The sequence below is a fragment of the Lepidochelys kempii genome, chromosome 6, assembly GCF_965140265.1.
Source record: "Lepidochelys kempii isolate rLepKem1 chromosome 6, rLepKem1.hap2, whole genome shotgun sequence".
NCBI lineage: Eukaryota > Metazoa > Chordata > Testudines > Cheloniidae > Lepidochelys > Lepidochelys kempii.
In genome coordinates, this window is record NC_133261.1 from 123,891,712 (window position 1) to 123,963,800 (window position 72,089).

The window sequence follows — 72,089 nt, forward strand, 5'->3', positions numbered from 1 at the left end:
AGGTAGAGCTGGGTGAATAATTTGTAACAAATAATTTACCCAACGAATTTCGCCTTGTATTCTGGTCGCAAATCGTCCACCCCACAGATCACAATTTTAATATGTTATTATTGAATGAACTCTTCTTGGTCTATAACTTTCTCCTGAGAAATGTGTGGAGGGTTTTTGACATTCAGCAATCAAGATGATTTGACGGCACACATACGTGCCTCTGATCTTCAGTCGTGCGAAGCATCTCTCAACCACAAGCATACGGCACACATACGTGCCTCTGATCTTCAGTCGTGCGAAGCATCTCTCAACCACAAGCATACGGCACACATACGTGCCTCTGATCTTCAGTCGTGCGAAGCATCTCTCAACCACAAGCATAGGTCCACACTGCATATTAAGGTATGATTGTGATGCAAGTAGGCATACCCATACCAGCTTTAAACTAGCTAGTGCTGGTAATAATAATAGTGAAAACATGGCAGCATGCCCCACGGTCCCACCCTGGGTATCTACTTGTGTGGCTAGCCCACTGTACGATCATAACTTAATTTACAGTGTAGACATACCCCAAGTGAAGTGAAATCAATACACACGGCATATACTCAGCACCTCTGAAAATCAGTCTCATAGATTACATGATATATTCCCTGTACCCGATTAGAAAGTCGTGACTTGCAGAATCAAGAGTTGCAGAGCAAATGCTCTCTAATGCCATTTCAAAACGCCTTTGGACAGAATAGTCTGTAACTTGTGCCCACCCCTTCAGTGAACCTTATTGCTAATACACTCATTTGCTAGAATATTCACTAAAAGCAAACACCCAAGGGGGTGTGTGTGTGTGCAGCTGAAGTGAACTGAGTTAAAAATTGGAATGACTGTTCATGGAATCTTTTTTTCCCACTATTTGCCCAACTCTAATCAACCTGTTTTAGCAGGGGGAAGAGAAATGAGAAGAAAAGGCAGAATTTTATCTGGCATTTGGCTATACGAAAGGCCTGATACGGAGCAATCTGAATTCATTTATTAATTACATAGTGCTCGGAATTTACAAAATGACTTACAGCAAGACCCTTGAAACTTGCAACCAATATTAACCTGTTTTTTTAAAAAAATCTGTACTGGCAGAAAAGCATAAAAGTGGCAACTTTAAGCTCCTCCATCTATTTTCCAAACCACGTTGGTAAAGTCTACAGAGAGCAGGGAAGTGTGCTGCTTTAGCAAGGCCCACAGAGACGCTTCATTAACCCAATTAAGCAGGTGGATGGAGAGGGTCTCTCTGATAATTTACACCTTGTTAATGAAGTGTGTGGCTCTTAATCTCCTCCAAACAAGATACACTCATGAAACGCTGGTGCAGGGAAAGGGGAAATTAATTAGGTGAAAAAACCATGAGATTATAGCAGAGGGATTCCAACAAGGCAACTGTAACCTGGCTGGTTATTCATTTGTGCCTTTCTTAAATTAATGGCTGAACTGTCAAGTAAATAAGACCTGGCACTATGTTGGCTTAAAAGAAGTTTTCAGCATGGCCTATCACTATGCACCTGATTGTACCGCGCATCATTCCCTTTTCTGCGCTACCCCTAACTGAGAGCCAGTTGGGTGAAGGAGAACACAGACTGATCTTATCCCGAGTTACTTCTAAGAAATGCAAATGCACGCAGAGGCTATTCATTTATATATGGCTGTTTTCAAAATTAGGGATATTTTGTGTCATAAATATTGTCCATCCGGCTTTGGATACAAGGAAAAACCAATCGCGCCATTTGCTATTGTCCTTAAAATGGAGCTCAAAGTGGAGCTTCTTATTGTATTGTGTTGTTCCTTATTTGGCAAGTGCTGACAATGGACCCTGTGCAGTACAAGACAAAATACAGAGAATCCTTGCAAGATATAATAGGATTTTATGGGTTTACTATGAGAAAAACGGACTTTCCAGCCGTAGCGATGGCAGTTCTTCCTGAAAACTAATATTTTTGCTTCTGGGCAGAGACGACTCGCACCTGCCGATGGTGGGGGGAGAGGGGGCAGATTGAGGACAGCAGGGTTACTGAGCACGCTCAGTCCATGTGAGCATGCTCAGTGGAAGACAAACAGCAAATCTGGGGAGACACGTGATCCCTCAGATCTCCCCCCCCACACATGTTGCCTCTGCTTCTGGGCACAATCCAGGTGTTGATATCTGGCTTGAGATTTGAGGTCGCACCGCTCAATCTTCGTTGCAGCATGGCAGTGAAAATCAGCTGGGCCATTTCATTCGCCAAAGCCGGAATGGAACAGCCTTCCAGGGACATCCACTGAGAATTTCCTGCGGTGGGTGGAAAGTGCTGCCAGGCAGCAAGGGCAGTCATTGGACTCACGTAAGATTGGCTGGCGCCGTGCCTCAGAATGACAACTGCAGGGCTCCACGCTGGAGAACGCTTATGCACACGTGTAATGTGACGCATGAGTAGTTGCACTGACTTTAGTGGAACGACTCAGACGCTGAAAATTAAGCCCGTGTGCGCCTGAAGGATTGGGGGGGGGGAAGGGATTTTAAACTCTGAGCGCTACTCAGGAGCGGTGCTAATGGACACCACGTATGTAAAGTTATGTAAATAAAAACACACACACATAAATCTAGTTGGGGGTTTTCAGAACAGACTCAGGGATTTGGGCACACGTCTTCTATTCATTTAAATCTCCCCGCTGTTCCAACTCGGTATAATAGTCTTCATTATTTCCCTTTCGGATTTAAATGAATGGGAGATATGTGTCAAAATCCCCTAGACTGCCTTGAAATCCTCAAGCTCATCCTAGTCTCCATCCAGACAATAGCAGCACAAAACCCCATGTCTGGGCCCTACTAGCCAGCTTTCCCTTCATTTCAACAGTGTCAGTTAGGGCCTTGAAGCTGCCACAAGTCCTCCTTTTCTTTTTGCGAATACAGACTAACACGGCTGTTACTCTGAAACCTGTATATAGTGTATTACAGTGCCACTAAGAGAATAGTTCATGGGCATGTCTGAGGCTCGCCATTTATGACATAGGGCAGACGGTCTCAAATTTTGGTCCATGAACCACTAGCGGCCTGTGGAACACTTGAATGGAGAGCTGACTGGCCACATGGCACCGGCTTTTCCTTATTCCCAGTGTATTGTGTTGGAATTGTAAGCTATCACTGTAACAACTCGGGGCTTGGGAGGGTGGCATTCCTGCTCCTGTTTGCAGGCCAGGAGGTGCTGTAGCAAAGCGTGTGAGATGTGGCCTTGCTGCCTTAAGGAGCAGCCTATTTTCTCTCTTTCTGTGCTTTTGGGGTCTTGGGTTATCAGTCTGAATTCCAGGAAATAGTGTTATGCTGCAACCTTCCAGCAAGACTACGTGTGGGGATCTTCATCTACTTTCTCTCCGTGTAGGCTGTAAAATAACACTGGTAACACATGAAATATGTTCTGAATGTTCCCATTCCAGGTAAACAATTGCTGTAATTACCACAGGGATTTTGTGGGATAATGACTGAAAAAGGTGGGGGGAGTTGTCCACAAGATAGTCCCTCTGTAAAGCAGTGGTTCATCCTATGAAGTTTGTGAACGTCGGATACAGGGAAACGGTGCCTTCAGAGCTACAATGCCAGCTAGCATTCTTACTGCAGAAACCATCTCCACAGCCATGTGTCATTTAAACGGAACCTACTGCAGCCCCAGAAAAGAGTGCTGGGGCACCAGATCTGTTCAGGTTTCACATTAATAACCATGCTTTGTCCTAACAGAGCACTGTGCATCCAAGGGTTTTGAAGCACTTTGCACACATGAATTAAATAAGCAATGAATTAAGCCCCACAGCACCCTTGTTTGGTAGGTAAGAGATGTAGAACGATCACTCATTATTTCCCACTCCAAACATTCAAAAATCATTAGATCAGCCTCTCAAAATGATGAGATTGGCTTAAAAATAATGCTATTTTTAAAATAATACATTTGGGGCTCTTTTAATTTGTCTGCTGGCTTTTGAGCCTTTAGGATGCACGTTCTTCATGTTTCCAAGCTTTTCTCTGCAACCACAAGGGCTAACAAGTTACCTTTTGTCAGGGTTCCCTCCCCACTCTGAACTCTAGGGTACAGTTGTGGGGACCCGCATGAAAGACTCCCTAAGTTTATTTCTACCAGCTTAGGTGAAAACTTCCCCAAGGCACAAATTCTTTGCCCTTGGAAGGCACACTGTCACCACCAAGTGATTTAACAAAGAACCAGGGAAAGGACCACTTGGAGTTCCTATTCCCCCAAAATATCCCCCCAAGCCCTTACACCCGCTTTCCTGGGGAGGCTTGAGAATAATATCCTAGCCAATTGGTTACGAAGTGATCACAGACCCAAACCCCTGGGTCTTAGGACAAATCAGTCAGGTTCTTAAAAGAAGGATTTTATTTAAAAAAAAGGTAAAAATCACCTCTGTAAAATCATGATGGAAAATAACTTTACAGGATAACAAAAGATTCAAAAACACAGCAGAACTTCCTCTAGGCTTAGTTTCAAAATTACAAAAACAGGAATAAACCTCCCTCCAGCAAAGGAAAAATTCACAAGCAGAACAAAAGATAATCTAACACGCCTTGCTTGGCTTTTACTTACAATTTGTGTAATATGAGAGACTTTTAGGATGGTTTATAGGAGAAGGAGTTTTCTGACCTGATGCTTCTCTGCTTCCCAAGAGAACACACAAAACAAAGCCTTCTCACCCCCCGGCAAGATTTGAAAGTATCTTCTTTCCCCATTGGTCCTTTTGGTCAGGTGCCAACCAGGTTATTTGAGCTTCTTAACCCCTTACAGGTAAGGAGGAATTCTAGGCTACCCTTAGCTGTATGGTTATGACACCTTTTATTAAATGAAAATTGAGATTCTTAGGCAATGTAATGATTTCAGTAGCTGGGGCTTTAAGAAAAACACTAAAAAACTCAAGCCTCATAGCAAAATCATCAGCATTGGCAACACTGATTAAACATATTCAGCTCTGGAGGTGAAACACAACTGCTGTTTATCGGTGTATAGCAACACTAGACAAACATTTTCAGAAGGGAAGTAATGAAGAATATCCTATCTCATTGAAACTGCAGGAGAAGTTAGGTAGGTGGGATATAATTACCTATGCAGAATGGCATGTAACCCTTGTTGGAATTCTGCCAGGGCACTAGGGTAAACACCTCGGCTCACATGAAAACGCTTTGGGGATTGTTACTTGCCATAAACGGTCATCTCTGTAGTTTGGTGTCGCACATGCCGCACCTCCAGCAGGGCAATGCCCTCAAACATCAAGCTGGGGCAGTGGGTTCGTATCGAATCACTGGGAAGAGTGCTATCTGGAGAATCACTACCACTATTTTTGCAGAATCTGAGGCACGCTGGCTTTCTCTGGAAGCGTGCCATGCAAGTACTGATCCATTCTGATCCGGGCTTAGCCTTCGAGGACTGACCATATTGCAATACCAGGTGGCAGGGCTGCAGGCCACAACTTTGTGAACTTACCATACTACGAGAGCAGAAAACGATCAGGACAAAAAGAGGATGTATAAGGGCTAGAGCTGGTTGAAAAATTATTTCACAAAAGATTGTGAAATGCTGAAGTTCTTTCCCTGTGGGAGCTTGTAGCGAGGAGGCGTGGCCTCCCTCAGAGAGTGACAGCCGTGCAGCCTACAGACCTGTTTTCCATTTTCCCCCTGCAATCATTTTCAACATTTTCCATTTCCTGAAAACCCAGTTTCAACATGGTTTTCAGCAAATTAAATTTTTTGATAAAACAATTCAGTTTCAAATATTGGAGAAAATTTCATAAGCAAGGAGCATTCTGATCAACGGTGACCATTTCTGTAAAAAGTTTGGGTTTGAAAAAAGGCCATTCACCGCTGAAAAAACCCTGTGTTTCAGGTTAGCTTAGTGTGGAACCACTAGTGTTCTAAGGAAAAAAATCCTAAATCCCACATATTTAAATTCCATGAATTTCAGTGGAAGTTCAGCTTGAGTCAGGCTGTACTTAGGACAAAGCCTTGATCCTTGCACACAGCCTATTTACTGGGGTGCAGGGGTTGTCTGCATGGCTATGAAATTAGCTTTGTCCAGGGAATACATAGACTCACCTGCTACTGGTTACACTATGATCTATGTCTCAAGTCTTCTCCTCTGCTAGGTCGGAGGAAGCTCCCACCAAGCATAGTTCCATAGCTCATAATCCAGAGTCACAATGCCTTTCAGCAACCTGTACTTGATTCTGGAGATTTGGGTCTAAGTGAACAATGCAAATTCAGTTACCTCAGACTCATTATTTCTCCATTCTCACTTGCTCTCTAGCTGGAAGGTATGATGCTGGGGTCAGCAGATACTGTCTATAAAAGACCCACTGATCTAGGATTTTCCATGCACACATTTTCAGTCTGCTCCCTATTTTTCATAAATCATTTCTGAAGCGTGTTTCCTGGCTGACTTGAGAACCTTCATGGGTCATGCTAAAAAAGTATTTAATGCTCAGGAAAGAAAAAAACATGTTCCTAAATGTAGTGTTTTTTGCTTCTTCTTAGCTATCATGGATTGGCCTAACAATTGAACCAAAGTACATTATTAAACAACTTTTTTCAAATGGATGCAATACAGGTCACGTGTAGGTTAGATATGGTAACATTCTAACCACTGAGGATCTGTTTTATCCTATGTGCAAACCTGGTTTATGAAGCTTATCAAGAAGAGAAGCTTGGTACTGCAGTCTAGCACCCATAATTAATCCTGGAGACAGTGTGGATTTAGGATCATTGGGGCTAACTTCAAACTGAAAAGTTACTGTTAGCATGTGAAAGAGACACCATGTGTTAAGTATAAACCCTCTGAATGTTGCAGAATATATATCTATATTTCAGTATCTCTATTTATAGATAAAATTAGGTATAAATGCATCTCTGTCAATACATATCCCTATTTAGTGATCTACATCTATTATTATATCAATAACTGTCACTACATAGACAGATCTATGCCCATATAGTTATCTCAATATTTTAAATCTCTCTATATTTGTGTGTGTGTATATATATATATATATATATATGTATCTATACATCTATATACACACACCTCTATGTTATATTTATGTGTGAATAGATAGACTCTTATCTATAGACAGACAGAAATGTTTATATTTTGATATCTATATCTTATTTGTATTTTTATATATACACACACAGAGATAAATGGATCCATGACAACTCAAAATAGCTCTGTTTATATCTATATCCATAAATGTAGATATACAACTTGTAGACAGAGATACTCCCTAACTATTTATCTGGGAGCACTTTGTAAAATACCATTTTTTTAAGGGTTAATACAATTGTCTCAGTCTCTTCAGTCATCTGACATCTGAGTCTAAAATTCTTGTACAATCTTTCACTGTCAACATAAAGTTCAACAGGAAACCAACTTTAGTCAAATCTGTCGATCTAATCCTATTGCAAAATGGAGCTTTTTCATTTTTTCCCCTACCATGAGTAATTTGTGGTTTCCCAAGGTGTTTTCGAATGTCAGGCCCATCAATTATAACCGGGAGAGAAGAAAGACACAAAGAGATTGCCAAAAATAAAACAAGAAAATCACTCCTTTTCCCCCCCGGGGGAAGTGGAGAGGACAAGTTTCCCTACATGTTCAAAATGGCAATAATTACCTTATTTAAGAGAGATTCAGGGTCTGATTCGCCACTGCCCTGCCCCTTGGGGAGTCAATTACAGCGGCGCAGAGTCAACATACCAGCACCAGGTCAGAATGACACCATTTCACACTCACTTTGCATGGCTGAAATTGCACAAGGCTACGAAGAATCAGGCCCTTTCCGGTTTTCACACTGGGGAAGAGGACACTGTTCCACAGCCAATCTGAAAATGTGCAATTTTTCTCCCTCTCTCTTTGTCTTTCCTTCCTCCAACTCTCTTCTTCCATTCACCGAACCGTGGGGATCAATATAACAGCCGCACCTTTCTTCCCAGATCCTTAAGCTGGGGAGGACATTACTGCATGCTGCACACCACTGCAGAGTTGTCTTAAGGTAATTATTTCTAATAGCTGTTACTGTTTTCCCTGCAAAAACTATATTATATCGTATCCTTTTGTATCGTCAGCTGAAGCCTGTTGTTTCTGTAGCAAAAACAATAGGCCCGCGGATTAGGACTGCGTATTATGGACCTAGTAGCACAGCAGGCTTTTGGGTTTTGTACCAATCCTATCAATTCCTGGCATCATTCCCCCTTTACTCCTGGTAATTAATCTTTTCATGAACGCTGTCACATTTAGAGCCATTTCATTAAGTTTCTGGTTGCTACATTTTATGTAACTCACTGCATCTCTCATCTGCTCCATCAGCTGGATAGAAGCACAAAGAGGTCATGCTGCAGGGATGGGTTTGCTTTCCTTCTGTGGGGTTTTTCTCTCCACAGCACACAAGTTCAAATAAATTGAACAATCTGACAGCCACAGACAAGAAACTACATGTAAAGAACTGTAATGTGGCAAAGTCAACCACCACCAAGTTACAGCATGTCAAAATTAAGGTAGCCTATGAGACCTTAACTCAGTCCCTTTTGTGCGTTATGATACAGCTTTGTCCAGAGTCAAGGAGAAAAACAAGTCTCTTGGGACATACTGCAATGCCCTTAGCCACAGGACAAATCCTTGCTTTTCTTACAGCTCTGGGCCTCTTTCACTGTCCATACTGTACACTGAATGAGGAAATGGTCCTGTAGAACAAATAGCATGCAATCATTAATGGGGAATGATCCTCACTTGCCTTGCAAGGTCATAGTATTAGGCCTGGCTCAATAATAAAAGCTGTGAAATCCACAAAATCATTAACACCAGGCAGTGAAAAAGCAGAGACTAAAACTCATGGTCTCCTCCTGGCTCCCAGCCCAGTACTCCTTCCCATAGGCCAGAGTTGTGGAACAGCAGCTGCTGGTGATGTCCCATCTGAAGCACAAGCTCAGTGGGGGCCCCAAGTGTGTTCAGTGCAGATAGAGGTTTCAGAGATTTCACAGCATAGCGTCGAGAAAGCTCTACTGAGCTTGTGCAAATGGCAATTTCTGCAAGATTGTAATTTGGCTAAATCACAGGGACAGAAAAAAGCACCTCTCTGACTCCCCTAGCCCTCTGCCAAATTTCATGCTCCTTTTCCAAACCATGGAGACATTATAGCGCTTCCTAAAGCCAGTTGGAAACAATTTTTAGCATTTGAAAAACCACCTCTTTTCATCTAAACTCAGAAATGGTTGAGCCATTTTTGATAAAATGTTACAAACAAATTCAGCCAGACGCAGAGGATGAACAAGGAAAATGTCAGTTCAAACATTCTGAGGCGGGCAAAGTTATAAGCAACTGAAAACAGGGGCTTATAATGGAAAGTGTTATAAAACCTTAACTATAGGCACTGCTGCCAGCTCTGCCTCTAATTAGGGACAATGGTTTTGTTTTAATAGCTCTCTCTTCTTTATAGGCAAATCTTGTCTAGGAGGTGTCTGCCTGAGTGATCTCAGGTTTTGCTTCTGTTATAGTCAGAATGGGTCCGTGGGCATCCTATTAAGGTGAGATTTTAGTTTGTGTGGTGTTAGGCCTGGCTCCCCTTCTTGGATGTTTCCTGCCCATAGTCAAATCACAGTGCTCACAGTCCTTCCTCAGGGCAAAATCCTCCAGCAGAGCACACAGCCCCAGCAGATGAGTTTGTAGGGCGGAGGAAGAGAATTATCTCTACCAATCTAAAATAGGCAGCACAAAGCCACTGACCATGTGCCTGTCCCTCCCCGCAAATCCACAACTACGGTCCTGCACAGACAGCAGCCATGGCGTTTAGCTGCTTGGCATGCAGATTCTCTGTTTCATGGTCCCACCATGCAGTGCAGTTGCAGCATTTCCACTGGGTTTGGGGCCTCGCAGCCAGGTGCGGGGGGGCACTAGAATTTGGCACTTGATCCTCACCCGAGCAAAACTCCCATTGGAATTGCTGGGAGCTTTGCTGGTGCAAGGACTGCCAGGCGGGGTGTAAATATAGACAAACACTTTTCTGCATGAACTGTTTGTGTAACTGCGCTTGGCTGAGATCTTCTCTTCTGACACGGGCATCCTGAAGCAGAATGCAGCCCTCTTTCCATTATCTGTATTGCCTTTTCATCAAGGTATGGTATAGTGAGTGGATTTTTTTTTTATGGCCCACTGACCCTATTGCAATAGAGGAGGTAAAATATTTTCATTACCCTCTCCCCAGAATGTAGAAATCTTCAAAGAGGATGTAGGAGGGAGGTTAGCTTCTTAACCCTAATTTCCCTACCATTGGCTTTGCTTGGCTGCTCATCACAAAATTAGTCCTCATGCTCCTTGCATTGGGGCACTGGGATTGTTGTAGGGTTTTCTTTTTTTAAAACAAGAAATCATTTCATATTGTAAACCCAGCGATTATTTCATGCTGTTTAAACTATATTTGTAGTCTTTGATCATACATAAGCAGCCTGAAGTGAACTGCTGATAGAGGGAGGATATTGTTCTCAACATTTCTCTCTTTGTTCATTGCATTGTGCCTATAAGCTTGCATAAAATTTTCACCATGACAATGTGCCTTTATTAATTCTTTCAGTACTACATATAGTGAAGCACCATAACTCATTCCCAAGTTGGGTGGTTATGTAATTTTGTCTAAGCATGGGGGTACATCTATCTATCAATCTATATTTATATAAATATAGGTATACACACACACACACACGTAATATCCATCCTCACACTTGCATATCTGTACATACATAACCAAGAGGATTCTCTACACCTTGAAGTCTTTAAATCACCATTTGAGGACTTCAATAGCTCAGACTCATGTTACAGGAGTGGGTGAGTGAGATTCTGTGGCCTGCATTGTGCAGGAGGTCGGACTAGACGATCATAATGGTCCCTTCTGACCTTAAAGTCTATGATTCTATGATTCTAAGAGCTCCCACTGAAGGCAGATCTGAACATCGATTAATTAGCCCCCAATTTAGCAAGGTACTTAAGCCCATGCCTTACTTTAAGCAAGTGACTGATCCCTGCTCCTGCAGAAGTTTAAAGTGAGGCACGTGCATTAGGTACCTTGTTGAATGAGGGCTTTACATACGAAGGTCATGGGCACCTTGGGCAGATAGCAACTAAGACATAACATATATAAAGCACTTTCCAGCCAAAGAGTGTTTCAAACAGCAGCATGTTAAGGCTCACAAGACCCCCCATGTGACAGGTCACTATTGTTATCCTCATTTGCAGATAGAGAAGATGAGGTTCAGATAGGATAAGTGGATACCACAAGTCAATAGCAGCTGGGAAGAGAACCTAGAGTGAGCAGTCTTTAGTCCTTTTCTGCTCTCTTTCTTTTACAGATTACAAGTCATTATAATTAGGCCACATGATGTACTAAGTGATTTATTTCTCTTTCAACAAAGAGCCTAAGGACTTGGCTTTCAGTGGGAGTTACGCGCAAGTCCCAGCCTAGAGAGTCCAAAAAATACATTCGAAGATGAAGTATTCCAAAAGCAGGACATGACAAGGCGGCTTGTGCAGCCTTTACTCCGCCCTGTGCGTATGTGCATTGCGTGATCACCTGCTATTTCTCCGACAGTTCAATAGATCACCACCAGACATTTGTTTTTCTACAACCAGGGTTTGTTCTTGTTTTTAAGAAAACAAAAAATGAGAAAGAATGATCGGACTATATGTGGACGGTGGAATGATTTGTGACCAGAATGTCTGATCACATATGGCAGGGGTGGCCAACCTGCAGCTCCAGAGCCCCGTGCGGCTCTTCAGAAGTTAATATGCGGCTCCTTGTCTAGGCACTGACTCCGGGGCTGGAGCTACAGGCCCCAACTTTCCAATGTGGCAGGGGTGCTCACGGCTCAACCCCTGGCTCTGCCACAGGCCCTGTCCCGACTCCACCCCTTCCCACCCCCTCCTCTGAGCCTGCCGTGCCCTCGCTCCTTCCCCTCCTCCCCCAAGAGTCTCCTGCACGCCAGGAAACAGCTGATCGGGAGGTGCAGGGAGGGAGCAGGAGGCGCTGATCTGTGGGGCTGCCGGTGGACGGGAAGCGCTGGGAGCGAGGAGGGATGATGGGGGGCTGCTGACATATTACTGTGGCTCTTTGGCAATGTACCTTGGTAAATTCTGGTTCCTTCTTAGGCTCAGGTTGGCCGCCCCTGACAGATGGTGTAGGAGGGAGTCTCTCTGGTCCTCACATAAGGAAAACCCTTTCCTTCCATTCGTACGAGCCATGCTGCCTTTATGTTACAAGGTACTCACAAATGAGCAGTGTGTTTTGTGTCCTTGTCTGTGCCTCACCCAGAGAGAGTGTGAGTCTGCTACCCCCATCAACTAAAGAAGGCGACTCTTTAGCTGAAGCTGTAAAGTCTCATGCTTTTAGCTCAGGATGTCCCTGGTTCAATCCCCTATGTCAGCCCAAATGGCACTCATCACAAATGTGTCAGTGCCTTTTGTGGGACCCTTGTCTCATTCATTCCCTCTGTATGTAGGTTTATTGCAGTTTTAACTCTAGAGGTAAGTCAGCCACACGCAAATGTACCCCACTTTGCGACAGAGTGCCAAAAGAAGTGCAGCAAATATAATGTGCAGGCATAAAAGTCTCCATGCTCACTCAAATCAAACCAATTCCATGCTGGATTCTATCCTAGACATTTCCATCAATTTTAAGGCCAGAAAGGACAGCTATGATTATCTAGTCTAATTTGCATTACACAGGCCGTGGAAATTCACCCAGTAATTGCTGCATCGAGCCCAGTAGTATGTGACTGAACTTTTTGTAAAGATATTTAATCTTGACTTAAAGACTCCAAACAACAGAGAATCCACCTCATCTCTGGCTAGGTTGTTCCACTGGTTAATTACTAGAGCTGGTCAGAAAATGCATTTTCCATCCCCTGAAAAATGTTGAGATTTCAAATTTTTTTCCTGCCAAAATGGGGCAAAAAGCCAAAATTTTGATTTTTTTTTTGCAAAACAAAAGTCCGAATAAATAAATAAATACATGTGATTTTCATTTTAGATCGATTGAAATGTTTCATTTAGATGAAAGTGAAATATTTTGTTTCAGTTTTGACTGTTGTAATTGTTTGTATATAAAACCAATAAAGTAACTTTCTAACCACAAAGCCATTTTGTAATGAAAAAGTGAAACTTTTCATTCTGAAGATGTCAAAATGGGACATTGTCAAACCATTTTTTTCCAACTCTTTCTAAACAAAATTTTTGTCAAAAATCAAGACAATGTCACAAAAAAATTCACTTCAGATTAAAATTACATTTTCTGACTGAAAACTGGTTTGATGAAAATTTTCTGACCAACTCTATTAGTTACCTTCTCTGTGCATCTAATTTCCAACTTGACCGTGCCTAACTTCAGCTTTCAGTTACTGGATCTTCTTGTGGCTCTGTCTTAGAGAGCGCTCCTGCGTCAGATATACTCTTCTAGGGCTGTTAAAAAAAATCCTAGGAATTATTTTATAAAGGGGGAAATTGTATTTTTTTCTACACTCATCCTCATACTCCAAGATGCCTCAAACATTTTGCTTATGCTTTCAAAAAAAAAAATTTGCTTCACGCAGTGCCCAAGCTCAGAAAATTTCAGCTGAAAATAGGGAATTAGAATGGCGATGCTTAGGGAACATTTTCTACACTCACTGTAACATAGATACTAAACAAGGGTTGGATCCAATGCCCCATTTAAGAGAATGGAAAGATGCCCCTATACAGGTGATCTCCATATGACAAAGTGCAGGCCCCTAGGATAAAAAGCATTCATCATACACTTTGTCTTCTTCACCTGCACTCTGCCCACCAGTCCACCTCCACTGGCACTACTTGGAGTATTCCAAACTCTTCAGCAACTTTCAAACAAATCCTACACAGGATTTGAACCCAGTGCCTGGAGAACATAAAGCAGTAGAATCACTCTAACTGATTCCTCCTGGGTGTGTCATGTGCAAAGCATGAAGCTGAATGCAGGTTAAACCAAACAAGGGAAACTTTATTAAACCCTGTTCTTTCTACATGGCTGAGTTGCTTCCAGGCTAGCTCCCCATGTCCCCTGTGTGACAGATATTGCAGTCACACACACAGTATCTATGGGGACCATTTTGTGTGAACTCTGTGGGCCAGGGACTGTCTATAACTCCAAGTGGGAGCTCTGCCAGGAACTCAGAAACAGCGAGGGGTGATTGAGGGGAATCACGCAAGTTCTAAACACCACCAGAGAGCTGCCACCCTTTCCCAGAAACAAACAGACAAAGAAAAGTCTTTTAATAAAGAAAAAAGGGCTGGGTTTAAACTGACTCAGGCCTTCTCTCTGATCCAGCACATGGACCGGCCCTGCTGCCCACTCTTGTGGGCGGGTGGGTTGGAAAGACTTTGGCCTACTAGGGCGCCATCAGACTGATGGTGACCTCTGGTAAGTTGTTTGCATGCATATAGGAACCTTTATTGTTTTATAGGTTTTCTTTGTAATGTTCTACCTTAAGAATAAGTGTGCTTGCTGAGAAAGAGCGGTGTGGTAACTTGTACCTGCTGGCAACACACTGCTCATTGCCTTTAGAGACAAACAAAATGCAGCTGCTGGCTTTTAGGCAGACTAATTTGTTGGAGATAGACTGTATGAGGCAGGAAGCTGTGCAGCCTTAGGCCCCCAGTCAGGGGAGAAGGAGAGAGAGAGAGAGACCCAAGAGAGCTGATGGCTGGGGTGCCCTTGAAAGACCATGGAGCAGGAGCCTGAAACTGTGACTCCCTGTTCTATTGGTGTCCCATCAGTAACAGTTCCTCCTGGGCACATGAGCCATCTGACTACAGTTCCACTGATCATGGTAAGTCTTCCCTATTTCACAAACATTTTAATATACACACAACAAACAAATAATTGATGCCCAGACATCCACCGCTGAGTTGGAGCCTTGTCTTGACCACAGGCCTAACTGGTTACATAGTCTTTGAAATAGTTTGGTCTCCTCAACAGGTGACAATACTGGGAGTGACCTATCTCAGTCTCCCTGTCACCAAGTCTGGCAAACTCTCTCTCTCTCTGTAGTCTCCCTCCCTCCCTGAGGGACTAGCTTCTGAGTGGTTCTCTGTCTCTCCATCCTGTGATGGCCTCCGTATCTCTGTAGGCTGTGTCTGGGTGTTGTGTCTGATGGTTCGTAAGTGTCTCATGTTTCTTTGGATGACTTGTCCCTCTTGCGTAGACACCTCATAGGACTTGGGTGCCACTGTGTCCCACATAACTCCATTAGTTCCCTCTCTCTGGTGTTTCTCTAATTGGCTGGATCCTCACAGATTGCCTGTCTCCAGGGCCAGTATACACTTGACAGACCTGTCATATTCAAAGTGCCTGCTTTCTCTGATTGTTGGCTATCTCCTCTCAGTGGTATCTCCATCCTTCCGGCCACAACAGATTTCCCCTAATTGGTAACAGGGTTTTGGTCCTTTGTCCCATCAGCGCCTCTGATGGACTGTTTTGGCACCCCTGTGATGTGGTAGTCCTGTATTGTTTAGCTGTTTTCACAGCTGATGCCCCCCTTACCAGTACTTTGGGAATGAGGCATGCTGGTCAAACTCCAGGTGGTGTGTAAATTGCTTTAATTGTTCCCAGGCAAATTGGGGTCCATGATCAGTGAGTACAGTGTCCAGAATGCCATATCTTGCAAAGTGGCCCTTCAGTTTAAGAACATGCGAGTGGCCATATTGGGTCAGAACAATGGTGCATTTAGGTCGGTGTCCTGTCTTTCAATTGTGTCCGGTGCCAGACGCTTCAGAGGGAATGAACAGAACAGGGCAATTTATCAAGCGATCCATCTACGATCTTCCAGTGTTAGCTTCTGGCAGCCAAAGATTTAGGGATACCCAGGGCATGGCATTGCACCCCCAACCATCTTGGCTAGTAGCCCTTGATGGACCTGTCCTCCATGATCTTATCTAGTTCTTTTTTGAACCCAGTTATACTTTTGGCCTTCACAATATCCCCTGGCAATGAGTTCCACAGCTTGACTGCGTGTTGTGTGAAGTAGTACTTCCTTTTGTGTGTTTTAAACCTGCTGCCTATTACTTTCATTGGGTGACCCCTGGTTCGTGTGTTATTTTAAGGGGCAAATATTACTTCTTTATGCACTTTCTCCACCCCAGTCATGATTTTATAGCCCTCTATCATATCCCCTCTGAGTCATCTCTTTTCTAAGCTGAACCGTCCGTCTTTTTAATCTCTCCCTGTATAGAAGCTGGTCCATGCTGAAGTGAGCTGTAGCTCACGAAAGCTTATGCTCAAATAAATTTGTTAGTCTCTAAGGTGCCATAAGTACTCCTTTTCTTTTTGCGAATACAGACTAACACGGCTGCTACTCTGAAACCTAATTATTTTTGTTGCCCTTCTCTGTACTTTTCCCAGTTCTTATATATATATTTTGAGATGGGGCAACAAGAAGTGCACACAGTATTCAAGGTGTGGGTGTATGGATTTATATAGTGGCATTATGATATTTTCTGTCTTATTATCTATTCCTTTCCCAGTGGTTCCTAACATTCTGTTAGGTTTTTTTTGGACTGCCGCTGCACATTGCCAATCACTGACTTGCTTGTTGTATCAGGCAGGGCACTGACCTTCCAAAAATGTGAATAGTAGTCCACTGTAATCAAGTACTGCTTTTCCTTGAAGGTAAATAAGTCCACTCCCACCTTTTCCCATTGTATCACCATGAACTTCCCATCTGACAGAGTTGCTTTCTGCTGGTGGTTATCCCATGACCAACAGGTGTCACTCACACCCTTCTATCGAGGAGCAGAGTTATGTATTCATTCCCAGCCAGTAAACACACTCTTGAGCCCATCTAAGACAGCTGTCAGTGCCCAGGTGTGAGTCAGATATATTTTCCATAACTTCCATACACAATGAGACAGGGACAACAACTCTCTGTCCTAAAATGTGATTCCATCTTGCACGCTCAGCTCATCTTTAATTTGAAAATATGCGTCTGCTCCTAACAGCACCTGGCTTTTGTCTTCTGGCCACCCTACTAGGACTGCTCTCTTGAGTGCGTGTAGTTGGATGTCTTTTTCCATTGTTTCTTTGATTTCCACCAGCTTTGCCACTGAAACTGGGAGATTGAATCCATTAATGTCCTGCACTATGTCCTTATCTCCTTCCCCCAACCCCTCACCAATACTGGCTATATATGTTCAGCTCAGGGTGTCAGCTAACACCAGCAATTGGCCTGGACAGTATCTGATGTCTACCTGGTAGCACTGGAGGTGCATCAACACGTGCTGCAATCTCTTTGGAGCGCTAAAAGAGGGCTTTGCCATGATCGTCTGTAGGGGTTTGTGGTCTTATTGCACTGTTACTGGATGGCCATAGATGTACTGATGGAATCACTCCACTCCAGATACCACAGCCAGAAACTCTTTTTCTATTTGGGCTTACCCCTGTTCAGTCTCAGATAGGAGTTTGCGGGCATAGGTGATTGGTGGCTCCTGCAAAAAAATTACACCCAATCCTTTTGCCGATGCCTCACTCTGGAGTCTCGGTGGCTCTTCTGGCTTGTAGTACTTCAGGACAGAGGCATCCGTTGTCATTTGTTTCAGCGTGTCAAATGCTCGCTGTTGGGAACCTGCCAGTCCCACTCAACATCCTGCCTTGGGAGCTGACATATGGGTACCGCTACAGCCAGGTGTGGGCAGAACTTGGACAGAAAATATGTTATTTCTATGAAGCACTGTACCCCTTTCATATCCACTGGAGCTGCCCCTGAGTGCCTTGATCTTGTTGGGATCTGCTTTCAGTCCCTCTGCTGCGAGCAGATGTCCAATGTATGTCACCTCATGCTGTTTGAGCTACATTTTTTGTGGGTTGAATATTATGTTCTTGTCCCTCATCACTATAGAAAAGCTTGTACTTTTCTGTCACAATCTCATTCAGCTTCTGTATAATTGCTCCCCTCACATACAGTGAGGATATCATTTGCAGACCTTCCAGCACTTGGGTTTGTGTTGTCTCTAGAACACCTCTGGTGCTGGGCTTATGTCCATCGGCATGTCCGACCATCTCTAGCATCCACATGGCGGTGTAAGGGTTGTCAGCATGCTGGACTCTTTATCCAGGCTTATGTGCCAAAACCTATTTCTCACATCACAGGCCATAAAGATTCTGGCTTTGGAAATGTCTGGCAAGATGTCATCAACTATGGGCAGTGGATAGCGGCATCTCTTTAATGCTTAGTTCAGTGGCTTTGGCTCTATGCAGATGTGTAATTTGCCTGATGGTTTTGTTGTATTTTTTTTTTATCACCACCATGCTACTTACCCAGGCTGTTCTGGTTTCTATAGGTGCTATGATACTCCTACTCTGCAGGCTTTTGAGCTCCTTATTTACTGGATTACAGAACATAGCTGAATTTTCCTTCATGATAAGTACAGAGGTTCCACTGTGGAGTCTATGTCTAGCCGCAGCTTTCCTTTAAGGCACCTGTTGCCTTTGAAAACATCCACATATGCTTCTAAAATAGTCTTCATTGTCCATGGGACCCCCCCTTTTGCTTCTTGCATTGCAGCTATAAAATTCTGACTCTACACCCTAATGAGATCTGTGGTTTGTGTGGATGTATTCCCTAAGAGAGGTTTGTGGATCTTACCATCCACCCCCACAAACTTCAGTTGGTACCATCTGTTATTTTTCAGGTTAGTTACCATGAGGTCATATTTTCTGATACTCGGCACGATGCTCTCATTGTACATAATTGCATCGTGCCTGCTCTTTGTAATGGGTGTGTCTGAGTGCAATTCACACTGAGAAATTACATTTCAGGAGGACCCAATATGCAGCTGAAATCGCACCAGGCACTTGCCTAGTCACACTGTTGCATGCACGGAGGTTTATATTGTCCCTTGTTGTTTTCCTGTCCCAACAGCCTGAATCTGATATGCTCTTGGACTCAAGGAGAGAGTCAAGGTCCTCACTGCTGTCTGATGTGCCATCACCCTCTTATACAAGTCGGACTGCAGGAAGGACTCTGCTCTTGCACACACTGCTAAAATGTTCAATTTACCATATTCCTTTCAATGCAGTCCTAGTGCGGGGCACTTATGCTGTCCCCGACAGTAACAACATCTCACTAGGGGCATGGAGCCCTGTCCACCTGCTCTCCTTTGTGGTTGCCCAACGACATGTACTTTGACGGTGTTGCTCCTCCCTAGGACTTTCATTCTCCCTTGCGGCTTCCGCTGCACACCCCAGGTCTAAACATCTGTCTAATGTGAGATCACCTTCTTGGAGCAGCTGCTCTCACAGGTGCTGATCCCAAGTGCTGCAGGCTACCTTGACCTGAACCAGGGAGTCAGTCAAGCCCCCCAAATTGCATGTAATAGCCAGTGTGCATAAGGCTGTGATGTAGAGGTCTATGCCCTCCCCTGCAGACTGGTCTCTAGTAAGCAAGCTGTGTTGCTCCACAGTTTCATTCTGCTTTGGGTAGCAATAGTTCCCCAGGACTCTGAGGGCTGCTTTGAGGCTTAAGACAGTGGGTGAGCTTCAGAACGGTGTGTCTCGCTCTGCCTTGTTCCCCAACCAGGTAAAATAATAGTTTTTACTTTCCTGCTGTTGTCATCCTTCTGAAGGACCAGCTCTGTGTACCGCTCAAACATCTCCTTCCACCAGTGTAGCCCATAGGGCTAGCTTGCGCTGACTACATTCACTGTCTTGCCTTCTTTCTATTTAGCTACTTTGCATGATATTCAGCAGTAATGCAAGGAACCTACAAGCCTCTATCCTGTCAAACGTTAGCTTCAGCAGGTTAGCATAAGGCTTGAGGTCTATGAACTTTGAACAGAGAAATGGCCCAGTGGAAAACTCCAAGTATTGGGGAGCTGAAAATAGAGAATTTAAGAGGAAATTTTGACATAGGTACGTGACCCAATCACAAGAGTGTCATGGCTACGAATTGACGTACATAACAGGTACATGAGCTACATCTGCAGATACCCAACCACAAGAGGGATATGGTAATGAATCGACGTATATGCTAATAAATTGAAATAATTGATATACTAACCTGTAAGAGAAGGACACTCCAGCATTAGTAAGGTGAGGATATACAAATACGGAAACGAGGTAATATCCGTACTGAATATGCATCAAACATAATGGTGTCAGCGTATCATGTTATAAAAGTTGCATCCCAGTCTAGGGGTGGTAGGAGAAGGAGATTTAGTCCTTGGGTGGTGCCAGAGTGATGGCCACTGGTGATGAGGGGGAAGGTGTTGGTGATGAGGAAGATGATGGCTAATATTTCAGGTTGTTCTACAAGGACTGGTGTGAGTATATGGATGTACATGCTGTAGTCTCTCTATCTACCTGACTGAGCTGGGGTGCTAAATTTATTAATAAACTATATTTGTAAATGCAGAAGAGTTCCTACTGTGTGAGTGTTGCAACATCAGGGTTCCCAACTATATAATAATTTGAATAATAGTGGGCCTGATCTTGGGACAAGGACCTGTCAACCCTCTAAGGAATCTCTATCCTTAGAGGTTTTTAAGGCCCAGCTTGACAAAGCCCTGGGATGATTTAGGTGGTGTTGGTCCTGCTTTGAGCAGGGGGTTGGTACGTCGGCAGCTGCCCGGGCTTCAGACCATCTTCTGTAAACATCCTTACATTCCATTCTTCCTCCCTCTCTCTCTGTTTTGCAGTGGTCTTCTGAAATGCACATTTATGCAGCAACACTTTATAAGAGATGTCACACTATAAAAGATGAAAATTCCCCCTTTTGCCACAACCACACAATATATTTTACCAGAGATACCTGCGTGCACCCCCATTGGCTTCAGCGGGGTCGTGTATGTATATAATTGAGAACCTATTTTCATCAGCAGGGTCTAAACCTGCACAGATGGGAGTAAAAACATATAATTTAATTTTGCATTGCCAGACATGGCTCCTGGGAACAAAACTGCCTCTCCCAATAATGCTGAAGTTCTGTAGAGAAGTGCCACAATCTCAGATGGAACATACAGTCACACAGATCTAAGTGTCCACACCAGTCCTGAGCCCCTTTTCCTTCCCCTTCACAAGAAACCAGACTCTCCCATTTAAATCAACAGGAGGCATTCGTATTTATACGGGGCGGGGAGGATGCTGGTTTTTAAAACAAAGTTGCTCATCAGTACAAAAGCAAACATCTTTTTTTTAAAAAAAGTGCACTCGGAAAGCAGTGCTTTGGTGATGTTTCAAAACACATTGGGCCAGAATCTCAATTACGGTTGGACCTCTTTTTACCACGCAGATGAAAGTGTAGGGTGTGGCTCAAAGAAGAGAGGTGTGTCGGGGGCAGGGAGAAGGAAAGTGCAGAATTCTACTATGCTAGGCCAATATGGTCGCTTAGCTTGAGGGGGGGAAGGGCAAGTATGGGAAGGATGAGGGTTACAATTAGAACTGGCTGACTAGCAAGAAAAACATCAGTGACTATTTATATGGTGGAAAAAATACTTCCGTTTGCAACAAATATTTATAAGATTTATCCAATCGACTCTAGTAAAAGACTGTGATGTCTTTGGGGGAGGACCTGCATTTCCTTACACATTATTTTAAACAAGAAAGAACGCCTCATAGGGAAAAAATAACACAATAATGATTTTATTATTAGTAGCAGTAGTATTTAGTGCCTAGGATCCTATTGTAGCAGGTGTGGAATAAACCAAAAGAAAAAACTAGTCCCTGCCCAAAGAGTTTAGAATGTATGCTTTTAGTACATACTCACCTTGTTAACTGCTTTGTGTGTAGATGTAGTTTTTAATAATATATATTATAAATTAATATACTGTAAGCAAAGCCCTGATCCACCAAACCACTTAACCAGATATTTAACTTTTTAAAGATATTTAAGTGCATGAGTAGTTTCATCGATTTCCACGGTACCAGGTTCCCCTCAAGCTTTACCTCAACCAATTTAGTGAATGTTAGAGATGGCGTATCTTGTCTGCGTTAGACTTTTCAAGTGTGTTAGTGAGAACATGCTACTTAACATATGCTAACATCACACCTTTAAATCCTGGTCTAGAAAAGGCTGAAGACACCATGAGCAAAATCCTGCTCCGTTATTCCAAATAAAGAACAACTGAAGTCAATGAGGTCACTTTGGATTTACACTGACAACAGAATTTGACTCCAAGGAACTTTTTGTTTTAAATGTGGCCTTAGAAATTCAAGTTCCGTAGGCAAGGCCACCTCAGGGAGGGATCCGGATTCCTTTGGCCTGAGGGCATTAGTTTAGTGGTAACATAGATGAGCAATGAAGTAGGAGGACAGCATTGGAAAGGGAGATGAAGGTAGTAAGGAGGCAAAAGGACTGGCGGGGATGGAGAATGAGGTGAGATGCGAGCAGAGATATCGGTGAGGGGAAGATAGCCTCAGAGGTGAGAGTAATGAGTTTAAATTTGATGCAGTGAGAGAAGGGGAACCAATGGAGAGATTAGAGGAGGTGAGTACCAGAGCTGAAGCAGAGGAGAGGCAGGGATGCTGGAGAAGGTCACAGTACTCAAGAGAGAAGACTGGTGCCTGGCACTAGCAGTTGGCACAGTGCTGAGCAGAGCAGTGAGAACAGGGAAGAAGGGGTGGATTTTCGTGATATTAAAGAGAAAGAAGCATGAGGATTTAGTGAGAGTCTGGGCATGATGGGGGAAGGAAAGAGGAGCTCACCAAGGCTGCAGGCCTAAGAGACAAGGAGAATGGAATTGTCAATGGAGATGGAGAAGGGAAGTGGGAAAGAGTGATCAGGAGGGAAGAGTTTGTGATGGTGGCTGGCCAGCCAAGAGATGCCGGAGGAGCAGCTAGAAACGTGGGACTGGCCTGGACGAGGAGAGGTTGGGGGACAGAGGAGAGTTCAAAATGGAGAGCTTCCTATTTTGGATTATTTCACTTTTAATTAGGTTTTTAACAATGCAAGGAAAAAACACAAGCTTAAAAACAAATAACAAATACAGGGGATGTAGCTTCCCAAATGAACCTGGTTTCAGACAAAGCTTAGGAAGGAAAGGGGCTGGACTAGCTGGTACATTACAAACCTAAGAAGGGAATCTTGCGCTGCTTACAAGATAGCGAATCGAGCTGGCATGTATACACACTGCCTATTGTTGTTCCCCTTATCCTAATCTGCCTACTTAGCGGCCTGTCCTTAGAACATGAGCTCCTTGGATCATCATTTCTTGAGTGCGTCTGGAAAACACCCAGCACATGCTACTATAAGCAAATAATACATTCATAAATAACTGCACTTAATTCCACTACATATAGGTGCATCTAGCCATAAACACCTGTGCCCTCACACTGCAAATACTTAAGCAATTGCTTAACTTTAAGTCGGGGAGTATTCCCATTGACTTTAGTGGGATTACTCATGTGAGTAAAGTTAAGGATTATTTCTGGGAGAAAAAATTGAATTTCCAAAATTTTCTGTGGAAAAAAAGGGAAAAGATATGAACTTTTCCATGAAAAAAAGTGTCTTTTTTTTTTTAACCTCAACTCTATTAAGCAAATGCATAAAGTGTCAGCAGGACTGGGGCCACTACTTGTAGTGAGGGCGGGGGGGAACCCTGTAGCAATATCTGTTTGGCTGCTGTGGATTCACCTTCCATGTATTTCAAGAAAAGGGGCCCAAGGAACACAGTCATTTGTAGACTGAATGACCTTCCCTGGCCATAAGTTTTGCGAGGTGAAACTATCCCACACCTTAACAAAAAAACGTATTTCTTTATTTGCCACTGGAAGAAAGATAAGCCTGAGTTTTCCTCCTTCCTGAGCCCTGCAAGCTGCAGGTGAGATTTTTTTTTTTTTTTTTTTTTTTGGTAGTTTGGCATTATAGCAACCTGTGCAAATTTCAGTCCAGGCACCAGAACGTGTCTAATGACTTTGCTATATTTTCCTCAACTGACAGGTGCTGAGGGGTGGAAAAGAATCAAACCAAATATGTTACCAGTCTATAAGGAAACCTTCAAAAAATGATTTCAGGCCCTGGTTTTTTTCAGTTACACCAACGTAAATCAGGGGTAACTCCACTGAAGTCAGTGGTGTTACACTGGTGTAAAAGTAGTAGTGGTGAAATCTGGATCAGGCCCTCCCCCCACCCCATCCAAGCTTTAAAGCTACGTCTTTTAGGACCATGGCGCTAATGTCAAGAGTTGAATGGTTGATTCTCTTTCTTTCAGATCCACAAACATATAAAATAGTAACAAGATTAACAGATTAAAGAGCCAAAGCCCAGCCAGTTTATTATACTCTTGTGTCTACAACATTCAAATCTTTTGGGCTCCCTTTCCACACTTTTTTTTTAAAAAAAACCACAATCTGTTTTAATTATATATAAAATGAAAACATATAATTAATTTACGGGCTCTGCCAGATTGCCTACAAATCTCTTACCATTGCATCGTTTGGAAGAAAAAAGAAATCTTTGCATTCTTTCTGTCACTTGCCAAGAAGAAATGTCAGGGAAAGCTAAATGTGTGTAAATGCTGCCTTTCTTCTGGGGGAAAAAAAAATACAACCAAAACACCACCCACTTTGCACTGGTTTAAATTATTTAAAATTAGAAATGGTTTATGTTAAGGGTCTTGAACAGATTGCATAACTGTTGCACAACTAATGTGTACAAGTGTGTCACTAATTTAATTTTAATTTTACTGTATGAGTTTGTATAAGATCCCCCAGCTGTCATGTGCTCATCATCTGTCACAGAACTATCACTAAGCCATGCTGGGCTAAGACAGGATTATAAACGATGAACTGCCATGTGCTCTAAATCTTCTTATTTGCCTAGCCTGGAAGGTATGCCCTGTAAAATTTGATTGGCAGCGTGCTCCATTCTGTCAATTGACTTTGAAGGCCTTTTCTATTGGTTCTTTCAGCGGATCTCAGTAGCTGTATTGACTGTCACCTGCTGATTCCAGCACGTGCCCGACCTTCAACCCCGCTTCTTGTCTTTTTCCCTACTTGGACTGTGACTAGCTCGGGGGCTGCATTGCAGGCCATGTCACTCTGGTGGCACGTGCAGCATCTAGGGCATATGGCTGACTAGTTGTATGCAGAATAGGATAACAGCCAAGCAACCTCGCACTGTTATTACAGCAGATGGGGGAAGCGTGGCATTCAATATTTAGACAGATGCCACCTCCTTATTCCACCTGTCTGGAACTTGGACATTGTACAGAATGAACGGTCTGCCTAATAATTAAGGAAACAAAGGCTGCATTTATGAAGCGCACCAGAGCATCATCTCTGCAAAGCATGCACAGATATAATTGTTGACTATAACAATAAAGAAATGCAGACTACTGCTCGTCAGATGCTTAGATACATACATGCTATTACAGTAGGAAATTGTACTGTTCCCAGCTGCTTTTGTAGTCTTTCATTTAGACTGGTTGTGTATTAAATTAAACGGGAGGAAAGATTTGGCTGCCATTATTACTGTTATAAATAACGTTTTTAAATTACAGTGAAGTTTCTTAAATAACAAAGCCCTACCACTCCGTCTAACAATCACCACCGCTATTGTATTATGCCCTTTCTTGCAAATTTGCTCTTTACCTCGCAGTAGTCAACTGGTTCTGTAACAGCCAGAAAGAACAAAAACATTCTTTTCAGGACTACTATTATTTTCACATATTTTTACACAACAATTTACCCCCTTTCTTTTGCTTTGTTAAAAAAAAAAAAAAGAACACACACAAAAAAGGAAGGCATGGAGCATAGAGGCTTGTGCTGTACTAGGATATTAGGTATTTATTGCTGCTTCATTTTGTACTCATTATTTTTAAATCTGCCAAGCGTCTTGCAACCGGAAGAATTCTGTGTGAAGGGGCCTGATCCTGCTTCCATTGATCCGTGGGAGTTTTGCCACTCCCTTCAGTGGGAGTGGGAGCAGGCTGATGATATGGTTTAATACAGATTGCAGCCCCAATTCTGTATTCCTCTGACTGAAATCAATGGTGGTTTAGGGCTGAATTTGGCCACCGTTATGTATGCTGAGTAGCACTTTACTATGGGGCCTGATTCGGATCCCTTTATACACCAAATAACACTTTACTCCACACATGGTCCCGCTGGCTATTCGACCGAAGTAGGGGTATCAAACTCTGGCCCTATTAGAGTAACCCCAGTGACTTCAGTAAGACAACCTGCATAGCTAGGTATTACTCCAGGCGAGTAAAGGTGGCAAAATCAGTTAGGTTCCAATCCTGCAAACCCTTACAGGCTTGCTTAACCTTTTGCACCTGAGCAGTTGCAGAGACTTCAGTGGAACTACTCAGGTGCTTACAGTTAAGCATGTGCCTAAAGTTCAGTGTGTTCACTGGATCAAGGCCTTAGTTGCACAAGGAATGCAGGTTTAATAATAATTATACTGCACAGTTAGAACAATATCAAATCAACACAGCACACAATAGATTAAAAGCTGGCTAACTGATAGGTCTCAACATGTAATTCTAAATGGGGAATCATGACCGAGCAGGTGTGTTTCCAGTGAAGTTCTGAAGGGATAGGTTCTTGGCCCTACGCTATTTAACATTTTTATCAGTGAGCTGGAAGAAAACATAAAATCATCACTGATAAAATTTTCAGATGACACACAAATGAGAAGAGTAGTAAATGACATTGAGGACAGGTCACTAATTCAGAGTGATCTGGGTCGCTTGGTAAACTGGGCGCAAGCAAACAATATGCGGTTTAAGAGTAACAGCCCTGTTAGTCTGTATTCGCAAAAAGAAAAGGAGGACTTGTGGCACCTTAGAGACTAACCAATTTATTTGAGCATAAGCTTTCGTGAGCACATCCGATGAAGTGAGCTGTAGCTCACGAAAGCTCATGCTCAAATAAATTGGTTAGTCTCTAAGGTGCCACAAGTCCTCCTTTTCAATATGCAGTTTAATACAGCTAAATGTAAATGTATAGATCTAGGAACAAAGAATGTTGGCCATGCTTACAGGATGGGAGACTGTGTCCTGGGAAGCAGGGACTCTAAAAAGATTTGGGATCGGGGTGGAAAATGGGCTGAACATCAGCTCCCAGCACGATGCTGTGGCCAAAAGGGCTAATGTGATCCTTGGCTGTATAAACAGGGGAATCCAGGAGAAGGGAGGTTATTTTACCTCTGTATTTGGCACAGGTGGCACCACTGCTGGAGTACTGTGTCCGGGTCTCATGCCCACAATTCAAGAAGGATTGTGGGGAAACTGAGGCACAGAGCAGGGATGTGAATTGCCTAAGGTCACCCAGCAGACCAATAGCTGAGCTAGGAATAGAATCCAGGTGGCCTGATCCCAGTCCAGTGCTCTGTCCAATGACTGAGAACCTAGAAATATTCCAATAGATATTTTTATATAAAATAAAACTGGTCATCCAGATGAGATCTGTTCTGTCCTTGAATGTTTCTAACCAGTTGGTTTTATTCCCTTTCAAATGAATACAATTAATGGCTTTTTAAAACTATATCCGTGTTTCTGGTATGTAATTTATCAGTAAACAGCAACTGGTAATAAATATTAATAAGATGCAAATTGATTATGACATTGTTACAAAATAGCAGATAATGTAAATACAGGAAGAAGAGTTAAGAGTGTGTACGTGTGCTGAGTATGTATGTACTACATATGTTACGCACACACCATGAATATTTTTTCAGCATGTCATGAACTATTGTATCATATATGTATGTGGGTTTATGTATGTGTGTGTATTCATACACACACACACATATATAAATAACCTCTGCCAGCAAAACAGATTAATTGGATTCTCAAAAGCAGAGAAATCACATACAGAAAGTGGCAAAAAGTAATCAAAGCTTGAAATTCAAATACACTGAAAGAGAAAAAACAAATATTTTGACAGTATATAATGGGTTATTAGATCTCATATGTGTATGTATGTATGTGGATATATTTACATATATACACACATACATTTGACATACTGTAAACACATTCATAGACTGTTCCATACGAATTTATTGCAGATACATGTAAATTAGACAACCCTTCCGCAGAAAAAACCACCGTCAGATTACTTGGAGTCTCAAAAGTACAGGAATCACTTGCAACAAATTGCAAAAAGTAATCAAAGCTTGGACTTTTTTTTTAAAGGAGGAAAGATGGCATTTAAAAAGGCACAGCCACATCTCACAAGATGAGGATCAGTTTGAAAAGATTCCACAATATCTGTTACCAAAAGCTTTATTAATCTTTAAAAAGCTAGAATGATTATTTGTAGGGAAGCTGTGACTTAAATATGCTATAATAAATAGCTCCCAGCCATATGTCTGAAGACTGTGCTTTTGGTTTTTGTGACTATTGTCTTTTTTTAAAAAAAAAAAAATAAGCTATTGTTTGTTCAGTTTTCTGTAACAATTATTTCACATTAAAAACCCATCTGACGAAAGGCATATGGATGGGGGTGGGGGGCTATTCCTAATTGAACAGCCCAGGACTCGTGAGGTTAATTACAGATATTAACGCTGCTGTTCTTCAGCTTCTTGCCCTCGCGAAGGCTCTAGCTTCCAAATGACCTGGCTCCAACAATAAGACTCTCTTTAGCCCATTAACTAATTGATAAAAATGTGAGTGTTTAGAATGAGTCTAATTAAATCACCGAGTCTTACAATTACAAGTCCGTTTGGTAGCTGTTGGGAGATGGGTAACCTCAGCTGGCATTGTAGGTGAATAAAAGATAAAAATAACCAAAGTTTAACCAAAGTTCATTTTGAAAGCTGTTCATTTGAATACAACATACACATTTGCCTGTATACATACACCACTTCAGACTAGCGCAGGATCTTGAAAAGAAATTGTGCATTCAGCAATGATATTCCCCTCCGGTCCCCAAAGTATGCATGAAATTCTCTGTGGTCTGTGTGATGGAATGAACTGAATTTTTAAACTGTTTTCTTGTCACAATAACTAAAAAGACCCCTTGGGAGCTGCAGAATGACGGATGCCTGGTATCGAGGGGCATTAAGATTTTATTTAGTGATCTTCTGTAACCATGAACACACTTGGCACAGCACTTGTCTCTATGGATTTGGTTATATCTGCTCTTTTGTGGACGCTCTGCTGTCCATGAAGACTATCCTTGATTCATTGTGCCGAATTTGTGTAGCTCTGCTGCTTCAAGAGAATAGATTACACCCAGCCACATGAATAGCATGGGATGTCAACCTACATCATGGGTGAAGACTCAACTAAGCATAACTAAAGGGAATGGTTCCGCAATGCTGATTAATGGTACCTTAGTCACTGGTGGAGATTGGAAGAAGGTTACAGTGCCTTCCATTCATTCTTGATAGGCCTCATCCAAAGCTCTTGAAGTCACTGGGAATCCTTACATTGACTTCAATGCACCTTAGTTGTAGTCTCCCTAGCAGTCAAAGAACTGGGCTTTTAGGAAAAGGAACAGTTACAAAGACCTCTGACTGGCTACACCTTACTCCTCAATTAATCCAACCTTGGAAGGCCAGGCTTTGACTTAGAATGATAGAATATCAGGGTTGGAAGGGACCTCAGGAGGTCATCTAGTCCAACCCCCTGCTCAAAGCAGGACCAATCCTCAATTAAATCATCCCAGCCACGGCTTTGTCAAGCCTCACCTTAAAAACCTCAAAGGAAGGAGATTCCACCACCTCCCTAGGTAACGCATTCCAGTGTTTCACCACCCTCCTAGTGAAAAAGTTTTTCCTAATATCCAACCTAAACCTCCCCCCACTGCAACTTGAGACCATTACTCCTTGTTCTGTCATCAGCTTCCACTGAGAACAGTCTAGAGCAATCCTCTTTGGAACCCCCTTTCAGGTAGTTGAAAGCAGCTATCAAATTCCGCCTCATTCTTCTCTTCTGCAGACTAAACAATCCCAGTTCCCTCAGCCTCTCCTCAGAAGTCATGTGTTCCAGTCCCCTAATCATTTTTATTGCCCTCCGTTGGATGCTTTCCAATTTTTTCACATCCTTCTTGTAGTGTGGGGCCCAAAACTGCACACAGTACTCCAGATGAGGCCTCACCAATGTCGAATAGAGGGGAACGATCACGTCCCTCGACCTGCTGGCAGTGCCCCTACTTATACAGTCCAAAATGTTGTTAGCCTTCTTGGTAACAAGGGCACATTGTTGACTCATATCCAGCTTCTCATCCACTGTAACCCCTAGGTCCTTTTCTGCAGAACTGCTGCCTAGCCATTTGTTTCCTAGTCTGTAGCGGTGCATGGGATTCTTCCATCCTAAGTGCAGGACTCTGCACTTGTCCTTGTTGAACCTCATCAGATTTCTTTTGGCCCAATCCTCTAATTTGTCTAGGTCCCTCTGTATCCTATCCCTACCTTCCAGCGTATCTCCCACTCCTCCCAGTTTAGTGTCATCTGCAAACTTGCTGAGGGTGCAATCCACGTCATCCTCCAGATCATTAATGAAGATATTGAACAAAACCGGCCCCAGGACCAACCCTTGGGGCACTCCGCTTGATACCGGCTGCCAACTAGACATGGAGCCATTGATCACTACCTGTTGAGCCCGATGATCTAGCCAGCTTTCTATCCACCTTATAGTCCATTCATCCAGCCCATACTTCTTTAACTTGCTGGCAAGAATACTGTGGGAGACTGTGTCAAAAGCTTCTCTGAAATAAGGTTAGGGAAGGCTGGGTATGGAGTGAAATTTAGTCCTATCAGGTCTCAACTCTCTGTTGTCTACGCTGCAATGAAAAACCCATGGCTTTGAGTCTCAGAGTCTGGGTCAGCTGACTCAGGCTCGCTAGGTTTGGGCTGTGGGACTAAAAATAGCAATGTAGATAATCGGGCTTGGGCTGGAGTCTAGACTCTGAGACCCTCCCTCCTTGCGGGGCTCAGAGTCCAGGTTCTACCCCCAGCTGGAATGTCTACACTGCAATCTTATAGCCCCATGAGCCCAAGTCAGAATACCTGGGCCAGCTGTGGCCAAGCCATAGGTCTTTTTGTCACATTGTATGCATACCCTCTATTGCAAGCACCTATAGACAATCAGTATACGGCTTTGCATTGATTTACTGAGTTTTAATCTCTCATCTAGCGAGGTGTGGGAACTGGATTGGCAACTCTTTGCTTATTCCTACTAGTAGAATTCTGCAGGTAATTTCTCATGAATGAAACCTATATATATATATACCTATATGATGCCAAAAACTAAGCAGTCTTGCATTATGGAACAGCACATAATTTTTCCAAAAAGTTAAAGCACTTAGTTACATTTCTGAAGGGAAGTTATGAGGATTGATGTAGTTAATACTTGCACAGTACTTTGATCACATAGAGGGCTATAAACAGTGCTACTTATTAGTAGTAGTATAATAAACACACTGTATAAGTCACAACACTATCAGGCTCTCCACTGTAAATATTTTGTATGAACAGTCAGGATAGTTCTAGGCTAGGACAGATGTAGAATAAGTCATCTTCCTTGTCCATCTATTTCACCATGTTACCCTCATCTTTGAAATCTTCCACTAGTTTCCCATCCGTTATCCCACCAAAGCTTCTTGTCATCATCTTCAAAAGTTCTACCTAACTCTACTCTCCTCAACCCATCCTCTCTTGTCAAGGTTTCCCCCCCATCCAGTCGTCTCTGCCAATGCGCTCAGCCTTGCCTTTCCACTGAAAGACAGCCACGGACTTCAGTGGGCTTTGAATCAGGCCCCAAATGGCAGGGGTTTGTTAGCAGAAAGCCTGGACTGGGTGATACTCCCTACACAAATGGTTAGGCTCAGACACATTTCAGGTGTTGTGACCATGCATGGATAGAAAGGCAGACTCGGAGATAACCGGTGCCTACCTCGTTTAGGGCTTTATAAATATGTAACCAATGTCTTGAATTTCATCTACAACTGACTTGGCAGCCAGTTCAGAGCATGGAGCACAGGTGTGATATGCTCTTGCCAGTTTGTCTTGCTCAGAAGGTGGCCAGCTATGTGTTGCACTAGATTAAACTTCAAAATGGCCTTCAAGGGTAGCCTAAGGTACAGCCTCTTTCACTAGATTAGCTTTGATATGGTAAAGACAAAGATAACCACGTCATGGTCCACATCTAAGAAAAAAGGATGTGAACTCTTGGGCTCATGACAAGAGCTACTGGTGCAGGAAATGAAACCAGCTATTCTAGGGAGAACGGAAACAGGGTGGAATAGTCGTCGTGACTGGACTACGGGTGTTGAAGGGCCTGTGCTGTTTAGGAAAGACCGAAATAAAGGTAAAGGTGGTGGAGTAGCGCTGTCTATCAATGATGAGGTAGAATGTAAAGAAATAAGAAGCGATGGAATGGATCAGACAGAGTCCGTCTGGGCAAAAATTACATTGGGGAAGAAAACTATTAGAGCCTCCCCTGGGATCGTGTTCGGGGCGTGCTGTAGACCGCCGGGATCTAACTTGGATGTGCATAGAGCCCTCTTTAATGTTTTTAATGAAGTAAATCTAATGGAAACTGCGTGATCATGGGAAACTTTAATTTCCCAGATATAAACTAGAGGACGAGTGCTAGTAATAATAATAGGGCTCAGATTTTCCTAGATGCGATAGCTGATGGATTCCTTCATCAAGTAGTTGCTGAACCGACTAGAGGGGATGCCATTTTAGATTTGGTTTTGGTGAGTAGTGAGGACCTCATAGAAGAAATGGTTGTAGGGGACAATCTTGGTTCAAGTGAATCATGAGCTAATTCAGTTCAAACTGAACCGAAGGATTAACAAAAAAAAATCTGCAACTAGGGTTTTTGATTTCAAAAGGGCTAACTTTCAAAAATTAAGGAAATTAGTTAGGGAAGTGGATTGGATAGAAGAATTTATGGATCTAAAGGCAGAGGAGGCCTGGGATTACTTTAAATCAAAGCTGCAGAAGCTATCAGAAGCCTGCATCCCAAGAAAGGGGAAAAAATTCATAGGCAGGAGTTGTAAACCAAGCTGGATGAGCAAGCATCTCAGAGAGGTGATTAAGAAAAAGCAGAAAGCATACAGGGAGTGGAAGATGGGAGGGATCAGCAAGGAAAGCTACCTTATTGAGGTCAGAACATGTAGGGATAAAGTGAGACAGGCTAAAAGTCAAGTAGAGTTGGACCTTGCAAAGGGAATTAAAACCAACAGTAAAAGGTTCTATAGCCATATAAATAAGAAGAAAACGAAGAAAGAAGAAGTGGGACTGCTAAACACTGCGGATGGAGTGGAGGTCAAGGATAATCTAGGCATGGCCCAATATCTAAACAAATACTTTGCCTCAGTCTTTAATAAGGCTAAAGACGATCTTAGGGATACTGGTAGCATAACAAATGGGAATGAGGATATGGAGGTAGATATTACCGTATCTGAGGTAGAAGCGAAACTTGAACAGCTTAATAGGACTAAATCGGGGGGCCCAGATAATCTTCATCCAAGAATATTAAAGGAATTGGCACATGAAATTGCAATTCCATTAGCAAGATTTTTTAATGAATCTGTAAACTCAGAGGTTGTACCGTATGATTGGAGAATTGCTAACATAGTTCCTATTTTTAAGAAAGGAAAAAAAAGTGATCTGGGTAACTACAGGCCTGTTAGTTTGACCTTGTAGTATGCAAGGTGTTGGAAAAAATTTTGAAGGAGAAAGTAGTTAAGGACATTGAAGTCAGTGGTAAATGGGACAAAATACAACATGGTTTTACAAAAGGTAGATCATGCCAAACCAATCTGAGCTCCTTCTTTGAGAAAGTAACAGATTTTTTAGACAAAGGAAACGCAGTGGATCTAATTTACCTAGATTTCAGTAAGGCGTTTGATACCGTGCCACATGGGGAATTATTAGTTAAATTGGAAAAGATGGGGATCAATATGAAAATTGAAAGGTGGATAAGGAAATTGTTAACAGGGAGACTACAGCGGGTCCTACTGAAAGGTGAACTGTCAGGCTGGAGGGAGGTTACCAGTGGAGTTCCTCAGGGATCAGTTTGGGGACCAATCTTATTTAATCTTTTTATTACTGACCTCGGCACAAAAAGTGGGAGTGTGCTAATAAAGTCTGCGGATGATACAAAGCTGGGAGGTATTGCCAATTTAGAGAGAGACTGGGATATCATGCAGACAGATTTGGATGACCTTGTAAACTGGACTAATAGTAATAGGATGAAATTTAATAGCGAGAAGTGTAAGGTTATGCATTTAGGGATTAATAACAAGAATTTTAGTTATAAAATGGGGACGCATCAATTAGAAGTAACAGAGGAGGAGAAGGACCTTGGAGTATTGGTTGATCATAGGATGACTATCAGCTGCCAATGTGATATGGCCGTGAAAAAAGCTAATGCGGTCTTGGGATGCATCAGGCGAGGTATTTCCAGTAGAGATAAGGAGGTTTTAGTACCGTTATACAAGGCACTGGTGAGACCTCACCTGGAATCCTGTGTGCAGTTCTGGTCTCCCATGTTTAAGAAGGATGAATTCAAACTGGAACAGGTACAGAGAAGGGCTACTAGGATGATCCGAGGAATGGAAAACCTGTCTTATGAAAGCAGACTCAAGGAACTTGGCTTGTTTAGCCTAAATAAAAGAAGGTTGAGGGGAGATATGATTGCTTTCTATAAATAAATCAGAGGGATAAATACCTGAGAGGGAGAGGCATTATTTAAGCTCAGTACCAATGTGGACACAAGAACAAATGGATATAAACTGGTCATTGGGAAGTTTAGACTTGAAATTAGATGAAGGTTTCTAATCATCAAAGGAGTGAAGTTTTGGAATAGCCTTCCAAGGGAAGCAGTGGGGACAAAAGATCTATCTGGCTTTAAGATTAAACTCGATAAGTTTATGGAGGAGATAGTAAGATGGGATAACATGATTTTGGCAATTAATTGATCTTTAAATATTCATGGTAAATAGGCCCAGTGGCCTGTGATAGGATGTTAGATGGGGTGGGATCTGAGTTACTACAGAAAATTCTTTCCTGGGTATCTGGCTGGTGACTCTTGCCCATATGCTCAGGGTTTAGCTGATCGCCATATTTGGGGTTGGGAAGGAATTTTCCTCCAGGGCAGATTGGAAGAGGCCCTAGAGGTTTTTCGCCTTCCTCTGCAGTATGGGGCACGGGTCACTTGCTGGAGCATTCTCTGCTCCTTGAAGTCTTTAAACCACAATTTGAGGACTTCAATAGCTCAGACATAGGTGAGAGGTTTTTTGCTGGAGTCGGTGAGTGAGATTCTGTGGCCTGCGTTGTGCAGGAGGTCAGACTAGATGATCATAATGGTCCCTTCTGACCTTAATATCTATGAATGCAAAAAAGAAGGTGGGTGCGTTTACAGCTTTTATAGGACCAACCTCTGTTGGTGGAAGGGACAAGCTTTCAAACTTCACAAAGCTCCTCTTCAGGTCTGGGAAAGGTAACCACAGTGTCTAAGTTAAATACAAACTGGGACAGATTATTAAGCATGAGGGGTTCTCATATGCTGTGGAAAATCATTTAAAATGAGGTAGCCCATAAAGGTTTAGCAGTTAGCACACAGTAGGGCGTGTTACAAATTGTTGTAGTGAACCATAAAACCAGCATCTTTGTGAAGTCCATGGGTTTTAGTGTCCAGCAGAGTTACGAATTTATGTTCCCAAGCTCATCTTTTGAAGGTGGTGTGCAGATTTAATTTGAGAATGAGGACTGAGAGGTCAGACACAGAGTGATCAATTTGTGAAAAGTGTTTGCCCACAGGATGTTTAGGTCTTAAATCATTTTTCTGTATGAGTTCATTTGAGAGCATAGTGATTGTCTGGTTTCACTCACAAAGTAGTTGGGGCATCTGATGCACTGGATGAGTTATAACACGTTATGATAGGCACGTGTAGGTCCCAGGGATCTTGAAAGGTGTGTTGTGGGGGATATTGATTATCAAAGAACTAGAGACATGTCTTCAGGTTTTGCATCTGTTGCTTTGGCAATCTGGTGCTGCTTTGAGTTGGTCCTGGTCTGTGGGGCGCTTGAAGAGGAGTTTGGTGAGCGGGGTTATTTGAAGTCCAGCATTTCTGTCACTCCTACTATCAGCATATTAAGGAGTGGAGGTGAATCAGCTTATGAACCATCCTGACAAAATGGGGAAGGCTCTTTTAATTGAGGGAGCAGACATAGTGTTTTCCAATTCTTCAAAATCTTTCCCTCTGCCAAGTGGCATCACCACATTAAACTGGAGTTAAGATTGACCACACATCTCAGTAACTTACAGGTTAAAAAAAAAAAAAAGATCTGGTTGAAATTTTCTAGATTTCACACCCTCACCAAAATTTTCCATCCAAAATTCAAGTTTCAATAAAAGGGAAAAAAAACACACAAAAATTTTCAGTGAAAGTTGTCATAGATAGTTTTAGGGTGTTTTTTTTAAAATCATCTTCAGAGTTGGTCAAAAATTCTTAACAAATGAAAAAATTCCTCAAAATTCTGACTTTTTTTAAAATTAAAAAACTTGGAAAAATTTTCCATCTTTGTTACTGCGTTTTCAACCAGCTCTATTCAAAACTTAACAAGAAGGTTGTAGATATATTAAAAAAAAGACACTAGAAACCCAGGACATTCAAAGTTAAAGATAAACTGACCAGAACTTGAACCTCTGAACTTTCAGAAATACACTCTAAAGGCACACAAGTAACCTGGGCTTAATAGCAACGCTCTGACCTCTCATCCCCTAAATTAGTACTGAGGTGCACAAAAAGTCACATCTCTGGTCACTGGGGATCTGGCATGGTGCAAGAAAATGAAATGTGTATTATGGCACCTCGGCTCAAGATTAATGCAAGGTCATTGCCAGTTTGTTTGGTTACCGGTGTAGTAGATCAACAGTAAGTGCCTGGGATCAAATGTAGTATTATATCAGAGGTATGAATTGTAAGGTATTAAAACATATAAAGAAATGTAGCGCCAGCTTAACCGCAGATCCAGAGACACCAAGATGGCCCCTTCTGCCTGGTTAAAAGCATGTTACCTTTAGTACTAATCAAACAAGTACGAGCGTATGAGTTTCTGCCCGTATAAGGGAATTGCTGTAGTATGAAAGACCAAAAGAATGTGAAAAGACCATTTAAAAATATTTGTGGTGTTATTTCAATTGAAGTGTTCCCAAGAAACGTGTAAATGACTCACTTCTGAAATATAAAGTGTCAGCACCAGGCACATACTGCATAACTGCGGGTAATAGGGAAATGGCCCATTAAGCAATGAAATGTGTGTTTGGCCACTATCATGCCTGCTTTCTCTCAGGACTTATCCCACTAATTGCTTGGTAACGTACTAAAAATAGTAATATATTTTACCCCAGGCCATGAAGAATAATAAAAAAAAAACCCAACATTTCAATTTAGAATTTAAAGGACCCCTCGTTAAGAACAGCCCATAATTTTTTCTCAGCCGTGGCTGTGAATAGCGATAATGACTTTTAGACGTCTAGAAACAAGATGTACAGGCACAAATCAGGCAGTTACACATTTAAAATATTATCATTTCCACATCCAGTTATGCACCTCGGCAATAATTTGTGCCGGACCTGATTAACAGGAAAAATTCTGAATGAAAAGCTGGAGATCGGACGAAGGCAACTGTAAAAATGCAGCCCTAAAGTTTCTAATCTACCAATTTTTGGTCATCCTCCAAAGAACCATCAAAAATGAAAATGTAGGTTAGGGTTTTGAAAAGCTCTCAACATTGCCCTAATTCTAGTCCCATTAAAGTCAATGGGAGTTTAACAATTGACATAAATGGGTGCAGAATTAGGCCAACATTTTGAAAATCCTACCCATTTTATCTATCACTACCTCCAAAAAATCTACTCCTACCCACTGCCAAAAGATCCATCCTTTCCAACAACAACCACAAAGATCCCCTATAGGCATCTGCCAAGGCCCTAAGAAATGAAGTCCCTTAGTTTTATCTCTTCCCGTGTACAAGGAAAACCCACCTCGATAAAATGTTTTCTGTGTAATGTTTATGAGTCAGTACTTCCCTCCAGGCAGTATCATCTGCCTCCAAGAATCTATGGCAGAACACAAATGTATTTTTAAAACATACCTACATAATTGTGCTTTGATCCATCAACACTGACGTCAATGGGAGTTTTTGCATGGACTTCAATTCCCATGCCATTGTCCGAGAGCCTCTTCTGGTGTTTAAAATAAACACAGTAAACAGCAGTTGCACTGAACCACTAATACCAACTGATAATCACAATCATAATTCATTTCCAAATAATGACTTCATTGTATCATGACCAACAAGCACCCCCAACCCACCCTCATTCCATCCCCTTGTCTGGAAGGTTTACAGATCTGGGGCTATGGCAGAGGTGGGTAGGAATGTGTTCTAGAGTTCAGGAACCCTCATAAAGAAAGTCCTGTTGGTAGTTCTCTGTCACCTATCTCCAGCTCAGTACTTCTGCTGATCCCAGCTGTAGCTGTGCGGAGGGAGAAGGTCTCTCGGGTAACCAGGAACCAAATCACTTAGGGATTTAAAGGTCCAATCCAGCACCAGAATTCCACCCATAAGCCTGCAGTCAGACACTGTAGATTTGCAGGGCTCTCCCTGGAAAGTTCTCTTAAAAAAGGGTTTGACGAATACTGTAATGTCATACAGTAGCCTAATCTCAGGGTGACAAAGGCATGGATTAGTGCAGTAAGGGCCACATCTGAAAGAAAAGGTCACACTTGTCTTCATAGCTGGCAGTGGAAAAAATATGCTCTTCACCACAGCTGCCCCATGAACAGCTAACAGCCACCCCAGGTCTACATTTTGAACCTGATTTAAAAGTAATGGTCAACATCAACACTTTATTACATTTTGAGTGCCACGAGCCAAAATTCCAGCAAAGGCAATACTGAGTTGGTCCCTTGGAGTCATTTCCCTCAACCAGTGGATGCAAAAAACTCCATCTGGATCTGAGTGATTTTATCTGCATAGTAAACATAAATTCCTCACAGGAACCATACTATATTCCTAAGAACCATTAACATGTACATCTCTGTATGATGTCCCTGTATCCCTGATGTCCATGTTGTTTCTCTAGTTCTTTATCCACCCACCACAATCGTTTGCTTCATGTGCTAGATTTCTAATAACTGTAGCTATTTATGGCTGGATGCATATAGGCATCGTGGGTATTAAGCAAATAAAACAGAATTGCAATCATATGCACATGTGTCATCATAGAAAGTACCTGAGACCCATATCTCCAAAAATTCTCTGAAGCATAAAGGGATCCAGCTAGTTTTAAATCTGGGTTCCATGTATGTAGCCGCATGTAATGCTGTTTCTTGTACAAAAGATTTTAAGTGTCGTAAAAATTTCCCAGGCCTCCTTATCTCCTATGTTTGTCTCCTTTCCTCTAAAGTACTCCACAGTGTCTCCATGACCAATTCAGCACTCAAATATTTTCGTTCACACACCATTCTTTATAAAAGTTAGGTCATCCAGTGAAGGAACAGAAACTACACCATGTAACCTAGATGACAAATCACACAGATTAGAAGCAAAGTTCAGATATGGGCTATTCCAATGAGCATTTGCTATGAATGGCTTGTCAGAATCCAGCCCCAACTACATTTGCAAAAAACGTCTCGAACAATCACGAAGAACCAATGAATGTGTAAAAACCCAACCAGTTTTCAGAAAATTTGCTAACGCACGAAAGGCCCACATCCTACAAATGAACAGCTTGCAAAATAGTCTGACAAAGCTGTGCTTGCAGCCATCAGTGGAAGACAAATGAGATATGAGCTTTCATAGAGATAGGTCTCCCAATCAAACTTCCAGTGAGAGACTCTGGCGGGCTGCAATTCTTTCAAAAAAAAAAAAAAGAAAAAAAACATCTATGAGAATCAAATGCTGGAGAAGTAAAACAAAATAATGGAACATTCTGGAGCAACCAACAGTTGGATTGTGGGTGTTAAAAGGGAACACATTGTTCCAGAGTGGAATAAATTCTCAACAACTAAAACACCTGCTCCTCTGACAAGAACGAAAAATGCCAGAGAAGACAGTAAGTCCCTGATTCTGCAAATGCAAACATTTAAACTTGAGTAACTGTAGCTTGAAATCACTGGGAATGCTCACAGGTGTAAGCTACTCATGTGTTTGTGGGATCAGGGCCTATGGCAGCAAGCAAGAAGGAAAGTATCTGGAGATAATTATTCAAATAAGCCTACAGTAAAGGTTTGTGGGCCAAGCAGCACCATATGTACAGTATACTGATTTGGTAGTAAAAGGGATTACACAAGTGGTCATGTCTATTTTGTATATTATTCAGATACAACAGATGGGAAATTGGCATGCCATGCAACATACAAGATTCAATAGTCACCCAAGTGGGCTGGTAAATTACCATAAACCATTTATGAATATCCCTCAACCATGAAGCTTAATAATAAATAAAATTAAAAAGGGGAACTCTCAGCCCAAATCTATCAAATGCCTGGTATGGAGAGATGCTTTGAAATTAAGAGCCTGAGTCTGCTCTCCTAACTCAGATCTTGCTCCGTGAATGTTCCTTCTGAAATCAACAAGACTATTCAGAAAGGCCTCAGATTCTGGTGCTATCTACAGGGCCTCAGAATCTGGTGCTAGGAAACAGAGGTATTAAAAATTGGCAGGGTTAATGCAAATTGGGAAGCTTTAAAATAAATGAGTCCAAGGAAATTTTTGATTTTTAAAATTTATTTTCATTGATTATAATGTGTAATGCCTGAAAAACAGCAGAATTCGGAGTTCTCAATTCACTCACATCAGTAAGAGAGAAGGGATAAATTAGTCATGCTAGAAGAAAAACAACACATGATGATTGATATCATGACTGTAGTTTCTATGCAAAGCATTTCACTGAAACAACCAGTATTCCTCCCTGCTAAAAGAGCTAATAAAATATATTTTGAAAACAAATTCTAACAGTCCCTAATGGATCTATGGTGCTATCTTACCCTCAGCCTTCTTTACAAGCAGAGTGCCTATTCTGTATTGGATATTAGTTGAATAATGAGAGACACCTAGGTGCCATGCTGTCGGACACATTCTAAAGTGACAGCCAGATTAGAAATGGATCGCCAGCTCTCAGTGAATTAACAGGCTTGGTGTTTAACTCTTTGGATTCCTCAGGATTGTACAATATCATTGGGTCACTGGAGCCCTGGTCCTTTCCAGTTTTGCAAAATGCCCCTTGCAGAAAGGGATAAGCCACGTAACGGATATATTTGGCTTGTAGAGGTTACAGATCTTTGATACCCTCCCCAAAGATGGCCAATAGGGGCTCTTTATGAATTTGGCAATCCAGCTGAAATAAGATATGCTATAAGTAACTCAGAATGTTAGACCCAAAATTATTTCTGACTGGACAAAGCCCCCTCAAGCCACCAATGGCTTCTTCACTGGTGATAACACAGTGAATCTAATCTAAGGTTCATTCTAATCACTTGAATGGTGCAAAATAAAACAGTTGATGCTCCATTATAAATTAGTTTATTATTAGTTGTATTACTATTGCACCTAGGGGTCTGAGCCAGAGACCAGGACCCCATTGTGCTGCGCTCTGTACTAACACAGAACAAAATGATGGTCCCTGCCCCAAGGGGCTTACAATCTAAATATAAGACAAGAGACAACAGGTGGATACAGACAGATGGGGGCATACAAGGAAATAATGAGACATGATCATGCTAGATAGTGGTCTCTGCACACCAGCAGCCTAACTGTTGTCAGGTTTTGAGGAGGGATTTGAAGGCGGATAATGAGTTAGTTTTGCAGATATTTATGGGGAGAGCTTCCCAAATCCGTGGGGCAACAGGGGAGAACGCATAAAAGTGTTTGTTTGAAAATTTAACAGGTGGGCAGTGGGCTGAACAGACATGAGCATCAACAGCCTGATAGTGAATGAGACATGATAGGTAGGGTGGAGACTGACTTCAAAGGGCCTTGAAAGCATATAGAAGCAGCTTACGTTTGATGTGCTAGAGAAGGGGAAGCCAGTGGGTGGGTGCAAAGAGAGGGGTGATTTGATCAAAGGGATGGGCTAAGAAAACGAGCTTTGCAGCAGCATTCTGCCTGGATTTGAGCAGGGCGAGACTGCATTTGTCAAGACCAGAGAAAAGAATGTGGCAGGAATCAAGACATGAGATGACGAGAGCCTGGACGGGAGCTCTAGCTGGGTAGGAAAGGCTGTATCTTAGAATGTTCTGCAGAAAGAAGCAGCAAGATTTAGGCCTAGTCTGGAGATGAGGAACTAGAGAGAGGTCTGAGTGGAAGATGACTCCCAGGTTATGGACCTGAGTGATTGGCAGGATGGCGGTGTTGTTCACAGTGATCAAGAAAGGAAGTTGTATCGAGTGCTTTGTGTGTGTGTGTGTGGGGGGGGGGGTTAAGAGCTCTGTTTTAGCCATGTTTACCTTGAGCTGGGGGATAAACTTCCACATCCTGTACACAAGCTCAATGTGACAAACAAGGCAGTGAGTCCAAGCAGGGGCCCTGTTCTGCAATAAGTACAACAACCTCTACATCCAATGTTCAATTTCTACAAAGAAATCCCCACACAAGTCAGAAATCTGTTGCAGACTGCTACAGATTGGATTATTAGCACAGTCAGCAGAATTCCAAGGCAACAGAAACATCCACAAGTCCAAATCCAAACAACAGGGTTTGGTTCTCACTGGAGAGCCCCTTTGCTTTGACCTGATGTTGACAAGGAGTTTCCAGTGACTGACCAGAAGCATAATCTTTCAAAGGGGAGACACAAGAGGAGAGGGAGGCTTTGTGGGCTATAATGACTTTTCCCCAGGAATTAGACTGATTCATAACAAAGGTCATAAAAGGAATAAGAGGTTCTATAAATACAATAGGAGCAAGAGAAAGATGGAGGAAAATATAGGTCCATTACTTAGCAGGGAACAGAGCTAATAACTGACGACATCAGGAAAGCTCAGGTGTTTAATGTCTGTTTTGCTTCAATCTTGGTGACCACATACTCAACACAATTAATATTAACAACAAGGTGGAAGAAACACAAGCAAAAATAGGGAAAGAACAGGTTAAAGACTGCATTCTCAGAACCATTAGCAATTATCTTCAAGAACTCTTGGAGGATGGATGAGGACCTAGAGGACTGAAGAAGGGAAAACATAATACCTATTTTTAAAAAGGGAAACAAAGTGGACCCAGGGAATTATAGACCAGTCAGCCTAATTTCAATATCTGGAAAGATACTGGAACGAATTATTAAACTATCAATTTGTAAGCACCTAGAGAATAATAGGGTAATAAGTAATAGCCATCATGTATTTGTCAAGAATAAATCAAGCCACATTAACCTAATTTCCTTCTCTGACAGGTTTACTGACCCAGTGGATGGGGGAGGCAGTAGACATGATATCTCTTAATTTAAGTATGGTTTTTGACACAGTCCCATGTGACGTTCTCATAGACAAACTATGGAACTGTGGTCGAGATGAAATTACCATAAGGTGGGTGCACAATTGGTTGAAAGGCTGTACTCAAAGAATAGTTATCAATGGTTCGCTGACAAACTGGGAGGGTGTATCTAGCGGGGTTCCACAGGATTCAGTCCTATGTCCAATGCTATTCAAAATGACCTTGACAAATTGGAGAATTGGTTTGAAATCAATAAGATGAAATTCAAGACAGACAAGTGCAAAGTACTACACTTAGGAAGAAAAGATCAAATGCACAGCTACAAAATGGGGACTATCAGACTAGGTGGTCGTACTGCTGAAAAGGCTCTTGGGGTTATGGAGCATCATAAAGTGAGTATGAGACAACAATGTGATGCAGTTATGAAAAAGGCTAATATCATTCTGGGGTGTAGTAACAGGAGTGTCATACGAAAGACATGGGATGTACTTGTCCCACTCTATTCAGCACTGGTCAGGCCACAGCTGGAGGACTGTGTCCAAGTCTGGGTGCCATGCTTTAGGAAAGATGGGGACAAATTAGAGACAGTCCAGAGGAGAGCTACAAAAAGGATAAAAAGTTTAGAAAATCTGACCTATGAAGACAGGTTTAAAAACCTGGGCATGTTTAGTCTTGAAAAAAGAACATTGAGGTGGCACCTGATAGTCTGCAAATACGTTAAGGACTGTTATAAAGAGGATGGTGATCGATTGTTCTTCATGCCCACTGAAGGTAGGACAAGAAGTGATCAGCTTAATTTGAATCAAAGGAGACTTAGGTTAGATGTTAGAAAAAAGTTTCTAACTATCATGGTAGTTAAGGTCTGGAATAGGCTTCCAAGGGAGTGGAGGAGAATCTCCGTCACTGGAGGTTTTTAAAAACAAGTTAGACAAACAGTTGTCAGGGATGGTCTAGGTTTACTTGGTACTGCCTCAGTGCAGGGGACTGGATTAGATGACCTCTTGAGGCTCCTTCCAGCCCCACATTTCTATAATTCTACAGACTGAAGTAAATCTGTTTCTCACAATTAGGGCTAAGGAGGATATATGATTTCTGTCCCAGATGTACATACTGGTCCATATTCCATATTGAGAGCACAGAGCGGATCAGGGGAAGCCTTTGTGTCTAAAGGGACCAAGCCCTTACAGGAACAAATCACATTGTGCAAAGTTCTAAGAGATGTTGCACAGAGGTCTCTCTATTTGAAATAACATTGAACTTCTAGTCGGATCTGCCCAAAGTTTAAAGGATTTTAGCTGGGCAGCTGAATTGAGAAGTGAAAATTAGGCGGGATTGAACCTTCCCTTCTGTTTTTCAGATGTCTGCTAGATTCTTCTGTCTAGACTGGGTTACTTTAGGCTCCTAATAAACATAGCTAATAAGCTGTTAAGAGTATTGAAGTTAAGTTTCCCACCATAGCACCATCTGGAGCAGATCTAGCATTTGTATAAGCATGTTCATCATGACCACGAGTAGCAAGTCTATCCATTTAAAGAGTGGAGGAGAATGGACAGAACTACCAATTGTGTAGATTTGGGCAACAATGGGACTTGTGATACAGAAGCAACCCCCAACTGAGGAAATTTTAGCCGTGGAAAAAATATTGGAAGTAAAAAAAATAAAACAAAATATTTCATTCTGTTCTTCCCAAAGCCATCAGGTCCCAGAGTCTTACCCTCTGTAAAGCACCCCTAATCCTTAATCCCCCCTCCGCTTAGGAGCGAAGCTGATCAGCATTGATACCAAACACTACACATTCATCCATTTCTTCTACATTGATCCATTTTTATTCTAGCCCTCCTTATCACACCTGAAACATCATCTGGCATGGAGAACATCCTAAAGCAATTGTTACTCATAAAACCTAAAGTGACAAAAAGAGGAAGGATGATCTTGTGCTTAAAGCACTGGGCTGGGACTCAGGAGATATGGGCTCAGTTTCTGTCTCTACCTGAGACTCCCTGTGTTACCTTGGGCAGCCACTTAATGTTTCTGTGCCTCATTTCCCCATATGTAATATAGGGAAGATAATACTCCTTCCTGCCATCCGTTGTCTGCCTTGTCTATTTAGTTTGATAGCTACTGTAATACAAATCATAAGGGATAAGAATAGCAAAAGCAACACTTTTTTATTGTTGGTGAAAAGGGTGAGCGAGTTTCCAGGTGTTATTTAGTCTACACAACAAAGAGGGTGAAAGATCTCAGTCTCTAAAGAAGAACTTCACTGGAACTGGTGAGAGCTTGAGGCCGCAGCTTTTTACCCTCCTAGATCGTATGGTCTCCTGAGTGAGATGTAATATTTTACAATGATATCCCAAAGAAGTGTGAGCAAGCAACAATGTCTACAACTCTGAATAAAGCTGAAGGACGCGTTGGAAAAAAACTTAAGACGGGTGCTTGTAATTTAGGCCAAGATTTTCAGAAATAAGTGCTCAGAGTTAGGCTCTTGTATCCAAAGGCACCTAAATAAATGCCCTCATTTTAAAAATTCCTGGGCACCCAGCAGCTTTCAGAGACTTTCTAGGCACCTTCGAAAATAAGGCCACCTATTTAAGCACCTGGATATGCATTTAGAAACCTAGCGACATGCACCCATATTTAAAAAGATATTGGTCCTGATATTGTTTCCCAATTGTTTGTGCATAGCTTCATTATGTATTTAAACTGACACTGCGATTGGAAACAGATTCCCCTCTAAAAGTATGCTGTGAATCATACATTATTTGGGTAGCCCATTAAACACCATAAACCTCTCTAGGAGACAGTCTGGCCATGTTTCCAATGCCAAGCTTTAGGGTATTATGGGCCAGGCACTGGACTGGTAGCCAGGAGACCTGGGGTCTATTCCCAGTTCGACCACTGATCTGTTGTATGATCTTGTGGAAGTCTCTGCCTCGCTGGTTCCCCTCCCGTGTTTTGTTGGTCCTGTCTATTTAGGCTGTAAGCTCTTCGGGCCAGGGGCTTGCTCTTATGATGTGTTTGTACAGCACCTAACACTATGGTCCCCCGATTTCGGTTCGAACATTAAGTTGCTACTGCAATACAAATAATAAACAATAATAGCATTATAATAGCTCATTATGAATATCTGTGATAACTCCCTCACCTGTGGAGGGCCTAAGGAATCCGGCCCAAAGTTGAATGCACACTTACACTTTTAAATAAATGATCACGTTCCCAGACTTATCACAAAATAATACATGATGGTAATTCAAAGCCTTTCGTGGGCACTCCAAGTGCTTTACAGACATATAGGAAGCCGCACAACACTCTAGGAATGCCAAGACCTGGAAGAGAAATCAGGATTCCTGTCTCCCAAACTCTGCTTTAGCCACTAGATCACACCGCACAACTCCTAGTTGTGTTTTTATTCTTCTCAGACTTTGTACTCTCCCTTCCAATGTACGTACTCTTTGTCCCTCGCCTAGCATTGAATGCCTGTCAGTGCCAAGATTTTCAAAAAGGGGAGCCTAACATTAACCTCCTAAATCCACATTCAGGCACCTGAGTGACCTGATAGCCAAGAACCCTGAGCACCCAATAACAACCATTCACCTCAGACAGCCCAAGATGGCGACCTGGATGAATCCCCTAGGATGTCACTTTATACAAGCTTACTCAACCTTAAGACCACGGACTCAGACGTTTTTAATGAAGAAGTGAAGGGGATGTCTCCTTATTTTCCATCTCAGATATGGTGGTTGGACCTGGTTACACTGCTGTCGGTCCACTGACTCCTGCTTTACACCACTCTCAATGAGATCAGAAACCAGGCCGTTTATCTTTTGCAAGGGATAATCCTTCAAACCATTTAGTGTCTTCCCAAACCCAGCCCCCTGCTACTGGCTTCACCACTTATATTCTGCTGTGTTTCTGTGTGAATAACCATGGCCACAGCGGGCCCAGATCAGCTGACTCAGAGTCACAGGGCTTGGTCTGTGGGGCTATAAAATTGCAGTGTAGATCAGTGGTTGTCAACCTATTTACCATTGTGGGTCGCATCCAATGCTACTTGTATGGCCCTGAGGATGTCACAGGGGCTGCAGCTGTGTGCTGATTGGACCGCAAGTGGCCCGCAGGCCTCAGGTTGGGAACCACTGATGTAGATTTTCAGGCTTGGGCTGGTGCCCGGGGTCTGGGACCCTGCAAGGGTGGAAGGTCTGAGAGCCCAGGCTGCAGCCTGAGTCCAAAGGTCTAAACTGCAGTTTTTAGCCCCAAGCCTGACCCAGGCTTTGAGACTCTGGGCCGCAGGGTTTTTTATTGCAGCATAAATGAACCCTTCGGTTAGGATTTACCAAGGAGCCGAAGGAAAGTTCGGTGCTCAGTTCAATGAGAGTTGGACATGGGCCTTCCTTAGGATCCTGCAAAAACACAATCCTTAACCTTCAGTATCTAGTTTCTATGGCAAAGTCTAACACATCTGACTAATAGTTTAAACATACAGGCTCCTCTTAAAGAAATCCCTATGACACAGAAATTTGCTTTATCCTTGACATATGAGCCATCGCTTTTGCAGGTGAGTAGGTTTTTGTACCCCCAAGGAACCAGAGCACTAAAGCATCATTACCATAATTGAGAAATACAGGGTGATTCAGAAGGAAAAAAAAAAGCCGACTGCAACATAATTGGTCACTGCTATGAATCTTTACTCAGGGGACAGATAGCACGACCAGAGGTAATAGCTTACACACGTATTCTTGAGCTGTGCAATAGATGGAAAAGTGTCCCAGATGGATTGGGCAGGGGCTTAGTTCCGGGATTATGATGAGACAGTGGGTAATTATTGAGTGGCATTGCCTTAGCACTGATTAGTATCTGCAAGCTTGTTCCTTTCCTTCAGAGGAAAGCATTGATAAAGATAAACCATGCTGCTCTATGTCCTTCATGTAGCACAAAACAACACATTTCAATCTAACAGGATCAGGTCTCCTCTTTGATCACAATCTGTTACCTAGATGTCTTTGCAAATTAATCACCCTGCTTGTTTAGCTCCAGTCAGTTTGTACTGCTAAATTAATAAATGTACTAGGAGCAACAGAATACATAATTACATTCTACAGTTTAATCTCTGCATAATAATTTTGACCTTAGTCTGGGGCCTCAGTTGTAGCCAGGAGCATGCAGAAGGGACACGGACCTTCCAATGCAGCTTATGCTAACAATCTACCTTAAATGATTACTTATACTCACTGTAATCAGGGACTACTAAAAATCAGAGAAAGCAAAATATATAATTAAAAATTCCCAAAAGTATAGCCAACACTTCTGGCTCTATCGAAGTGGAAGTGATAAAGCAGCATGGGCATGTGTCTACCTCCCCCCAGAACTGTTGGCACCTTGGTTCAGCTGAATTCCCCCCTAAATAAAACTTGCTTTGTAATTCCAACAGTAGTATGAAATAGAACCACAAACGGCTTGCATTCGGTTTAAAGGGGACACCAGAAAATTAAAAAGCAGCTCTACCCAGATCTCTCACCATTGACCCTCCAAGCTGGAGAGAGAGACACAGATCTTGTTGTGCCACAGATGCAAACGCAAACCACGTCCAATGCAACAACACTAAATTAGTCCAGCTCTTTGAAGCGGAAACATTTGTGTGTATAGGAGACATTTCCCAACTTATACTAAATACATATTCAAATCCAACACCTTGCTTGCAATACTCCAAATAAAACGGACCAAAGGTCAGGTGCTTTACCTCTGTTGAGGCTTAATGTCTTATCTAAGGAAATTACCAAAGGCTTTGATTTATGTACCTACAGTTCTCAATCAACTGTATATTACAAAAAAAAATTACTTCCACTATTGGGGTGGCTGGAAGAAGGATATAGGCATTACATTCACTATTCACAAACAATGGCCTAGAGATTACTTAACATGCATTCCCTCTCTAACTCTAAAAGAAACATAGGGCAGAATCCTCTCTACCATGTGCATTTCTCCTTCCCATCACCTTCACCCCCAGCTCCCTGTGTTGAAAGGGTTGTGGCCACCCTGGTTTATAGTCATATATACGTGGTGATGATGCCATCCTGTACAGGCATTTTGGGCGCAGACCCCGACATTTATACACATACACCGCCATTCAGCTACCTCTGCACACAAGTTCTTTCTATTTGGGGTACTGTTCTTTGTCTTCCAGCTTCCCTCTGATCAGCGCAGTGTGCTTTGGGGCTACTTACTGATGGCAGCTAAAAAGAACACGAGAGTACAAAAAGGATGATTTTTTGGATAATTCACTTCATAGAATATCAGGGTTGGAAGGGACCTCAGGAGGTCATCTAGTCCAACCCCCTGCTCAAAGCAGGACCAATCCCCAATTAAATCATCCCAGACAGGGCTTTGTCAAGCCTGACCTTAAAAACTTCTAAGGAAGGAGATTCCACCACCTCCCTAGGTAACGCATTCCAGTGCTTCACCACCCGCCTAGTGAAAAAGTTTTTCCTAATATCTAACCTAAACCTCCCCCACTGCAACTTGAGACCATTACTCCTTGTTCTGTCATCTGCTACCACTGAGAACAGTCTAGAGCCATCCTCTTTGGAACCCCCTTTCAGGTAGTTGAAAGCAGCTATCAAATCCCCCCTCGTTCTTCTCTTCTGCAGACTAAACAATCCCAGTTCCCTCAGCCTCTCCTCAGAAGTCATGTGTTCCAGTCCCCTAATCATTTTTATTGCCCTCCACTGGACACTTTCCAATTTTTTTCACATCCTTCTTGTAGTGTGGGGCCCAAAACTGGACACAGGACTCCAGATGAGGCCTCACCAATGTCGAATAGAGGGGAACGATCATGTCTCTCGACTTGCTGGCAATGCCCCTACTTATATAGCCCAAAATGTTGTTAGCCTTCTTGGCAACAATGGCACACTGTTGACTCATATCCAGATTCTCGTCCACTCTAACCCCAGGTCCTTTTCTGCAGACTGCTGCCTAGTCATTCAGTCCCTAGTCTGTAGCGGTGCATGGGATTCTTCTGTCCTAAGTGCAGGACTGTGCACTTGTCCCTGTTGAACCTCATCAGATTTCTTTTGGCCCAATCCTCTAATTTGTCTAGGGCCCTCTGTATGCTATCCCTACCCTCCAGCGTATCTACCACTCCTCCCAGTTTAGTGTCATCTGCAAACTTGCTGAGGGTGCAATCCACGTCATCCTCCAGATCATTAATGAAGATATTGAACAAAACCAGCCCCAGGACCGACCCTTGGGGCACTCCACTTGATACCGGCTGCCAACTAGACATGGAGCCATTGATCACTACCCATTGAGCCCAACAATCTAGCCAGCTTTCTATCCACCTTATAGTCCATTCATCCAGCCCACACTTCTTTAACTTGCTGGCAAGAATACTGTGGGAGACCATATCAAAAACTTTGCTAAAGTCAAGTAATAACACGTCCTCTGCTTTCCCCTCATCCACAGGGCCAGTTATCTCGTCATAGAAGGCAATTAGATTGGTCAGGCATGACTTGCCCTTGGTGAATCCATGCTCATTCAGTAAGGGGCCTTCACTTTCCTTGACTTTCTTCTTGTTGCTAACATACCTGAAGAAACCCTTCTTGTTACTCTTAACATCTCTTGCTAGCTGCAGCTCCAGGTGTGATTTGGCCTTCCTGATTTCACTCCTGCATGTCCGAGCAATATTTTTATACTCTTCCCTGGTCATTTGTCCAATCTTCCACTTCTTGTGAGCTTCTTTTTTTGTGTTTAAGATCAGGAAGGATTTCACTGTTAAGCCAAGCTGGTCGCCTGCCATATTTACTATTCTTTCTACACATCGGGATGGTTTGTCCCTGTAACCTCAACAAGGATTCTTTAAAATACAGGCAGCTCTCCTGGACTCCTTTCCCCCTCATGTTATTCTTCCAGGGGATCCTGCCCATCAGTTCCCTGAGGTTGTCAAAGTCTGCTTTTCTGAAGTCCAGGGTCCGTATTCTGCTGCTCTCCTTTCTTCCTTGTGTCAGTATCCTGAACTCGACCATCTCATGGGCACTGCCTCCCTGGTTCTCATCTACTTTTGCTTCCCCTACCAATTCTTCTCAGTTTGTGAGCAGAAGGTCAAGAAGAGCTCTGTCCCTAGCTGGTTCCTCCAGCACTTGCACCAGGAAATTGTCCCTACACTTTCCAAAAACTTCTTGGATTGTCTGTGCACTGCTGTATTGCTCTCCCAGCAGATATCAGGGTGATTGAAGTCTCCCATGAGAACCAGGGCCTGTGATCTAGTAACTTCCGCTAGTTGCCAGAAGAAAGCCTCGTCCACCTTGCCTCAGGTTAATTCACTTGCCTCAATAGATCTGGGCTCAAATCCCAGCTCCGCCACACAGTCCCTGTGCGACCTCAGGCACATTATTTAATATCGCAACACCACTGTTCTCTGTCTGTCACATGGGGATAACGAAGCTTCCTTTACCCCAGCCTTTGTCTGTTTAAGTTGTAAGCTGTTCAGGACATGGACAGTGTCTTTGACTATGTTTGTACAGTGCCAAGCACAATGAGGCCCTGATCTCAACGGGGGCCTCTGTGTGCTACTGCAACGGAAATAAATAATAAATAATAATAATAAGTAATTGGAAGTTTATCCTATTCCCTTCACAGCTGCCTAGAGAGATCCATTATTATGACCATCCTTTCTCATCTCTCCACTTGCTTTTCAAAGGTTTCTTAGCTACACGATCATATCAGATCCAGACAATAGGGGTGGTTTATTGGTGGAATCAGGTCTGGTTTTGCAGTATTGGTTTTTCATTTCTAGCACTTGACTGGAGTACACAAGGTAATCATCCAGAAGATTAACATTGTGCTAACACTAGAACATAATTCCTGGCAATGGATAAAGTTTAGGGCCTGATCTTCTGTCCCCTGGTTGGCTGCTTTTGCACTTGGCTACCTCAAGTGGGCGGCTGGGGATTGGAAAGGCAAAGAAGAATCCCTGGTTGACATGGAGTCAACGTAGCGCGCTCTTTGCCACCTGCTTCTGGCTTCCCCAAGGCAGTGGGGATTTCCAGGTAGGCTGGGGATGTGGTCAGAGACATGAGGGGGCATGGCCAGAGTATTACTGGACCTTGGTGATTCCAGGCCAGTGGAGTTCAAGGGCTCGTGTGTAAGTGCCCTGAGACCTTCAGACGTGAAACACCAACTTTCTATCCTCCAGCCATATTGCTGATGATGAGACCAATGGGAGGACTTGAACTGGAGCCCTCTACATATAAAAAGATGAAAAACGAGAGCTTTGTTAACCTGGATCCATTTGTAAATAAACTGAAGGGCATTTTTTTTCTTTCAAAAATTAAAGATATTTTTAAAAACTTCATGAAAACTTTTCTACAAATGACTGTGTGACAGAATGCACCCAGAATCTGGGAATGGTCAATAGCGGATGGATCACTTGATGATTAGCTGTTCTGTTCATTCCCTCTGGAGCACTTGGCATTGGCCACTGTCAGAAGACAGGATACTGGTCTAGATGGACCTTTGGTCTGACCCAGTATGGCCATTCTTGTGTTCTTATGTCATACCTTATGCCCTATTAATAGTCTTTGTAGAAAATATGCCTTTTGTGTATCCTCAGAAAACTAATAACTTGCTGGTCACTAGTATCATGGTGAAATTTATGTAACAACATTGAGTGTGAAGTTAGGAAATCCCCCCTGCATGATGTTAAGGGCACATGTTCAAACTCACATGGCCCGAGTCAGGTAGAACTGATCAAGCAAGCTTGATTTAAACAAAGATGTGTGTTTACTTCTAATTCCATATAAGCTGTAAACAGTGTCCTCAGAGAGTGAAGAAAGAAGACAAAGAAAATCTGCGTTTCAGCATACACAGGTAAAAAGATACAGCATAACACCCCTTGCCCACCAGACTCCATGTCTCCTTTCTTTCAGCAGGAAAGAACTATATCTAAGGAAAATGCATTTCAAAGGGAGATTGAACTATAAAAATGAGGGGCAAAAACACCCCAGGTTCCCTCTCCCTATCCAACTCTCTTGAACCTAAGAAGCCAAAAGAATCCAGCTATTTGACTTTGGGAGGGATCCTGACCTGAAGATTGTTCAGTAATGCTGTTGGAAGCATGTGGTAAGAATTTTACCTTGAACCAAGCCTCATTTGTAAAGTTTTAGTTCAAGGAAGTGTTTTATCTTTATTTTTCTTGTAACCATTTCTGACTTTAATTGCCTTCATCAAGTGTTGTGAACTGTGTGGATAACTCCATTTAAGGTGGCAAGTTGTTGTCTATTTTTTCCCTTACAGGGACAATGGATCTAAAATATCTCAACTGTCCAGGAGAGCGATGGACAGAGAAGGACACGCATTTTGAGGGCAAAAAATTTAGGACTGGGATTGTGTTGGGGTCACCTGCAAATAGTAACCAAGGCTGGTGGGAGTCAGCGTGTGGCTGGTGTGTTGCCGACAGGCTGCTGGGGTCAGAGTTGCGGCTGTACACAGACACTCAGGGTGTGACCTGCATGCTGTTTGACTATTTGTGAGAAGCCCAGGTTGGTACCTACAGCAGCAAAGCATTGTGAGGCACCCCAAGTTGCAGTTCAAGTGGTGACACTGCCCCTTACTGGTCTGGATTGCACCCCACAATGTCATATCATATAAAATTGTTTTTGTTGTTATTTTAATCAGCTATTGGCTTTTAATTGTATGCCTGTATAAGAGTATCAGAAATTTAATACAATAGCTGATGTTATATCATGAGCCATAGGTAAAATTCCTACTTCTTCTAGGAAAGTTTTACCAAAATTGTGGTTCATACCAATTTGTGTTTGGAATTCCATAAAGAAGTGGTTGGAAAGTTTCTAACTCCTCCATAAGACCATAAATGAATGAAGGAATACAAGGAACAAGGAATACCCAAGGAACTCAAAATAATTTGACACTTGTGGTTAAGCACAAGGAGTAAGAAATATGGCAGAAGTTCCCAAAGGAAAACAAATGACTTTGTGCACTCCTTTTAGATGTGCAGGTTCAATTCTTTCTGATCTGACATTGGTGAAAGACCTATATGAGATCAGAACCAAAAACAATGGGCAAAATCCATTTTCACTTACATTATTTACAGTGCAAAGTCTTTTAATATCAACCTCTCCATGATGTTCCAGTACCCACCAAGGATCAGCTGGGGCACTCGCTGAAGCAAATGTGAGTGGAGGAACTGGGGGATTTTCTGAGACACATGGAGGGTCCTGGAAAGAGGTTCTACGTCTTGCCCCAGGCCCACTCCAGTCTCTAAAGGGAAACACAAGAGATATATCAGAATACATACCTGGCCCACGGTGGGCCAGATGTGTGTGTGTGTGTGGGGGGGGTTCACACAACTACTGATTCTTAACTATGGTATCTGCAGTCATGAAGGACTTGGTCTCTACCCATCGCAATACATGCATGGCTTCTCATTCAGGAGAAACTACTAGCTGCAGGCAATGCAACAAATCAAAATCATGACCAGCTACAAACAGGCTTACAACACATGATATATTCCAGGGAGATGTGCCAGGCATTGCGGGTCAGGTGGAGCAACCCCTAGGCCCTGCAACACTTGCATGGAGCTTTCTGCGTGGCCACAGGGCACTGCACGTGTCCAGAACAGGATCACTAGTGTGGATGCAGTACATCAGCGCCAGCTGCATTGTTGCAATTCACTAGTGCAGCCTCGTTCTGAGGCACAAGACACTGATCAAAGGTCCAATCCTTTTCTGATTGCAGCCATTGGCAAACTACCCTTGGACTTCAGAGGTGCAGCATTAGGTCTCAGAGGTGTCAATACTGGCAACTTCTGTCCTTTAATTGTAAATTTAGAAGCCTTGCTGAGTACGTTTATGGGAGCTTTATCAATTCATTTCCCTTAACTGTTGCCATGAGAGTTTTTAGAAAAAGCGATTGATAGTAAATACTTTGTCCACCCCCAATTTCACTTTTAAAATCACTTTTAGCATACATAACCAAACATAAGGACAGCACCAAAACTAATTGTTTTAATACAAAAAGAAAAGGAGTACTTGTGGCACCTTAGAGACTAAAAAAATTATTTGAGCATAAGCTTTCATAGCTGTAGCTCACAAAAGCTTATGCTCAAATAAATTTTTTAGTCTCTAAGGTGCCATAAGTCCTCCTTTTCTTTTTGCAAATACAGACTAACACGGCTGCTACTCTGAAACCTGTTTTAATACAGAATCTCATTCACACTAAATGCCCTTTACCCTGTTCCGGACACTCCAGCTGCCCTTGCTATTTGGGAGCATTTCAGGTTAGCGCTGTTACTTTCAACAGTCCCTCCTGTAAGCTGGAATCACATGTCCCACAAGCCACCCTGTCTTGAAGTCATGATTCTTTTTTGCCTCCAAAGCTACATAAGGATGCCAGAGTTTTCAGCTCTGTAATGTAAGTAGCTATTCTCTGTTCTGTTTCTTGCTTTCTGGTAAAAATTTCTCTCTCCAGTCTCATTCTGTCTGGGGCCACAGTACTCAAACAACTGGAACAACTGGTCCAGTTTTTTGGGCATTATTCCTGGCAACAGTGTATCATGTTCTTTTTCCCAAACAAGTTAGTAAAATTGCTTAACCTTCATTTTCTTATCTCTCCCCATGGCCAGCTCTGTATACAGAATCAATTCTTGCTTCCACACTTGTGGAAGGTTTTTGTCTGGAAATCCACTTTCCCCCGTGGTCTGAGTCCCTTCGTTTTGGCTGTTGGCTCTGTTTCTGGGATTTGGCTTTGTTTGCCTGTTAATCATAACCCCTTCCTGGCTGTGGGGCTCACTAGATAACTATTGCCACATTTCAGATGCTGCATACTGGGTAATCATGAGAGGACTCCATGCTTGTCAAACTAAACTGGCTGTTATTAAGAGAACTATTTACAGAAGGGCTGCAACAGCAGCTGGCATTCCAGCCATGTGCACACAGACTGACCTACTGGTACCCCCCCTCTAAGCTCTTCCCTCCTGCAGCCTGTGCTCTTCCCTCCACATTCTGTGCAGGTTGCTACACCGGGAATGTAATGGGACCTTAAAATAGACATAAATTACATTTACACTCATTTTAAGGTCGCTTTGCACTTCAAGAGAAGCATAAAGCAGCCTTAGTGTAAATAAGAGTCAGCTCCTTTGTCAATTACTCAAGATCAAATATCTACATAACACAGACTTACTCATGCATCTTTCTTGCTCCTTATAAGCAATGCAAACTATCTTGCTTTTTGCCACCAGGGTATCCTCACTGTGGACATACTACATTCATTATATTTTTTAAAACAAAATGTACACTCCAGTCCATCTGTATCCATCAGTTGTCTCTTGTCTTATACTTAGATTGTAAGCCCTTTGGGGTCAGGGTGATCTTATTTCTATGTTTGTACAGCACCTACCACAAGGAGTCCTAGGCCACAACCAGGGCTCCTAAGCACTTCAGTAATAGAATCAATCATAATAATTGTAGTTGAGCAATCTACTATACCTTCTTTTAAACCTCAGTCAAAGTTGATAGTAAATAGTCATTTTCAAAAGATGTTAGATCAAATTGTAGAGATACGTAATCAATTTTATTATTTTCAATGGAGTCATGAGAGACTATCAATTACTTCTTGACACATTTATGACAGAATGAAAAAAGAAGAAACCCAGCACCACAGTATTAGGAAATAAACAGAATCATCTTGAAGAACAAGGAGCTGGGTGACTTTTTTACATTGGATTTACAATGCGTGCAATCAATCCTGTCACCGTTTACATCAATTATAAACATAAAGATGAACTGGAATATGAAAATCTCCAGAGGCCAGATGTATTAAAAATATGCACTCTTAATACAGAATTGTCATGCACTGTTCTTTAAAAAATAAACTCAAACACCTGTGCATAATGTTGGAGCAGATAAGCATTTACAGTTAGGTTGTTGATCCAAAGAGCGTAATTAAAGAAGGTGAGGTCTAAACTTGTCAAAGTCATTTTGCCCTACTTTCCTATTTATAGGTTTCAAAATGGAAAAAAGCCTTCAAAAGGATTTGCATCATAGCTTCCCTCTGCAAAATCCTTCTGCAGAGAGATTTGAGAATTAGCTGCTGTGCCTGCAAGTATATTAAAATCCTTGACAGCCATCCACTTGGGGAATCCCTGGGAAAAAAACCAACACCTCACTTTGCTTCAAAAGGTTCATGGTATCACTTTAAAGCAGAGACTAAATCATCATTCTTCATAATTGTTCATATTTTGCCAGTCTGTGGGCTTCTTCAGTGGAAGAAATACGTGGCTTGGCTTATGGTGCAGCATGCTACTACAGGGCATGATTGCCTCTAGCCCTGTGCCCCTCCACAGGACAGCAAGCAAGCAAGCCCCTTAGTCCTCCATGGATGGTACCTGTATCATAGATCGCAGTATGGGGTGGGGAGAGAGTAGCTTCTGTTGAGGCTACTCCCCCCCAGTGGAATGCAGGTGGGCAGGGAATGGGTGGAGGCTTTGACTCCTCCCACCAACACACAGACTCCATCAGAGCCGAGCGGGCGCAGATGGAGAAGTTATTTGCTACCAGTATAGACTAGAACAGGTTGAAGTTTTTTCACTGAAACACTGTTTCCATGATCCCTCTTTTTCAACCAAGATGAAATCTTCCACAGAAAGTATGGTTTGGTCAATTGGCTGGTTTGAAAAAGAGAAAAAGAAATCATAATTAAAAAAAATAGGGTTTATTTTGTTTTTCAGTTAAAAAAATCAGTTTCTGAAAATTAAAAATCAACATTTTTAGAGGAAAAAACCTGCAAAAACGTTCAGTTTCCAGATTGTCAATTGAAAAACAAAATATTTTAAAAAAAGTTTTTTAATTTCCCACAAAAAACAACTGGCTTTCTTCCCTCAGCTCTGGTCTACACCAGTAACTGACCAGTGCTTCCTGAGAGCAAGGGGGAACCCAGGAATGAACTGTGCCTCTCCGAGTCACCACTGTTCACTCCTCTGCTCCTGGGACAGTGCAACTAACATCACCCCTTAGAAGTGTAGATTGTTATGTCCCATAGGACCCTGAGTTAATATTTGCTCAGCAGACAGACAGGTATGTCCTGTCAGAGACATTGTCTGACAATAGATTTTTCCACTTGAAAACATACTTTCAATGCTCAACTTTCTTGAGCTAGAATCTTGAAAAGGTAACAAGTTAGACGATTCCTTGAAGTGCGTTAATGTTAGGAGATCAGATAAAGGCTAGCAGTAGCATGGAGATGAAAGGCAGCTTAGACTTAATTAGCACTTTTGGGGAAGCAAAAAAAAAAGTGTTTGCTGGATCATTTTACAAATTGATCCTGTGGTAACTTGGAAAGATAGTTCCACGGCCAGTTCGGTCTTTCCCAAGAAACCTTCCAGACATCATCAAGAGCATGAAGACAGCTTAACTTCCTGTTACTGTATGAATGCTTTCCATCTCATGACTCAAGCTGAAGAGACAGTGAGTATATTCCTTAACATGCATTGCATCTGCAGTTGTACAGTTCTACCTGACCCTCACCTAGCGGAGAAAGAGATCGTATACAGGGGTGCAAGAGGAGATAACTAGGGGAAATGGGAAGAAATTAAACAAAGCACAATTTAGGCTGTATCTCTGGAAAGAGGTGATTGATGTGGAGATTTATAAAACTTCCCAAGGAGAAATGGTGGAAGTGTCACTACTTTGGTCATTTACAACTAGAGCTGACAAACAGAGGAAGAATATATCTTAGGGAACAGTCCGATACTGGCAAGGAGATGGACTATGTGATGCTTTCCCAGAGCTGATTTCTGGGATTCTACGGATCAGAACTTCAGCAAGTGTCAATTGGTATAACTCCTTCATACTCAACAGAGCTGTGTCACGTTACATCAGTTGAGCATCTGGACCTAGAATTCTAAATTAACCCTTCACTTCTCCCATCACTGTGCTGCTACTCTCTCCCAAGAGCATTTCTATCCAGCAATACCCTACCTGCAACAGACTCCGTTAGAAGAAACAAGCCTGCAGCTCTTTAGACTTTTAACATTTTTATGAGTGTCCTGGAAGAAAACATAAAATCATCCCTAATCACGTTTGCAGATGACACAAAGATTGGGGGTGGGGAAAATAACATGGAGGACAGCTCACTCATACAGAGCGTGACGGGGCTTGACTCACCACTGTAGCGTCTCCTACTTGCCATCCTGGGAATTAGCTCTGGTTCACCGGGGCACCCTCATCTAGTGGCATCTCACTGCCATCGCTTCTGTTGTCTGGACCCATATCGCTCTGAGGACCATGGTGTCCTCTTCTGGACATAGTCCTCCAGCTGTGCCCCACTCGGTTCTCTCCCCCCTTCTGGGAGAGACCAACAGTCCTCAGTCCAACCACTTGCCTCAGTGGCAATCTGCAGTCCAGGTTCTAGCCACTCCTGCAGTCCCAGCACCTCCCCTGCCCTTGTGTCAGGGCCTCAGTTTGTCAGCCATCAGTCCAGAGCTTTCTCATGCTCTACTGACCCTGCCCAGCACTGCTCTGTCCAGGGTGCTACAGCCCTCTAAGGAGCCAGTCCTCCTCCCTCAAACTCCAGGGGGTGACTGCCCTTGCATTGCTCAGCAGCCCCTTCTTATATGGGCCAGCCTGGCCCTGATTGGCTCCTCCAATAAACCTTCCCTTAATTGGTTGGCACTACACGCCTTTTCCTTATTGCTGCCTCCCTAGGGTTGCTTTAACCCCTTAAATACTAGTGAGGGGCAGCTGCCCCACCACACAGAGCTGTCTGGATCACTTAATAAACTGGGCATAAGCAACCAATATGTGTTTTAATATGGCCAAATGTAAATGTACATATCTAGGAACTAAGAATGTAAACCATACATACAGGATGGGGGACTCTATCCTGGGAAGTAGTGACTCTGGAAAAAGATTTGGGGGTCATGGTGGATAATCAACTGAACAGGAGCTCCCAGTGCGATACTGTGACCAAAATGGCTAAGGCAGAGAGGTTATTTCACCTCTGTACTTGGCCTTGTGCACCTGCTGCTAGAACACTATTTTCCAGTTCTGGTGTCCACCATTCAAGAAGAATGTTGATAAATAGGTGAGGTTTCAGAGAAGAGCTACAACAGTGATTCAAGGATTGGAAAACATTCCTTACAGTCAAAGACCCATGGGGCTCAGACTATTTAGGTTAATAAAGACAAGAGTATAGGGTGATTTGATCACAGTCTATAAGTACCTACATGGGAAACATAAATTTGACAGAGAGCTCTTCAATCTATCAAGCAAAAAGGTATAACAAGATCCAATAGCCGGAACCTGAAGCTAGACAAATTCCTACCGGGAATAAGGTGCACATTTTTAACAGGGTAAATTAACCACTGCAACAATTTACCATGCATTGTGGTGGATTCTCTATCACTGGCTATTTTTAAATCAAGATTGGATTTTTTTTTCTAGAAGATCTGCTCTAGTTCAAACAGGAATTAATTCAGGGAAGTCTTTCTGTGGCCTGTGTTATACAGGAGGTCAGATTAGATTATCCCAGTGGTCCCATCTGTCCTTATTATCTATGAATCTAGATGTCCCTGCAGAAGAGGAACGTGGTTGGGATGGATGGTCATTGGTTTGCTATTTTCAAGTCACTTGAGTTATTTTTAATTTCCTTAATTCAAAGGCTAAATATCTGAGAAGTTACCCCAGTGTCTTATGGGAGAAAGATCACTTCCTACTGGAAAAATCTGTTTAAAGACATACTGCATTCTTTTTCAGCGTATTTGCTATGCTCAGAATCAGAACCTCCCATCTTCCACTGACAGCTACATCTGAGGCTGCCATGTCAATCCGACAAGCTACCACCCTGACTTGCAGAAGTGTTGAGTACCCACAATTCCTATTGATTTCAGTTGGTGGTTGCGTGTGCTCAACACCACTGAAAATCAAGCTTCCTTCCACATTTTTGCCATGGATATTACAGGTAACCTGACTCAGAAGCCAAGGTATTATGCTGTATAATGATCTACCAGTGGAAATTAATCTGACCAAGAACCTCTGAGCAGTGTCATAGCAAGTGAGAGTCCCTGGCAGTCTCCAACTTGTCAGTGGAGGCAGGCAGTTTTGACTAATGTGGTTGTGCAATGTCCATGTTTGATGAAAGTCTTCTATGCGATGGAGCTGAGCAATCCCAAGGGAACCACTCTGCTAGTGCCCAGGAATGACACGCCTAAACATTTCTGTATATTTCCCTCCTGAAATGAAAAGATTAATATAACTTTTTACAGCTCCTCAATTAACGGGCTGGCAAATCCATGAGAATACCCAGCCTGCGTTTATCAAGTGAGATACGGCATGAGATGCTCATCGTGCTTACCGTCATTCCCGTTGGCCACCTCCTTTTTAATCATTCCCATGGTAATTTGACGTTAGCGGATGTCTGACCAACGCCGAGAGCCAGCACCTCTGGAAGGGATACGGACATCCAGCGCTGATTCTCTGCTAGTGTAAATGAGCCCAGCTCCATTGACTACAATGGAGTTTTGCCCTTTTGCACTTGCAGGGAATTTGGCCCACATAGGGCAACTGCAAAGTCCATAAGATATTTAATAACAAAGAGGATACTCTGCAAACTGATATGCAAATAAAGCCCTCGGCAATGAAGCACTTACACGTACATACATTGCACACTCTATAAGTTCAGCATATTAGTAACCCAGACTTCCCAGGAGGTCCTATTTGCCCAACAGGTGCTCTATGACTTAGTTGTTGCAAGGTGACAATGTGCTTGAAATAGGAAATTCATATCATTTGTATTCATTTCCTCTGTTATTCTAAGGGTTGAAAGGGCCACCATTTTAAATTTAATTTACAGCGTATACTGTCTATCTGTTGGAAACAGGAGGAAGCAGACCTTGTCCTAGTATTTATCAGACACATGCCGCCCATCTGCTAGAGCTAGGTCGAGAAGGATTTGCTGTTAATCCTTCAGACCCATCTGCAGGGGGTTCAAAATGCTGACCAGAAAGCTAGACAAGATGAGGTTTATTTAATTAAAAAAACTGCTCCGGAGGTTACTGGAAATCACTCTGAAGAAGAAATAGCTTTTGATCAGGTCACTTCTGGGGGGAAGGGGGAGGGTTTTGCACTGAAATAAGATTGTTCCTAAAAAAAAAAAAAATACATATACACCAAACAAACCTGGTCTGGGTGAGCCATTCTATCTACCTGTTACATCAAATGCTGCAAACTGAACACGAGTTACAGCTCTGACATTTAACAACCACGTTGCAGGACTTGGCTTCCAATCTGGACCAAGCCTGAAAGGTAGAAATTGGGTTTTACACACATACGCACGCACACACACACGATCTACCGACCCTACATGCTCCCCTCCCCCTTGGCCCCCAATCTGCAGGTTTGCATGGAGACTAAAAATAAGGTAGACATGACCCAGAGGGCAACTCCAAAACTGCTTCAGGTTAGCATTTTAAAACCTGCCATTTGCAAGAAAGCCGTAACTAGGGGAACACTTACCCTGTGCTTTATTGCTTAAAAATGTAATTGCAGCTTTTCATAGTCAGGGGCTGCTCACCATCCAAGATCCAGTCATGTGGCGGCAAGAAACAATACAATCCCCTCTACATTTTCCCCACTGGAAATTATATCTGTTCATAACAATAGCCTATTCATATATTTACAAAATAAATATGCACACAACTGGTTTCTGCAGCACTGCCATTTAGGAGAATGAGGCATACGTGGGAATATTGCTCCTTTTTCAAGCTTCTGATTGTTATTTCATGGCATTATAGCTATGACATTTTTCAAAGTAACACATACACATAATTTGTCCCCACCTACCCGAGGGCTCTTTGAACTGCAGTCCGTGTTGCTAATCAAATTCCTGGACCTTGGGTTGTACCATGACCAAAACTATTTTTATAATATACATCCTTAAGCAGAACTGGGCACCACTGAGAGCAAGGGAAATGGAAATAAAACGTTTATTCCAAATGGTAAGGTTTGTATGTGGGGTCTTCCATGCCCAAGTGCATTGCAAATTAGGGCACCATTGAAATGCAGCTACCTCTGGAGAGGAAGGACAGTCATGCTGCACAATGGCAGGGTTTCAAAAAATTAGACTTAAGACATTAGGGACACCCCATCTCCTCTGACAAGTACCTTGCTCTGGTAAGTAAGAGTAAATGCAGGTCTGGGAAGGGATATAAAGCTTTCTGCTCCATGGCTGAAGATAACCTCTAAATAATGGGGGCTAGGAAGAAGATTTCTCTGGGGCAGATCATCCCACAACTGCCTACTGCAGGGTTTCTTGCACCTTCTTCTGTAAGACCTTGCACTGGCCCCTGCCAGATATTGGCCTAGATGGATCACTTGTAAGGACTGAAGGATTTAGAACTAGGACTGTTGGGGCCCTGGGTCTCCAACACTTTCTCCTTGCCACCAAGGAAGACAGATGAAGCAGCACCTTACTGATCCTGGAAGGTCATGCCCCAAAAGAAGTCCTATACGGGCACCCCAGGATTGAGGTTGCCTGACTGGCTCACACCCACTACTTAAACCAGGAAGTGATATGGGTTGGCTATCTGAGCAACCATGCAGACTTTCTGTTGCTGCCCCATTAGACCCATGTAGCAGCAATGGGTGACCCTGTGGGGATTTGAACTTGTGGTTCCAAGATCACTGTCTATCTCAAACCTGATGTTTAGGAGGCTGCTAAGCCCCAATTCCTGTCTCCCAAATGATTCTAACATAAATTTATGGCTTCAGATCTTTCAGGGATTTTTATACCCTTTTTAAGCAAAACTGTATGTATTTCATGTAGCTATTTCTTCTCACTCAGTCACAAATGCCATCTTAACATTTCAGAAGGTGCATGCACAACCATTCATCTTGCCTCTCTCAAATTCCAGTCTCTCTCGCTCTCCCTCCTCTGTTATTTAGGTAACTATAGGACATGTCATATTTGCAGTGCATCATGTTACTTGATTCCATCAAACATCTGGACTATAGAATCTATCAGTACAAACCTGGGCAATGGACATCCTTTGGCTAGCCTGTAGTGAGATCTGAAACAATATGATCACCTGTCTAGAGAACCACATTTAAAACTGGTTCTAACACAGTTTTATATCTCAGTGAGGTCAAGCCCTAAACCTCTATTTCATACATCACACATGAATTATTAGGAAATCTTAATAAAGAGTTGAAAAAATAGTGATGGCCTAATTATTTTCTAATGCAGACACCAAAACTGCACCCAAATCCTTCATTTATACATGCAAATGGGTTGCTTTGCACTTTATTGACATGCAGATTTCTGCACAGTCAAACATTTGCACATGCTACCAACTGAGCTACCTTTATCAATGCCCACCTAAGTGTGCAAATGTAGGCACAGTAGATATACAAGAACATGTTGAGGGCACAACTTAGGCACACTCGTTTGAGAATTTGTCATCACAGGTAACAAGCAGGACACCATGGAAGCAGATGAGGAAGCAATGTCTCCCGCAAAATAGCCTAAGAAATAGTATAATATCTCCACAATAGGCAAAGATCACCTAATATATCATTTTTTTATCATAATTACAGTAGTTGGCAAAGAAAATACGTCAAAATCACAGTAGTGCAGCTTAGTGCTGCTGTTAATAGAGTGAGGCTATTGATCCAATCACTAACGTATTTAGGAGACATAATTTTAAACAGGAATGAGAACACGGTTATCATCAGCTGGATGTCACCCCAGGCAATTAGCATGCTCCTAATGTAGTACCAATTTTAAGCCCAAATTCTTCCCTCAAATGCATACGTGCAGCTCAAGACTGTTGAAGCACATGGTTAAAGCATAGCTGAGCATACGAAAGAAAGAAGACCATTAATGAGGTCCTTAATGAGAAGATGCTGTGAAGTGGTGGAGACCTTTAGACAAACAGCCTTGGCCAGACTGAGAGGAAAGGACTAAGAGACCAAGGCTTCTGTGTGTGCCAGAAACTGAGCAGAAAATCCGAGAAACCCTCACTGCAAATTTGAGTAAGCAGAATTGCACTGGGCAGCCTTCACTCTTATAGCCAAAGCTATATAGGAACATAAGAATGGCCATTCTGGGCCAGATCAATGGTCCATTTAGGCCAGTATCCTGTCTTCCGACAGTGGCCAATGCCAGGTGCTTCAGAGGGATTGAACAGAACAGGTAATCATCAAGTGATCCATACCCTGTTGCCCATTCCCAGCTTCTGGCAAACAGAGGCTAGGGACACTTCAGAGCATGGTTTTGCATCCTTGCCCCATCCTGGCTAGTAGCCATTGATGAACCTGTCTTCCATGAACTTATCTAGTTTTTTTTTAACCTTGTTATAATTTTGACCTTCACAACATCCTCTGGCAAAGAGTTCCACAGGTTGACTGTGCATTGTGTGAAGAAATACTGCCTTTTGTTCATTTAAAACCTGCTGCCTATTAATTTCATGTGGTGACCTCTAGTTTTTGTGTTATGAGAAAGAGTAAATAATACTTCCTTATTTACTTTCTCCATACCAGTCATGATTTTATAGACCTCTATCATATCCCTCCTTAGCTGTCTTTTTTCCAAGCGGATAAGTCCCAATCTTATTATTCTCGCCTCATATGGAAGCTGTTCCACACCCCTAATCATTTTTGTTGCCCTTTTCTGAACCTTTTCCAATTCCAATATATCTTTTTTGAGATGGGATGACCACATCTGCACACAGATTCAAGATGTGGGCGTACCATGGATTTATATAGAGGCAACATGATATTTTCTATCTATCAATTCTAATGATTGCCAACATTGTTTGCTTTTTTGACTGTCGCTGCATGTTCAGTGGATGTTTTCAGAGAACTCCAAGATCTCTTTCTTGAGTGGTAACATCTAATGTAGACCCCATCATTTTATATGTGTAACCCTTCTGCCCGTCAGAGTTGGCAGCAACAAGGGCCGGGTTCAGTATCTAGGGGATCCATTCCAATAACACAATGCAAACCTGGCTCAAGCCCCCACCCAGTGACCTGGGACAAATATATACCACCCCCACTGGCACAAATATATACTACCCCCACTCCAAGAGGCAATACTTCCCCTCTTGCAAGCACCGAGTCTGAATGTAGCAAAAGCCTTTTAATAACAGAGAGAAACAATGTGGCATTATGTTGGGGAAACATCACCAACAGGATTCATAACACAACACACGAGCAAAAACCCCACCCCAAGCAAACTGGGGCATGTCCTTTCCCTTTGGTTCTTGAGTCCAGCAACCCAAAATCACCCAAAGTCCCAAAAGTCCAACAACCCAAAAGTCTCTGTCCCTGGTCAGGGCAGCCCCAGAGTTCAAAAGTTTATCTGCAGAGTTTTACCTCCCAACCTGGGTGGAGATGGGGGAGTGGGTTAAGGCACCTTACATGGTCCAAAGCTGATTGCCCCATCTCTCCATGGGGGTCCACTCTGCTTCACCAGCCATCCCACGAATCTCTCCGCTCTGCCAGCTGCCACCATGAGCTGCTCCAGGCATCCGACAAACTGCTGTGCTCCACCAGCCGCTCTGCTCTGCCAGCCATCCTGCAAACTGCTCCGCAATAGATCTTCAGGCTCCCCCACTACTTAACACAACACTCAGTGATTTCAGCTCTTAGTAAGTTTAGCTCTTTTGTGATTTCAGCTTGTAGTAGGGGAGCCTCAGTGCTGGTGCACCACTGGCCCAAAGTGAATTCAGCTCAGCAGCCTGTAATTAGACTCCTAATGGAATCAAAATTAGCTCTGATATTCCATGGTGGAGAGAGGAAGAAGTGCAATTAGCATGTAAGGCCCTCACCAGGTAGCCCATACCCCCCAAGTATTAATACCTGTCCCCAGCCTCTCTCCATTCATTGGGTTTTGGAACCCATAACCCTTGCCTAGCGAGTGCTGCTTAGTTGATGGTGAGTTCCTCCATCATAACAAAAGGCCAAGTACAGTTCCACTGTCCTTGATTCACATAATCAGGATAATAACAGTTTATTCCTGCCCCAATAACAGAGAAAATGGGGCTCCTACAGCAGCCAAAGTGACCATCTAGGCAGGGTGGGTGTGCCTATGCAAATGAGATCAGCCCCTGAAGTTCTTTTCCACAACCCACCATGACTCGCCACCAGATGTCAGGGTAGAGCTCATCCTGACTCTGCTTACATATGTATAGTTGTGATTATGTTTTCCAGTGTGCATTACTTTGCATTTATCAACACTGATAAATTGTACAGGAATTGTAAAGACATTTGTAACTACAACAGAGATGTGTTAATACACTCTGGGCCAGATCCTCAGCTGGTGTAAATCTGTGTAACTCAATTGACTTAACTGGTTTACACCAGCTGAGGATCTAGCCCCTTTGCCTATTGTCCATTCACTTTCTGTACTAACCATAACCTATTCTTTGCGTGAAATCATGTCCCCAGTTGCACCAATGTAAAAATGGAGTTCCTTCATTGAAGCCAATTGAGATAACGCTGAACTCATACTACTGGAACTGACAACAGAATTTGGTCCATTGTGCCTATTATTGAAACGAACAATGGAAATCCCAGGTAGAAGAGAAATACGTATGTATGGGTATATATAGGGCTGGTTGAACATTTTCAAACAAACAATTGTCCCATTGGCAAATGGGGTTTCACTGAAATCAAAATAGGAAAAAATAAATAAATTTCAGAGGAATTAAAATGAAATGTTTTGGTCAGTCATAATCCCTGCATCTTCCTGAGCTGCCAGGGTGCATTATGGGACTCCCTAAGGAGGAAATGGTGGTGCCTATTGGGAGATGTAGTCCAGCCAAGGAAAGAGTTCATGAGTTCACAAAACAGAATTCCCACGAGGCAAAGGGGCTGCTCAGGCAGATGCAGAGATTGAGACGCACCTTACTCAAAATGAAACCTTTCGTTTCAGTTGAAAAATAAAACATTCGAATATTTCCAAATAAAATTTTTCCAGAACTTCTCATTCCATACAAAGATTCGATACTTCAACTTTGTGTCCCTATTTGGGATAAAAACAAATGTTGAAATAACAGAATTTCCCACAGGACAGAAATTGCATTTTTCAGTCAGGTCTAATGTATATACTGTGACATCTCCCTTTTATTGCCAAAGAAGGGGTCTCTAAATTTGTCATAGCAAAAACCACACCTTAATAGAGCAATAAGAGCCATGTTCTCAGCTGGCGTAAATTGGTGTAGCTCCTTTGACTTCACTGCAGTTATCCTGACTTACACCAGTGAGAATTTTAGAGGAGCAGCCGTGTTAGTCTGTATCCGCAAAAAGAAAAGGAGTACTTGTGGCACCTTAGAGACTAACTAATTTATTTGAGCATAAGCTTTCGTGAGCTACAGCTCACTTCATCGGATGCATTCAGTGGAAAATACAGTGAGGAGATTTATATACACACAGAACATGAAAAAATGGGTGTTACCATACACAGTGTAACCAGAGTGATCACTTAAGGTGAGCTATTACCAGCAGGCGAGGGAGGGGCAGGAAAACAAAAAAAAACCTTTTGTAGTGATAATCAAGGTGGGCCATTTCCAGCAGTTGAGAAGAAAGTGTGAGGAACAGTTGGGGGTTGGGGTGGGAAATAAACACAGGGAAATAGTTTTACTTTTTGTAATGACACATCCACTCCCAGTCTTTATTCAAGCCTAAGTTAATTGTATCCAGTTTGCAAATTAATTCCAATTCAACAGTCTCTCATTGGTGTCTGTTTTTGAAGTTTTTTTTTGTTGAAGAATTGCCACTTTGGGGTCTGTAATCGAGTGACCAAAGAGATTGAAGTGTTCTCCGACTGGTTTTTGAATGTTATAATTCTTGACGTCTGATTTGTGTCCATTCATGTTCTCTTTGTATATAAAATCTCCCCACTGTATTTTCCACTGCATGCATCCAATGAAGTGAGCTGTAGCTCACAAAAGCTTATGCTCAAATAAATTTGTTAGTCTCTAAGGTGCCACAAGTACTCCTTTTCTTTTTGCAGACACAGACTAACACGGCTGCTACTCTGAAACCTGTCATTATGAAAGGCACTGAATTTAGCCGTATGGAGTGGAAATCTATCAACTTCATGAAAAAACTCATACAGATACAGACAGACATCATCTTCCTTTCCAATGCAAACAGATGGACATCATACCAAAAGGACTGAAGGTAAAAAAATCCATTACAATCTACATACCACACAGACTATGCTGACAGCTTGTGCCATACACTCTCAAAGAAACTGTGGAACCACCTGATCAACATCCTCTACAGCAAAAAGGGAAAGATTAAGAATGAGCTCTCAAAACTGGATACTCGCATAAAAAACCAATCTTCCACACAAACTTCCTTGTGGCTGGACTTTACAAAAACTAGACAAGCCATTTACAACACACACTTTGCTTCTCTACAAAAGAAAAATGACACTAAACTCTCTAAACTACTACATGCCACAAGGGGCCACAACAGTGGTTCCTTTAACCCACCCAGCAATATTGTTAATCTATCCAACTATACTCTTAGCCCAGCAGAAGAATCTGTCCTATCTTGGGGCCTCTCCTTCTGCCCCTCCACCCCCACGAACATGATACAGTTCTGTGGTGACCTAGAATCCTATTTTCGACATCTCCGACTCAAGGAATATTTCCAACACACCTCTGAACAACATACTAATCATAGAATCATAGAATCATAGAATATTAGGGTTGGAAGGGACCTCAGGAGGTCATCTAGTCCAACCCCCTGCTCAAAGCAGGACCGATTCCCAATTAAATCATCCCAGCCAGGGCTTTGTCAAGCCTGACCTTAAAAACTTCTAAGGAAGGAGATTCCACCACCTCCCTAGGTAACCCATTCCAGTGTTTCACCACCCTCCTAGTGAAAAAGCTTTTCCTAATATCCAACCTAAATCTCCCACACTGCAACTTGAGACCACTACTCCTTGTCCTGTCATCCGCTACCACTGAGAATAGTCTAGATCCATCCTCTTTGGAACCACCTTTCAAGGTAGTTGAAAGCAGCTATCAAATCCCCCCTCATTCTTCTCTTCTGTAGACTAAACAATCCCAGTTCCCTCAGCCTCTCCTCGTAAGTCATGTGTTCCAGTCCCCTAATCATTTTTGTTGCCCTCCGCTGGACTCTCCCCAATTTCTCCACATCCTTCTTGTAGTGTGGGGCCCCAAACTGGACACAGTACTCCAGATGAGGCCTCACCAATGTTGAATAGAGGGGAACGATCACGTCCCTCAATCTACTGGCAATGCCCCTACTTATACACCCCAAAATGCCATTGCCCTTCTCGGCTACAAGGGCACACTGTTGACTCATATCCAGCTTCTCGTCCACTGTCACCCCTAGGTCCTTTTCTGCAGAACTGCTGCCTAGCCATTTGGTCCTTAGTCTGTAGCGGTGCATTGGATTCTTCCGTCCTAAGTGCAGGACTCTGCACTTGTCCTTGTTGAACCTCATCAGATTTCTTTTGGCCCAATCCTCCAATTTGTCTAGGTCTCTATCCTATCCCTACCCTCCAGCGTATCTACCACTCCTCTCCACAGAGACCTTCCTACCGAGACTACAAAAAGAAGGATTCTGGGTGGACTCCTCCTGCAGGTCGAAACAACAGACTGGACTTCTACATAGAGTGCTTCCGCTAACGTGCACGGGCTGAAATTGTGGAAAAGCAGCATCACTTGCCCCATAACCTCAGCCGTGCAGAACACAATGCCATCCACAGCCTCAGAAACAACTCTGACATCATAATCAAAAAGGGTGACAAAGGAGGTGCTGTCGTAACATGAATAGGTCGGAAAATGAACAAGAGGCTGCTCGGCAGCTCTCCAACACCACTTTCTACAAGCCATTACCCTCTGATCCCACTGAGAGTTACCAAAAGAAACTACAGCATTTGCTCAAGAAACTCCCTGAAAAAGCACAAGATCAAATCCGCACAGACACACCCCTGGAACCCCGAGCAGGGGTATTCTATCTGCTACCCAATATCCATAAACCTGGAAATCCTGGGCGTCCCATCATCTCAGGCATTGGCACTCTGACAGCAGGATTGTCTGGCTATGTAGACTCCCTCCTCAGGCCCTACGCTACCAGCACTCCCAGCTATCTTCGAGACACCACTGACTTCTTGAGGAAACTACAATCCATCGGTGATCTTCCTGAAAACACCATCCTGGCCACTATGGATGTAGAAGCCCTCTACACCAACATTCCACACAAAGATGGACTACAAGCCATCAGGAACAGTATCCCTGATAATGTCACGGCTCACCTGGTGGCTGAACTTTATGACTTTGTCCTCACCCATAACTATTTCACATTTGGGGACAATGTATACCTTCAAATCAGCGGCACTGCTATGGGAACCCGCATGGCCCCACAGTATGCCAACATTTTTATGGCTGACTTAGAACAACGCTTCCTCAGCTCTCGTCTCCTAATGCCCCTACTCTACTTGCGCTACATTGATGACATCTTCATCATCTGGACCCATGGAAAAGAAGCCCTTGAGGAATTCCACCATGATTTCAACAATTTCCATCCCACCATCAACCTCAGCCTGGACCAGTCCACACAAGAGATCCACTTCCTGGACGCTACGGTGCTAATAAGCGATG

General features: G+C 42.7%; 1 long non-coding RNA gene across 1 annotated transcript; it reads left to right on the forward strand.

Moving 5' to 3' along the window:
- The first annotated feature begins 9,535 nt into the window (after window positions 1-9,535).
- LOC140913938 (uncharacterized) lies at window positions 9,536-53,828 on the forward strand. Its single transcript, XR_012159705.1, has 3 exons — window positions 9,536-9,577; window positions 53,365-53,554; window positions 53,729-53,828. It is a non-coding gene; the product is annotated as an uncharacterized lncRNA (long non-coding RNA).
- Window positions 53,829-72,089: the final 18,261 nt, after the last annotated feature.